This window comes from Rhincodon typus, chromosome 11 (assembly GCF_021869965.1).
Source record: "Rhincodon typus isolate 14 chromosome 11, sRhiTyp1.1, whole genome shotgun sequence".
Lineage (NCBI taxonomy): Eukaryota > Metazoa > Chordata > Chondrichthyes > Orectolobiformes > Rhincodontidae > Rhincodon > Rhincodon typus.
The window spans coordinates 42,879,656-42,951,744 of NC_063342.1; the positions used below are offsets into that span (position 1 = coordinate 42,879,656).

Genomic DNA, 72,089 nt, shown 5'->3' on the forward strand with positions numbered 1-72,089 from the left:
TTTATTTCCCCGAATTCTCCAGCCTCCATTTCTTTCTCCACAGTAAAAACTGATGTGAAATATTCATTTACTATCTCTCCCATCTCCTGACCTTCAACACAGAGACAACCTCTTTGATCTTTAAGGGGTCTAGTCTCTCTTTAGTTGTTGTCTTGCTCTTAATGCACTTGCATAATCTCTTTAGATTATCCTTAACCTTATCTCTCAAGGCAATTTTACATCTCCTATTTGCTTTCCTGATCTCCCTCTTAATACTGTCCCTACAATCTTTATACTCTTCAAGACATTCATTTGAACCCAGTTGTCTATATCTAATATATGAATATTTTTATTCTTGACTAGAACCTCAATATCTTTATTCATCTGTTGTTCTCTAATCCTACTAGCTTTACCTTTCACTCTAACAGGAACATAAACACTCCATTATCACACTTTTGAACACCTCCCACTTATCAGACATCTCTTTACCTGCGAACAGTCTACTCCAATCAACTTTTGAAAGTTCTTGTCTCATACCATTAAAATTTGCATTACTCCAATTAAAATATTTAACTTTTATGGAAAGCTTATCTTTTTCCATAACTGCTTTAAAACTAATAGAATTATCATCACGGGACCCAAACTATTTTCCTACTATCACTTCAATCATTTGGCTTGCCTTATTACCCAAGAGAAGGTCAAGTTTTACACCCTTTTGAGTAGGAATATTTACATATTGTTAAAGAAAATTTTCTCGAACACATTTGTACAGTTCCTCTTTTAATCCGGTCAAATACCTTGATGCTATTTTGAAGTTAATGTCCTTAAAACTGCACACAAGTTTGTTCAGCTATTACGTTAATCCCGTGGGTATGTTCTAATCTTTATTTTCCTTTCTGAGAAATGATAAAAGGTGGATGATAACCCAGCTGTAACTTTCTGATTTATTGCCTGCAAACTCATTAATAATAATTGACTGTTTGACAGTATCACTTTTACTGGACACCAGAGATATAAGAATGAGCGGCACGGTGGCTTAGTGGTTAGCACTGCTGCCTCACAGCACCCAGGCTTAATTCCACTTTGGGCAACCGTCTGTGTGGAGGTTTGTACGTTCTCCCTGTGTCTGTGAGGGTTTCCTCCAGGTGCTCTGGTTTCCTTCCACAGTCCAAAAGCTGTGCAGTTTAGGTGGATTGGCCATGCTAAATTGCCCATATTGTCCAGGGATTTTCCTGGGAAATGCAGGATTACAGGGATAGGATAGGATGCTGAGATAACACGGTGTAGAGCTGGATGAACGCAGCAGGCCAAGCAGCATCAGAGGAGCAGGAAGGCTGACATTTCGGGTCGAGACCCTTCTTCAGAAATGGGGGAGGGGAAGGGGATTTTGAAATAAATAGAGAGAGAGGGGGAAGCGGTTAGAAGATGGATAGAGGAGAAGATAGGTGGAGAGGGGACAGACAGGTCACAGAGGCGAGGTTGGAGCCAGTAAAGGTGAGTGTAGGTGGGGAGTTAGGGAAGGGATAGGTCAGTCCAGGGAGGACGGACAGATCAAGGGGGCGGGATGAGGTTAGTGGGTAGGAGATGGGGGTGGGGCTTGAGGTGGGAGGAATAGTTAAGGAGGCGGGGACGAGCTGGAGTGGTTTTGGGATGCGGTCGGGGGAGGGGAGATTTTGAAGCTTGTGAAGTCCACATTGATACCCTTGGGCTGCAGGATTCCCAAGTGAAATATGAGTTGCTGTTCCTGCAGCTTTCAGGTGGCATCATTGTGACAATGCAAGAGGCCCAGGATGGACAAGTCGTCCAAGGAGTGGGGGGGGAGTTGAAATGGTTCGTGACTGGGAGGTGTAGTTGTTTGTTGCAAACTGGACGTAGGTGTTCCGCAAAGCGGTCCCCAAACCTGCAGCCCAAGGGTATCAATGTGGACTTCACAAGCTTTGAAATCTCCCCTCCCCCGACCGCATCCCAAAACCACCCCAGCTCGTCCCCGCCTCCCTAACCATTCCTCTCACCTCAAGGCCCACACCCATCTCCGACCCACTAACCTCATCCCACCTCCTTGATCTGTCCGTCCTCTCTGGACCAACCTATCCCCTCCCTAACTCACCACCTACATTCACCTTTTCTGGCTCCATCCCTGCCTCTTTGACCTGTCTGTCTTCTCTCCACCTATCTTCTCCTTTATCCATCTTCTATCTGCCTCCCCCCTCTCCCTATTTATTTCAGAATCCCTTTCCCCTCCCCCATTTCTGAAGAAGGGTCTCGACCCAAAACGTCAGCTTTCCTGCTCCTCTGATGCTGCTTGGCCTGCTGTGTTCATCCAGCTATACACCGTGTTATCTCAGATTCTCCAGCATCGGCAGTTCCTACTATCTCTCGGATAGGATGCTGTTTGGAAAGTTGGTGCGGACTTGTTGGGCCAAATGGCCTGTTTCCATACTGATAGTTGTATAGATGAAGCTATATTTAAAATAAAACAGTACAAGAAGAAGAAAAATATAGAGAGGAAAATTAATAGAATGACCTGTAAAGTGCTAAAGAGTCTCAGAAGGTCATTGGTCTGTGGAATTCTCTTCCCTGAATATCAGTGATGGCTGGGTTATTATATATTTTTAAGGCTGAGTTAGATAGATTTTTGTTTGAAAAAGATGTCAAAGAGTATAGAGGCTAGACAGGAATGTAATGTTAAGGCCATAATCAGATCAGTCATGATGTTATCAGATGACAAAGCAAACACGAAGAATCAAATAACCTACTCCCCCCAATTTGTATGTTCATATGTGTGTGAATTAGAAACACAACATGTGTGAAATGGCAAAAGTTATCATGGCACATGACAATCAGAGGGCTGACGGGAAAAATTCGAAAAAAAATGGGTAGGTGAAGGAGTGAGCATAGAAGTGTAAGAAATGGTGAGTCTTTAGCTGAAGAAAAAATGAAGACATTTTGGAAGCCTTGGTTTGAGAGTTAGTATTGAAAGAGCAGATGCAATGGAGACTGAGAATTTGGGAGCAGATAATGGCATCGTACAGTCTGTCAGGTGGAAAGAAGCATAATTCAGATAATTGTGGGAATCAATGGGTTTCTATTAAGTATCTGCTTAATACTCATTCCCTGAAATGACAAGAGAGAGGTCTAGGAAGTATCACAAATGGACTACATGGAGCAAGAAAAGAGTAAACATTCAGAGAAAGTGTAGGAAGGAGTTCAAACCAAACAAACAATCAATGGAAGAAGAGGATAGGCAGGGAGCCTGTGTTGAACTGGACATTAGGTTGCTTTACGTATCTTACAAATAGACAAAAATGTTGGCATGATTTCTCCTTGCTGAATGTGGCAGAAAGGCCAAATAATTAGGCAGGTTCGCCCTGGATAATTATTCATGTCCATCCTGCAACATCAGCAATTAAATCCTGGATTGAATGGTTCACAGTTGAGCTTCCCACTTTGCAACCAATTAACATCCTTAAGCAGTTAATGAAAAGCAAGTTAAAGATCTTAACCTGTCACCACCCCAATTATCTGCATTTCTATGCAGCGAGAAAAGTGACTGCCAGGATTGCCTACCTTCCATGTTGGAAGGGGGTCCTCAATTTGACCCAAGTTGAGGAAGAAATAGGAGTCAGTGGAATGGCCATTGAAAGCCACTGCGCTGCTCTTGCCTAGAACTTCCCTGATGTTTCAACATGCCTACCCCGTGAATACCTCTTCCTTGGGGAAAAATCACTCACTGGTGAAGTCCGTCATGGCTGCACAGCCGGTGCCTCTGGCAATGCTCTTTAGCTCTCAGTGTGCCAGTCACTGATTGAGTGGCAATCTTAGGAAAGGGTGGGACTTCAGTGGCATGGATCCTAACTGGACAGGAAACTCTCAGGATATCATATAAGTATCTGCTTGATGCCTCACCCGGCAGGCTTTCTTACTGATGGGGTTGAGGAGTTAATCACTCCTGAAGTTGCCTACTCCAGGCCTTGGTGTACAAAACACTGAACTCCAGCCACAGAATCCATATATACTCATACAGTGACATATTTTAACATAACATAACATAAGAACTAGAAGCAGGAGTAGGCCATCTGGACCCTCGAGCCTGCCCCGACATTTAATAAGATCATGGCTGATCTTTGAGACTCAGCTCCACTTACCCACCCACTCACCTTAACCCTTAATTCTTTACTGTTCAAAAATTTATCTAGCCTTGCCTTAAAAACATTCAGCGAGGTAGCTTCAACCACTTCACTGGGCAGGGAATTCCACAAATTCGCAACGCTTTGGGTGAAGAAGTTCCTCCTGACCTCAGTCCTACATCTGCTTCCCTTTATTTTGAGGCGATGCCCTCTAGTCCTAGTTTCACCTGCTAGCAGAAACAACCTCCCTACCTCCACTTTATCTATTCCCTTCATAATCTTATATGTTTCTATAAGATCTCCCCTCATTCTTCTGAATTCCAATGAGTATAAGCCCAGTCTACTCAGTCTCTCCTCATAATCCAACCCTCTCAACTCTGGAATCAACCGGGTGAATCTCCTCTGCACCCCCTCCAGTGCTAGTATATCCCTTCTCAATTAAGGAGACCAAAACTGCACACAGTACTCCAAGTGTGGCCTCACCAGGACCCTCTACAGCTGCAGCATAGCCTCCCTGTTTTTAAACTCCATCCCTCTAGCAATGGCAGAAAAAATTCCATTTGTCTTTTTAATTACCTGCTGCACCTGCAATCCCACCTTCAGCGATTCATGCACAAGGACACCCAAGTCCCTTTGCACAACAGCGTGCTGCAATTTTTTACCATTTAAAACATAGTCCATTTTGCTGTTATTCCTACCAAAATGGATGACCTCACACTTATCAACATTGTACTCCATCTGCCAGACCTTTGCCCACTCACTTAGACTATCTGTATCCCTCTGCAGACTTTCAGTGTCTTCTGCACACTTTGCTCTACCACTCACCTGAGTGTCATCTGCAAATTTTGACACACCACACTTAGTCCCCAACTCCAAATCATCTATGTAAATTGTAAACAATTGAGGTCCCAACACTGATCCCTGAGGCACACCACTAGCCACTGACCACCAACCAAAAAAACACCCATTTACCCCTACTCTTTGCTTTCTACTGGTCAACCAATCCTCTATCCATGCCAATACATTACCTGTAATACCATGCAACTTTATCTTATGTAGCAGCCTTTGGTGTGGCACCTTGTCACATGACTTCTGGAAATCCAGATACACCACATCCACAGGTTCCCCATTGTCCACCATGCAAGTAATGTCCTCAAAGAATTACACAAAATTAATTAAACATGACCTACCTTTCATGAACCCATGCTGGATGTTCCCAATGGGAAAATTTACATCCAGATGTCTTGCTATTTCTTCCTTAATGATAGATTCAAGCATTTTCCCCACTACAGAAGTTAAGCTAGCTGGCCTATAGTTACCTGCTTTTTGTTTACTTCCTTTTTTAAACAGTGGCATTACATTGGCTGTTTTCCAATCTGCGGGAACCACCCCAGAGTCCAGTGAATTTTGGTAAATAATTACTAGTGCATTTGCTATTTCCCCCATCACCTCTTTTAGTACCCTGGGATGCATTTCATCAGGGCTAGGAGACTTGTCTACCTTTAGCCCCATTAGCTTGCCCAGCACTGCCTCCTTAGTGGTAATGATAGTTTCTAGGTCCTCACCTGCTATAACCTTCTTACTTTTAGTTTTCGGCATGTTATTTGTGTCTTCCATTGTGAAGACTGACACAAAATAACTGTTTATTGTCTCGGCTATTTCCTCATTCCCAGTTATTAAATTAGCCTTCTCATTCTCTAAAGGACCAATGTTTACCTTCGCCACTCTTTTACGATTTACATATTTATAGAAACTTTTGCTGCCTGTTTTTATATTCTGAGCTAGTTTACTCTCATAATCTATCTTACTTTTCTTTATAACTTTTTTTGTGGCTTTCTGTTGGCCTTTAAAGATTTCCCAGTCTACTAGTTTCCCACTACTTTTTGCTTTTTTGTGTGTGTGTTTTTTCAATCTGATACTTTCCTTTATTTCCTTAGACATCCATGGTTGGCTCTCTCTTTTCCTACAGTTCTTCCTTATCACTGGAATATATTTCTGCTGAGCACTGTGAAAAATTGTTTTGAAAGTCCTCCACTGTTCCTCAATTGACCCACCATAAAGTTTTTGCTCCCATTCTACCTTAGCTAACTCCTTCCTTATTCCTTCATAGTCTCCTTTGTTTAAGCACAGGACATAGGTACTGGATTTAACCTTCTCACGCTCCATCTGTATTTTAAATTCGACCATACTGTGATCGCTCCTTCCGAGAGGATCCCTAACTGTGAGATCATTAATTATTCCTGCCTCATTACACAGGACTAGATCTAGGATAGTTTGCTCCCTCATAGGTTCCATTAAATATTGTTCAAGGAAATTATCGCGGATGCATTCTATGAACCCCTCCTCAAGGCTGCCATGACCGACCTGGTTTGACCAATCGATATGTAGATTAAAATCCCCCATGATAATTGCTGTACCATTTTTACATGCATTAGCTATTTCTATGTTTATTGCCCGCCCCACCACGATGTCGTTATTTGGTGGCCTATAGGCCACACCTATCAGTGACTTCTTCTCCCTGCTATTCCTAATTTCCACCCAAATGGATTCAGCCTTTTGTTCAGTAGAACCTATATCATTTCTCACTAGTGCCCTGATATCATCCTTAAAAATCAGAGCAACACCACCTCCCTTACCTTCCTGTCTGTCCTTCCGAAAAGTTTGATACCCCTGGATATTTAACTCCCAGTCATGACCATCCTGTAACCATGTCTCTGTAATGGCCACTAAATCATACCCATTTGCCATGATTTGCACCGTCAACTCATCCACCTTGCTTCGAATGCTCCGAGCATTCAGATAAAGTGCCCTTATGCCAGTTTTTGCACCTTCTTTTTGGGTCCTATTACCTCCATTACTAACAACTCTTGAGTTCTCCTTCCCTTTAAGTTTTTTTCTAATTTTAATCCGAGAAAGTGACAGAAATTATCTGTGTAAAAAACCATAGACAATCATCCTCATCTTCTGATCTTGGCCATCAAAATCAAACATCAGACATGATAATCATTGAATTTTTTACTTCGGTATTTCTTTAATCCCATAATTGACATTACAAACAGAAGTACTATGTTACATTCAATGCAGTTGGTGTTTTATCTAAAATTGGAAACTTGCCTGACTCCACATTGTACACACAATACTTTCATTTTCTGAGGACTAGGCATTTGCAGCTGTTTTTTTCTTATATACAAACTCAATATGAAACGTCAACAGTTTGTTAGTATCTATTTTGCAGGCAGTTGGTAAAGATAAAGCAATTTGTTCATGTGACAGAAGCTTTGCACACCCTTATTGGGTGATGAGGTTGTGCCCATTTACATTTGAACTATTGCCTTAAAGCTTTTTGCTTTCTAATTACCTCAATGTGACGAAAAACAGATTTCAGTTGTTGCTCCATTAGCTTGAGCTGGTCCTTGAGCTTCTTATTTTCCAACATGTCAAAGTTTCAGAATTATCTGCAGATACTGAAAGCCCATAAATGACCAGAATATATTGTAAACTTCTCAATGAAATCACATCACAAAATCAGATGTCTACTGCAAATATCTCATGTACAGTGCCATCAAAGGTACTGGGCATGAATTTGAACTCATTTGTGTGCATGGGCAAGAATTTAATTTGTAATCTGTTTTCTCACAATGAGGATATTTGCACTACGCTTTTATGCACAGGCTAGTGGTAGGAACAGTCAAGAATAACATTTGAAAAAATATTGAAAAACTAATGACGATGCTAGCTAATGTAGATGCATGATGATGATATCTGAGTTTCCTTTATCACAAAAAGTTAAAAATAGCGTGGAATCAATGAAAAAAGTGACATCAATAGAATTCAGAAGTTTTCCTTGTTGAATATGAAATGCACGCCTCTTGGATCAGCAGATGAATGAGCAATACTCATCTTATTTAATGTTTTAGCCAGAGCTTCTGGTCCACAGAGGAAGACTCCCACATTAATGCTGAAAAATAAAAGATATTTATTTCAATGATGTCTCCTTACTTTTTAAAAAATATAGTCGTACCTATTTTTGACATGTGTTTACTATTTAGCTGGAAGGGTAAAATTCAGGATTCTCTTAAGAGCATTATGAAATTGGCCAATAGAAGACAAAATGTGTCCGCAGAGTACATGTGGGTCCTGTCCTGCATTGGAAATGTAGGAAATTTGATAACCACTTTGTGCGGCAATGTTCCACAAACAAACACAAGATTGGATTATCATTGCTATTCCATAAGGGAAAATGTTGGACAGAACTCTTGGGGAAATGTCTCACTTCTGTTCAAATCATTAGCAACCAACATAGGCAGATACCATTTCACTTCACTGTTTTATCTGAAAAATGGCATTTATTGTCCCTCATTTTGTATCAAAATTGTCAACTAAATTTGATCTTTACTATGGGGTTGGAACCAAAATATTCTGACTATGAGCCAATAGTTGATACTCAACAATACAATAACACATTTTTTAGAGATTCTTAAGCTAGTAATCCTAGATGAAGCTAGTTAATAAAATTGAGGCTCATAGAATTAGAGGATCCTATATGATAGTTCAGAGGTTGTAAATTCCCAGGCTGAGAAATGGAAAAAACAGAAGTAAATGTTCAGGAGTTACGAATCACCTTGGACTGTTTCCTGGTGAATTAAATGTCTATTCAATAGACAGTGTGAAGTATATATGTGAAATGCATTTTTAATTGTGCTAAAAGGAACAAGGAAGTGTGTTGATTTGTGGCCTACAGTATAAGTTATCCATAAAGAGAGTGCTTAGCCAATGATGCTCATTAGAATTTGCATCTTCCTGTCTTCTTTCAGATATCCAGCATCTGCAGTATTTTGCATTTATTTGAAAGAAAAGTGTTCCCATTTACTAATGGTACAAAGACTAGGAGACACAGATTTAAGTTCTTTGAGCAAGATATAGAGGATGAATGTAAATAACTGGGGACTCACTGCCAAGATGATGATGGAAAAGGAAGCAATGATTTCAAAAAAAGACCTGTGTGGTCAGCCTAAGGAAGTAAACCTGATGAGCTTTGGGATTGAGCTGGGAAGTAGAACCGACTTTTTGGGGTAAATGGGAATCATTAGTTTTGTCAGTGACTATGTGACTAAAAGTAATTTATTTTTCATGAAGCAGAGCTTCTTTATTTTGATCACATTTGTTCACATCAAGAACATTTCTGTGCGCATTACTATAAATTAGTTTCAGATTGTGACTACAACTGAAGCAGTACAGTAAGGAAAATTTAGAATTCCTTTCAACCATCTGTGAATCTGAAATCATTTTGAAGCATATCTAAAAAAGGCTATTAAGAGTTTGCATCATTTGTAAAGCGATTAATTGTTTTCTTAGTAAGCATTAGTGATCCCTGTGACCTGCAGACATCTAACCCAGAAGCAGTATCATCAAGAAGGAAAAAGACCAAAGGGAGAAAGCAGGTCTACAGACAGAAGAGTTGGAAGGTGGATTTAAAGATATAGACACAAAAATATTGTAGACAGAAATAGAAAGAAGAACACAGCATTCATCTGAGGAAAAGCCAATAAATCTCTTCCAATGAAAAATGTGTTTTTCTGTTTGGCAGTAAGAAGAAAAATAGAATTCTGGAAGCTCTTGGGGAAGTGAAATATGACAACCTAAAACAGGCTGGATCTCAAAAGGTGGTGCAAATAGTTAATCCATGTGAAAGAGCTGAGGGTTTGTACCAGAGGACCGGATTGTGTACTGGGTAACGTTAGTTGATCAGTTAAAAAGTAATTTTTGAAAGCTACGTCATCAGAACTGCAAAGCTTGAAGAGAGATTTCATCCAAATGCATCCTGCTAATCATAAACATACTCATGGGATTTGAGGGTGGGAGCTGTTGCTGGATAGGACTCCTGACCTAGCTTGCATGAATAAAGAACAGGTTGTAAAACTGTACGGCGGTGAATGCCACGTAGGCTGAAGAGGGGAGGGCTTGTTGTTGTGGAACAAATACATTTTTCATTTCAGCTCCTTAATGTGAAATTTACCTTTTTACTTGACGTATAATTTGCCTGTTAATTCATGGTACGTTTTTGTTGTGTCGCTGCAGCAATTGTAAACAGTGAAATCTTGTTGGTGCTTTCATCATTTAGCAGTTTGGTAAATTTAATTATTTGGTTACAGTTTGTAACAAGATTTACAGCTGTTTCGTGACCGCCTTTCATTTTCATTTGAACAGCCATGTGTTTATATGTGAACAGTCTGCATTGACATGTTGTTTTCCAGACAGTTGCTAAGAAAAATTGTATAGTTAAAGGAAAGTCCAGTTGGGAGTATTGCATCTTCTAATGTAGGGGGTTGGTTACCTCATTTGGCTAGACAACTGGTTCACAATGCGGAGTAACCAATTCCTGCTACTGGCTAAGGCTACCATGAAAGATCTTCCTTCTCAACCTCTCCCTTCACCTAAGGCATGGTGACCCTTGGGTTAAACAACCACCAGTCAACTCCCTCTAATGATAGAGCAGCTCTCTGGGACTGTGGTGACCTTACCTTGTACTTTGTAGTTTCTAATTTGTATAGAAGCTTCTCTATGGCCACATCAGCTTCTTTTGGCAGATGGATAGGTCTAGAAATTGATTAGGGCAACCTTCTTAATAGTTTTTGCACATACTATGAGGCAGCTCTGTACAGAAGAGACCCAGAGGGAGGGAAACAACCACAGTTCCACAGGACCCCAATGCAGCTGTTTTTATCATGGCTGCCTGGAGTCTAGAGATTCTCTTCACACCATATTGTTAGCATGCCCTGTGGTCATCAGGGTGTCTGTTAAACAATGGTGTGGAGGCAGTTGCTTAGGAAAAGTAAGGGGCTAGCACCTGATTCAGGGTTATTTGCAAAATCCATTTGTGACTGACTGGAGAATGCAGATTCGTTATTTTCTCTTTCTTCTGCAAGTTTCAGGCAATTTTAAGAAAAAAAATAAGATTCTTTGAATAATGGCAATATTCTGAATGTACAACATGCATGAACAGAATTTGAAATGAAGCCATTAAATATATAACAGTACTGATGTCTAACAGTCATTTCTTATAACTTGCAAGCAAATAGAAGTTATATTTACTTTAGTGGGAAAGTTTTGTCTAAGACCCATTTTTGTCTACCTAGTGCATTTTGTTACTTTTTGCTGTTTTTTCAGTTTGTATTTCCCATGGAATGAAATGAAAATTATGACTGTTCTCCCTTTTTGCTACTTGTGAGCTACATCACAGGATGCAAGTCATTCAGAGATTGCTGTCTCACTGTGAGAAAAAGTTTTAAAGTATTTTAAGTAGCGTTTATAACAACGTAATGCCACAGACTAATAAACTCTAGAAACCATAGCAGCAATGAAGGTTATAAATGTGTCATTCGTATAATTTTCAGAATTCTATTTTACTTTTAGCATTTTCAAGGTAGTTTTGTACTGGAAAAACGAAAAAAACAAAATAAGCCAACATTTCAGGTTCCATTGCTCTGTTCCCAAGGCCTACCTTGGATGATTAGTTGCAATGTTTTTAAACTCATTCTCCCAGTTGGGTCTCCCATATAAAGTCTTTTGTTTGAGTCCTGTGATGACATCTGTTTGGGCTTCATGGTGCATGGCGAAGTGAGTGGCCTAACAGGGGTGAAAATAAAATTTATTATCTGCATTAACGTCTATCACTGGCTTGAGGGGCGACAGCATGTTCTAAAAATATACAAGCGGCTAGAACTAATTTACCAAGGCAAGTAGGATAAAACAAATAGATAGATACAACAAGGCAAAAGATGTATTGACATCATCATGCAAGTGCTAAAACATTGAAACAATCCCCCCTTATGTGATTAAAATAATAGAGAAAGCAATCTGATACAAAATGTTCACCATTCGAATATTAATTTTACCATCAATACTTATCCTGTTGTCTGATGGAAATTGATAATACTTCAAGGTGGACTCCTTTATATACAAGCCTGGATTAAGAGTAGGTACTTTTAATCAACCTGTTCAGGCACATCTCTGGAGCAGGTAGGCCTTGAACTCAGGCCTTCTGGTCCAGAGTTACGGACACCATTACTGTGCCACATGACCCCTTGAAACAGGCGTAGGCCATTCACCCCTTGATTCTGCAGTGCCATTTGTTAAGATCTGATTGTGTCCTCGACTTTCCTGCCTATGTCCGATATCCAATGACTACTTTATCAGTCAAGAATCTATATCTCAGCCTCCCGGGAAGAGAATTTCACAGACTAACAACCCTTTGAGGGAAACAAAAAACTCCTCATTTCTTTCTTAAATGGAGATCACTTAATTTTAAACTGATCTCTATTTCTACTCTCTCCCATAAGTGGAAACACCATTTCATCATTCAAACCTAATTGTGTGTTCTTCGATAAGAACACAAAAATTCATTCTAGTAATGAAACACACGAGTTCCAAGGAAAACATTGCTTGATCGATATCTCTGACTACCTGATCTCTGCTGTCTATTGTACAATAATTATTTACACACAAGGATAAGAGGTTGAAAGTTTTCACAGTTTCTACAATTGCTACTTAAAGGGTTTGAATGACTGATATTTTTATTGACTCATCGCAAGAGGAAAGTGATCTGGATAAGAGAGAGCTGTATATATATTTAAAAGTAACGAATTTAGAGCGCTATCAGGGTCAGGCTGGAGAATGGAACTAGGTGGGCAGCTCACTTGGGAGGCAGTACAGACACAATGGTCAAATAGCCTCCCTCTGTACTGTAAAATTCTATGATTATATAGTTTATCAGGATAGTATGAGGGGTGAGGAAATTGCATAGGGAATTCAAAGGCAAATTGAAATGATGACTTGTTGGGAGGGTTATGGAGATAAAGATATGGTAATGGAACTAAATCAGATGTGCCTTTTAAGGAATGAACGCACAAATAACTGGTCATTTGGCCACCTTCTGTGCTGTAAGATTCTATGATTCCGTGTTTTATCGTGTAATGTGACCAGTTATTTGCTATTTATATATTTGTCATGGTTTAAAATGTACTAGATATCATCAACAGAAAAAAACCCTTGAAGGTGGCTGACTAGATCAATAGAAACTTTCAATTTGAAATTGATAGTCAAATCAAACTTTTCTTAGTGAAAAACTGAATTTATCCACATTGTCAGAATCACTAATCAATTTGCCACAGTTATGTATTCAGCTTTAGACAAATACTAATGATACATAGGAACAAACAAGCAATTGTAGGCCATTCAACCCATCAAATATGCTCTACTGTTCCAACGCATCATGGCTGATCACCTACTGCATCATTTTGCTACTAACGCCATATTTCTTGATATAATTCATATCCAGAAACCTATTAATTTCTGTCTTGAACATGCTCAATGATTGGGCTTCCACAGTAATCTGGGATAGAGAATTCCAAAGATTCACCACCCTCTGAGTGAAGAGATTCCTCCTCAACTCAGTCTTAAATGGTCTGCCTCTAATTTTAAAACTATATCACCTAGCTTTTAGCTCACCAACCAGGGAAAACACTTTATCCACATTTAGCCTCTCTTGCATAATAAGAATTTTGTTAAGTTTCATTTAGATCACTTCTCATTTTTTGAAATTCTAGAGAATACCAGCCTAGCTTCTTCAATCTCTCCTCAAAAGACAATCCTCCCATGAGAGGGATTAGTCTGTTGAACTTCTGTTGCACTCTGTCTGTGGTAAATATACACTTCTTTAGATATGGAGACTAAAACTGTACATATTCAAAGTTTTCAAGAAGATTTGCAGCTTGGGTTGTGGATGAGGTTGTAGACATGCTCACCGAGCCGGTGGGTTTGGTCGCAAATATTTTGTCACCCTGCTAGGTAATGTCTTCAGTGCGTCTCTGGTGAAGCATTAGTGTTCTGTCCTGCTTGTTGTTTATATGCCTCAGTTTGCTGGGGTGATTGGTATTATTTCTGATTTTGTTTCTCAGTGGTTTGTACACAGGGTCTAATTCAATGTGTTTGTTCATGGAGTTCTGGTTGGAATACCAGGTCTCCAGGAATTCCCTGGCATGTCACTGTTTGGCTTGTGTGATTATGGATGTGTTGTCCCAGTTGAATTCGTGTCCCTCGTTATCCGTATGTAGTGAGACAAGTGAGAATTGGTCATGTCTCTTGGTGGCTAATTGGTGTTCAGGTATCCGTATAGTCAATTTTCTTCCAGTTTGGCCTATGTAGTGTTTCTTACAGCCCAAATATGGTATTTTGTATATGACCCCAGTTTTGCCAGTTTTGGGTTTGGGATCCTTTACGTTCGTCAGTAGCTGTTGTAGAGTGGTTGTCGATTTGTGGGCCACTCTGATACCTAGGGGTCTGAGTAGTCTTGTAGTCATCTCTGACATGTCCTTGATGTACGGTAGGGTGATTAGTGAGTCTGGTCGTGTTGTGTCTTCCTGTTGTAGTCTGTCTTGGAGGTAACAGCGGATTGTGCTTTTTGGGTATCCATTTCTTTTGAAGACTCCATATAAGTGTTCTTGTTCTGCTTTGCAACCTGGAACTACACAAAGCAGAACAGGAACACTTATATGGAGTCTGGTATTCCAAACAGAACTCCATCAACAAACACATTGAATTAGATCCTGTACACAAACCACTGAGAAACAAAGCCGGAAATAATACCAATCACCCCGACAAACTGAGGCATATAAATAACAGATACCCAAAAAGCACAAACCGCAGTTACCTCGAAGACAGACTACAACAGGAAGACACAACACGACCAGACTCACTAATCACCCTACCGTACATCAAGGACATGTCAGAGATGACCTCAAGACTACACAGACCCCTAGGTATCAGAGTAACCCACAAATCAACAACCACTCTACAACAGCTTTCGATGAATGTCTCACTACACACGGACAATGAGGGACATGAATTCGACTGGGACAACACATCGATAATCACGCAAGCCAAACAGAGACACACCAGGGAATTCCTGGAGACCTGGTATTCCAAACAGAACTCCATCAACAAACACATTGAATTAGATCCTGTACACAAACCACTGAGAAACAAAGCCGGAAATAATACCAATCACCCCGACAAACTGAGGCATATAAATAACAAGCAGGACGGAACACCGACGCTTCACCAGAGGCGCACTGACGACGTTACCTAGCAGGGTGACAAAACGTTTGCAACCAAACCCACCAGCTCATTGAGCATGTCCACACCTCAAAACTGTACATGATATTCCAGGTGCTATCTCACCAAGGTTCTAAACAACTGCAGCAGGCCAAAAAGGTTGAACAATCAGTAATGATCATAATGAATGGCAGAGCAGGCTTGCAGACCTGAATAGTCTACTTCTGCTCCTTTCTTTTATGTCTATGTTTCTGATAGTTTGCTGCACATGTACCCTAATTTTTAGTAACTCAGGAACAATGATCCCTTTGGACATCAGCACATTCCAACATTTTTCAATTTAAAAAATACTCTGCTGTTCTGATTTTTTCTTACAAAATGAATAACTTTACATTTATTAACGTTATATTCCATCTGCCATGTCCTTATCCATTCACAAATCAACAGTTAGTCACTTTTACTTTTCAATATTCTTTCTGACTATTATCTTTGTAATAATGAATTAACCAAAGTATGTACAAGGTGTAATATATACTTTTAGCACATACCTTATTAATCTTTTACACCAAATCTTTTGTGCACCCAAAAAGCTGGCAAATATTATGCTTTTACTTACTTCATACACTAATGCACTTGCCAAATTCTTTCCCACAATTAAAATTCACGGACTAACTGAAAGATATATACGCGCTCATATGATGAATTGTACAGAGATTTAATTAGTGGTGCTACATGAGAGGCAATATTATTTGATATACTGGTATGACAATTTATGCCTGGCTGGAGGTCATTAGCAGAAATCCTAGCTGTACTTGCCTCTGCAAAGATCCAGAATGCTCGGGCATATTGAAACCTGTCCTGCTGCCATGAAATGGGCTAATTTATTTGTTGTAAATCAGATCCAGGGTCTTTGTTCTGAGGAAGAGTCACTGGACCCGAAACGTCAACTCTGGTTTTTTCTTCACAGATGCTGCCAGACCTGTTGAGCTTTTCCAGCAATTTTTTTTGTTCCTGATTTACAGCATTGGCAGTTCTTTTGGTTTTTATCCAGGATCTTCCCACTTTGTGCAGCTATCACTATGAAGCCCAATGAACGATTCAGGGTCTTTGTGGCACAGTTATGTATTCGAACCGCAGTTTGATTATTAGAAGACTTAGGAAGAAATGAACAAAAGTCTAGATCTGTCCCTTTTTTAAGCAGACCTTTATGATGAAGATTGCTGGGTGAGTTTGACTACAATAATAATAAATAATTACCTGATTTTCATCCCATCCAGTGAGGTAAATGTTGTAGCTCAGGAAATCCGCATTGCCTCTTTCAAGCATTTGTGATTCAAGCGACTGGAGGAGGTCAGCAAACCACTCAAAGGCACTGGTTTCACGGCATAGCCAATAGAAGTAGATCTAAGAAGGGAATATAGATCATTTCACTCCAACTCCTTTTACCATTTCAACTATCTATTCACAAATCCCACTTATAACCTGCCCTTCCATTTGTCCCTGGAGCACAAACTATCATTTTCAAATTATTGAGAAGACCCAGATGTAGATTTCTGCATCACAGAACTGTTGAATGCTTAAAAAAACTTGTAATGCTTTGATGTTCCCCTGCTCACTTGCAAAGTGTGACTGTCACTTGGAGAAAAGACTAACTCTAAATTTACCTGGAATGGACATGCTTTCCTTATTAGTATAATGCACATTTACATTGACCAGGCAATTCTGGTTTTAACTGAACCAAATATTTCCTGTTACTACTGTACGTCAATTTTGTGGTGGTTTTATGTACCCAAAACTGAACACGTATTCCAAGTTGTGAAATAAGAGTCTGTTGCTGAAAAGAAAACCATATAGCTGAAGCTTTTTTGTCTTGTATTCTGCAAGACAAGTAAGCTAAATTTCAAATGATCACAGCAATTTCTACTATTAGACAAAAGGATGCTGATAGATTGGCAATTTGGTTGAAACATGACTATGAAGGATGCACTAGGGAGCAACAGACTCCCTAGACTCAGGGCGGTACGGTGGCTCAGTGGTTAGCACAGCTGCCTCACGATACCAGGAACTTGGGTTTGATTCCGGCCTTGGGCGACTGCCTGTGTGCAGTTCGCACATTGTCTGCATGTGTTTCCTCCAGGTGCTTCGGTTTCCTCCCACAGTCCAAAGATGTGCAGGTTAGGTGGACTGGCCATGCTAAATTGCCCCGTAGTGTGCAGGCTATGTGGGTTAGCCATGGGAGGTGCGGTGTTACAGTAATAGGGTAGGGATTTGGGTGATCTTTCGAGGGTCGGTGTTGATTCAAAGGGTCAAATCGCCTGCTTCCACTCTGTATGTATTCTGTTCTACTTGCCATACTTCCAGGTAATTGAGTAAAGGGACCAGGTATTAACATATTTTAGTTATTGGTAAGAATGGATCTTTGCAAATTAAAATATGTCACTTCTAGCAAAGCATAAAGAAGCATGTTATGGGATTGACTAATGATCTTAAATTTATTGTTAATGTTGCTATTAGCACAATCAAGACTGTTCAGCAGCAAGTGTTACCCAATTACAGAATTACAGCTAAGAATGAACATTTAATTTTGGGTTTTGCAAGCATGGAGTGTTTGAGCATGATCTGTGCTTTGCTTTTACTGACAGCTTTATGCTTTTTGTGAATCACAGAAAGCATAGGGAACCTGCAGTTTCCTATTGCTTTCTCCATGGCAATGAGTCAGCCAATCAATCATCTCAACCAGAATGTGCGCAGTCCTATAGTAAAGTAAGAGAAAATGGTCTTAAAAAGTATGCTTTCAATTATTTTTATAGGACCCAGAGAAGCAGGAGCTGTTCCCTAAACTTTCCTTCCCTCCATGATCACAACCCTTGCCTCCCCATCCCCATCCGACATAATTTGTTAGTGGGAATTCTGGGCTGATTCCTAGGCTTTAAGCTGGCAAAATGTATCAACCCACCAGCATTTTCTGTTTTTATACCAACTGGTACTCTAAAATTGGCGTAGGATTAAAAATATCATTGACAGATCAGTTTTTATCTATCCCAATCCATCAACTCAATTCAAAGTATATAACCTGCTCAATTGCTGACCATCCAGACTTAGAAATGCGTGGCCTGATTTTCCTTTTGATTCTGCTCGGATGGTAGTCAGGCAGTAGGCATCCTGAGATGATTTTTAACCTGCCTATCTTTCTGGGTTAGAATATTTTTCCCAGAGTCAGGGTTAGAGACTCTCCTCTTTTTCACTCAACTCTATGTTGGGGATTAAACGCTTGCGAGGTGCTTACCAGAGGAACACTGGACATTATTTCTGTCACTGAAGAGACCTTCATCTGTGCTACCTTTCTTCCAGCTAGACTTTCAGATCACAGGTTGATTACTGAGTCCATAGTCTATCTTTTTTACAAATGGCTTATCACTCTTCTTAGGAAACCAAGCCCTATGGCAATATTGTCCTACAATGAGGGCCATGCTGCTACCAAAAACATGATCAACAAAACTCATAATCTAATGACTAATGATGCGCTCAAATCTTTTGGACTTCTGGACCATTCAGGAGGAGTTATAGAGTCAGGACTGAGTCATTGTCTGACTTTTGTCATTTGCTTTTTGAAGTTTAATATCTGATAATGAAGTGCCAATCCTAATGTACCTGGGCAAGAAGACATACAAGAGGAGGAGAATGAAGCGGAGAAAGATCAAGAGTCGAATCAACCCTAATTACCCAAATCACTTGGATAAGTTTACTATTCCTCCTATTCTCACAAACAGTATACACCATCTGTCCCACAAGCCATATAAAATAGTCCTTGCTACCGCCATTCAATTTCCTTCCTTCTGTCTAACCGTATGAGTCATGCCCTCACTTCACCATTAAAGGTCAATGCCTACACCAAATATAGATCAAGAAGCTTAGTCCAGAAACTCAATTGATTGTGGGTCTAAATATAAGAAGCAGTATGAAACAGCTTTGTACAAGTCCTTAGTCCCAGTCTGTACTTGTTTGTGTCTCCAAGTGCTCTTATTATTTCCTCAGTTACTACAGGAGGTGAAAAACTGCTGAACCATTGAGAACACTTCAGGGAGCTGTTGTGGGTAACCAGGATGGTTGTGAGCCTTAAAGGTTTGGTTAAAAACTGCAGCATCCTGGCATGACCCCAAACACTCTGGCCCAACTGGCTGCATGGCACTCATAATAAAATGGGCAGAACAGGTGGCAGGGAATGGACATAATGCCAACCTGAAGGATGACAGGTGTGAGCAGCATATCTCCCATTTGCCTGTATTATACAATCACATTTCTAGGCCCAATAATTCCAGAGGATCTTCGCTGTAAAATATTCCTTTACTTCTGTTGTTGTAATTTACTGTGTCTTAAGACCCATTTTTATTTTAATTTAAGTTATAAACCTTTGAATCAAAACCAAGTATCAGTTCCATCCCGCTAATCAATTCATGCAAACAAAATGAATCTCTTTTAGTAAATGTATTTCTGGTGTCATTACCTTTTTCAGTTTCAGATTGGGATCAGAGTGAGTGTATTTGTACCAGACCGATTTGAGGATAGATGCAAAAGGAGTAACTCCAATCCCTGCCCCAACAAGGACAGCAGTTTCGTATAAAAACACATCCTCACTGGCTGTACCAAAAGGACCGTCAACTGTAATACTGAAACAAAAAGTTAAAGTTAAAAAGTGATCCTGCTTGTAATTGTAATCTCTTTGATACTGAAGTATCTCAACTACTAACAGGGTCTCCCAAAGGAAGAAAGCACAGGTTAGTGCTGAGAACGTTTTGATTGATCAGCATCTTTAATAAAATGCTGGAAAGAGAGATTTCAGAGAATGGATTGGTCAATGCATCAAACAGAATAGGTTCAGGGTCATGAGTGTTGCTGAAAAAAAGATACATCTTGTCAAAATATTTCATTTTACACTCATCAGGCAAATTTGTAATAAACACCAAAATAAACAGAAAACAACATACTTGACGTTGACACAAAAAAATGAAAGAACCGTGGATGCTGGAAATCAGAAACAAAAACAGAGTTTGCTGGAAAATCTCGGCAGGTCTGGGAGGATCGGTGTCGAGAAATCAACGTTAAAATTTCAGGTCCAGTGACCCTTCTTCAGAATGGGCTGCCAGTCTTGCTGAGTTTTTCCGAATTTGTATATTTGATGCTGAAATGGGGGGATCAAAGCCATCCTGCAGGATAATGGCTACCCTGAACAGACCATTTCTTGGTATGTATTATGCAAGATCATGAAAGGGCCTAAACCCATTGCTTTTGGTCATGAAAAATACCCAGTCTGAAACACAAGGTAGCTCACATGTTTGTGTAACTGCTAGCTACTTCATACTGTTACTTTGCAGAAACAATACAAGTGGTATTCACCACAAACAGGATACTGCTGTCAAGACAAAAAGGAGATTTGTCTTTCATACAATTTAATGATATGGAATATTTCAGTGCCGGTGTTATGCTAGGCATGTAGGGCATTCATTTCAAAAATAGGTGGATTGAGGTAAGGATCAAATAAGGTACTGACCATAACCAACAAGCCCGCACTTGCAGAACCTGCAACACAGTGTCAAAAATGTGATTCCATGATCAAGACATTTGCTAATAATCCTGGGTGTGCAAAGAATTGCCACTTTAAGGTTGTCAGTTGAGCTTGTAGTGTTGAGTACTTTGGTTACTGGAATCTATATGTATTAATAAAGAGCCCTGTTCTTTGCAGACAAAAACAAATATGTAAGCACACTAAATCTGTTTCAAATCAACAGAATAGATTTAGTTGTCAGGACAATGCCTTGACCGTTCACAGTCAACCTGCCTGGTTTAGAATTTAAACAAAGCTTGATAGTTAATTGTCAGTCATTCTTAAGTGATGAATTCTTCATGGCAATACTTCCACCGATTAGAATCCACTTGCCAACCAATAAGCATTCTTCTCTTACATAGTATAAATACTTTTCCCCTTTACTGTGGTATTCCTATCCATCTGATATTTCTTGTGAATTGTCCTGATCAGGTAAGTACAGAGGTGTTTGGAGGTTGTAGGGTGGATGGAGGATTGGTTGTGGATTTGATAATGGATGCAGGGCAGAGGGAGGGGTTGTCCAGAAGAGGAGAGGTCCTGCTTCCTTGCAGTGTTGAGAAGAAAAGGATTATATCATTTTGCTTACATTTCTGGTCTTCTGCCAAATGTGAGGCAAGTGGTTCTAGTCAAACATGATGCCAAGCCCAACAGACCATTAACATTACTTCAGGGGGTCTGTTAATAAGCTACTGGCCTAATTCTGGTGAACACCTCAAATCTTAGTAGGAAAAAGGAGCCTGTAAATTTTAAATCTCTCTGCCTGGTTCCCACTGGGTGGAGTAAATTAAAATCCCTCCTTTTGTGTCAGTAACACTGATGGACCTGGGTTCCAAAGGAACGATCCTACGATCAGTGTTCTGAGTAGGTAGCAATCTGTATGACAAGGGAAACTTGTGAATTCACAGACATTTAGCTTGTGATTCCCAGAACCCTACTCCCTGTTAGCACAGCAACTTCTTACTGGGAGTGACAGGTTGGGGAAATCACAACTCAGATAACTAATAGAATTTATACTGTAATTTAGTTTCTAAAAGGTCATAAAGACTAGTGAAAATACTATTAAATCGATGCATCCAAATTGCGAGTTCCCTCACCTGGGGAGTTTCCATGCTTCTCGGAATTCCTTTTGGTCTCCGCCACATACTTTGAACAAACTGTCTGTCCAGTCTCCCACTATTCTCACATGAATGCTGAAGTGGTCTTCCTCTGGAGAGGAGGTCAATGTGAAAGGGTGCCATTCCAACCTTGAAATCTTCGAACATTGGACAAAAATGTACTGACCAACCTCCATCTTAAAACCTCGCTTCTTCATCTGCAGTTCCAGCACTTTAGAGGGATGGGTAACAACCTGTGAAAAGAAATGACTGTTTGAGCGAATGGCAAATGAGCGTACAATTAAGCACAACAGCATGTAATTCCCTTACATAAAATCCTGTGTAACATAAATCTATCAATAGAGAATTTGCTTTACTTTCATAGGACCATCTTTATAGCTGCCTCTACCATGTCCATCCCTTCAACCGGCCCATAGGAGCCAAACCATATCTAAAACCTTTCCCCTTTCCTGGCCCTGGATTCAGCTTTTCCTTTCATTTATTTCCCATGACCCCCATCCCCTCTCTGAGTGAATCTTGTCCAATTTCTGCACTCTTAATTCTATCTTCATTAAAATGCTGACAGCTCCCCTCTTTTTTCTCATGTTGTCCAAAATCAGTAATGATTTTCTCTCTTCAGGCGTGTCACTTTCTCCCCTAAATCTGCTGTTATCACTCCACTCCTCAAAAAATCCTCAAAATGACACCATCTTTGAAAACCATCATCTAACTTCCAACCTCTCTTTGCTCCCTTCCCTGTCACTTCCAAAATCCATTTCCACCCTTCCCAGAACTCTATGTTTGAATTCAATATCAATGTGAAACACTGAATAGCAAAGTCTCAAATTACATCCTGTGTGACTGTAAGATGAGTAAGGTTTTCCTTATCCTGGAGCTCCATCTGTAGTCTGCAACATAATGGACCATACTATTCTCCTCAATGCTTCTCCACTGCTGTCCAGCTGAGTGGGACAGCTCTCACTTGGTTATTACTAAACCACAGCTGGAGAATCATTTCCAATTGCTTCTCTCTTACTGTTACTCTGTTACCTCTGATGCCCCCCATAGATCTATTCTTGGCCCCTACTGTTTCTCATCTGTGTGCTGTCCTTGGTAATATTGAAAGCACAGAGTCAGTTTTCATGTGTACAAGACTCCCACTGTTGCTAACTTATCAGACTATTTATCCAATATCCAGTATTGGTTGAGAACTAATTTCCTATCATTAAATATTGGGAAAGTTGAAGCCATTGATTTTAGTCTCCACTTAAAATTCTGTTTTGTTAATACAGGTAGAAGTCTGAGATTGAGCCAGTCAGTTCAGACATTGTTGTCACATTTGATCCCAAGATCAGTTTCCTTTTTGATTTTTGAGGCAAATGCTCATTTCCACTTTCATAGTGTCACCAACTTTTCCACTGTTTTTGCTCATCTGCTACTGAATCTTTTGTTCATACCCTTGTTACATGTAGACTTTGTATTTGCCATGTACTCTTCTCTGTCCTCCCACTTTCTAATCTTCATCTTGCTCTCCGAGAAAGCTCTGCTACCTGTTCCTCTATCATTCCTGTGCTCATTGAACTGCTTTGGCTCCCAAACAAACAATGCATGGATTTTAAAACTCTGATTCCTGTTTTCAAATCTTTCCACATCATCCTTCCCTATCTTTGTAATCTCTTTCAACCCAGAACCCTTCAAGATACCAGTGTTCCTCTAATTCTGGCCTCTTGAGGGTCCCAATTTTAATTACTTCACCGCTGGTAGTCACACCTTCAAATGCTCAAACTCTAATATCCGCAATACCCTTCCTGAACATGTTCACTTCGTTCATTACAGAGGTCTGAGAGGTAAACTCCTTAAAACTACCTTTTTGAGCAAAATTTTGGTCATCTAACCCAATATGACACCAAGCCAAAAAAGAAGGTATTTTGATCTTAATGCTGCTGTGAAGCATTTTGTAACATTTTATATTAAATATAAATTGTAACCTCAGTATAAATGAGAAAGTACATTGTATGTACATATCACCTACAGTCAAGTATTAGTTGCCTTTTCTTGTCCTTTTTAAAAATATATTTTCTATCCTTTCTCTTTCTCTAATCTCAAGTAGCATAGTTTCCAAAATTGTGTTAGAGGTTGGGTAACTGCTTACGTTCTAAAGCTTACTGCAGAACAAGACAAGGGATTCTCTGATCTCAAGCAGCATAGTTTCCAAAATTGTGTTAGAGGTTGGGTAACTGCTTATGTTCTAAAACTTACTGCAGAACAACACAAAGGATACGGCAGAAGAAATTCTCCTGCCTTCCCCTTGTCAAATGCTTTGGCAAATTCTATTTAACATCTTTTCAGAATGTCAGCATTTAGCTCATGTACTCAATGTGAAGACCATTGCGGATGATAATGCAGATCTGACAATTTTTTAACACAAAGCACTGAGACAGCAGGTTTGCACACAATTTTCCTGGGGCATTTCACCAACTTTTAATCCATTTCTGGAGATTAAAAACAAGGATTCTATTTTAAAGAATTTGCACACTTTTTATCTTTTCACACATCAGCATTAATATACAGCAGAAAGAATTTGTGGTAATGCTGGACATGGTCATACAAACTTCAATTGAATATTTGCTTACCTTTGTGATTACAACTTTCTGATGGGATCGCCAAAATCGCACAAGTCTCTCGCAAACATACAAAGCCATGGGGCCCACCACCCATTTCCACGTCTATAAAGAGGATCAGTTGGTTTAGTTAGAAAAGTGAAAATAATTTAATGTGATTGCATTCTCTCAACTAAATATTATCATTGAAAAGTGATCAAAAGGCAGACGTACCATTGGAGGATTCCCTGCGAAAACAGGAACAGGACACTGTCTGATATTCCCCCATTCTGTATACCTATCCTTACAAAAGGTAGCGTTATGCTCCTTTAGGCTATTATTTGTTTGACCACGAACAATTCGTCTGATGGTTGAAACACAAAATACTTCTTTTGTCAGAAAGTTTTAAAGAGACTTTGAGCTTGTTTTTTTTAAATTAAATGTCAGCATATGAAATACTGTTGATGAAAAAAGCGCTGGAGAACCTCAGCAGCTTTGGTAGCATCTGTGGAGAGAGAAACTGTTAATTTTTCGAGTCCAATCACTCAGTTCTTTGGACTCGATATTAATTCTGTTTTTCTCTCTCCACAGATGCTGCCAGAACAGTGGAGTTTAACCAGCACTTTCTATTTTTATTTCAGATCTCCAGTGTCTGCAGTATTTTACTTTTACTTAAAACAGTATTGAACCTTTTCTCCAGTCGAGAATATTTTGCTGCAAATCTGTCTGGCGTGTAACAGTAGAGAATTAATGAGCGAGCAGGCAAGTAGGTGTGTGCACTTTGGGGTTATCTGCAAAATTCCAAAAGACCTGCAACCACAATAAAGACACTTAACTCCTACTGTTTATTGCAGGCTGTTATGAGGTATTTCATGGTAGTCAGAGATTTTTTTTTTTTCCTTTTAAATGTAACAAATGTGTAAATGAAATTTCTCATTTAGGATTGGGGCATTTTGGATTGTGTTTTTAACATATCATACGGCCAGTAGTGTTTTCCACTTTGCTGCTATTGGATACACATCTGCTGATACTTCTTGCCAAAATATTGTTTAGCACTTATTAGTATCTGAAAAGAACTTTTGTTGAAATTAGAAAGATGGCACATCAGTTGGTGTGAATGGTAGACAATTCGTAAGTACAATACGTACCCAACTCCATGGATCACAAGCCCAACAAAAAAGATCACAAAAAGATGATGCGTGTACCAGAAAACTTCAAAGTATGACCTCCTGATAATTTCTGTTGACGTTGTTATCATCAGTATCAGAGCAAGGGTGATGGCAATGCCACTTAGTCCAGCCAAAGTTGTGAATGCTACTTCAGTGGGATTCTAGAAAAGAAAAATAATAAATGTATAAACAATATAGAAAAATAAACAATATCTTGACCGATTATTAAAATGAAAGAGAAACTTAGATGTTTCAGGAAGTGTAGTAACAGAATGTGAAAACACTGCAGGCAAGAAATTGAACTCAGTTCAAGAATGTTTACATTCCACAATGACACCTCTGGTCTGCATGGGCATTTCTGACATGAAGACTCTGAAAATTATCATGGCAAGGGTGTTGGCATATATTTGCTGCAATTCTGTACAGCAAGGAGACCCTGAGGTTAATCACCATTATACGGTCGTAGAGTCACTTTCTGTGCTGTATGACTGTAAGACTCTCTGACTCATACAGCACAGTAACAGACCATTCAGTCTAACTCGTCCGTGCAGACCAAATTTCCCAAACTAAACTAGTCCCATTTGCCTGCACTTTACCCATATCCCTCAGAACCTTTCCTATTCATGTACCCATCCAAAAGTATTTTAAATATTGTAACTGTACCCGTATCCAACATTTCCTCTGGCAGTTCATTCCACATACGAACCACCCTCCTTGCGAAAAATTCGCCCCACAGGTCCCTTTTATATTTTTCTTCTCTCATCTTAAAAATATGCCCCCTAGTTGTGAACTCCCACAGCCCAGGGAAAAGACCTTTGCTATTCACCTTCTGTATGCCAATTATGATTTTATAAACCTTCGTAAGGACACGCCGTCAACCTCCTATGCTCCAGTGAAAACAGTCCCAGCCTATTGAGCCTCTCTTTTACTGCCTTGGAGAAAATTCACAATAGATCTACTAGATTGATACCCCTGGAATAAGTAGGTTGTTTCTCAAGGAGGGGTTGTACCGACTGGGCTTCTTTCCTCTGGAGTTTAGAAGAGTGAGGTGTGACCCGATTGAAGTGAATAAGATCATGAATGGTGCTACAAAATGGACGTGGATAAGTTGTTTCCTGTTGTGAGTCAATCCAGAACTAGGGAACATTACTTTAAAAGATGGAGTCACCCTGTTAGGACAGAGATGGGCAATTTAACATGGCCAACCCAACTAATCTGCACATCTTTGGACGGCAGGAGGAAACCAGAGCACCCAGAAGAAACCCACACAGACATGGGGAGAATGTGCAAACTCCACATGGACAGTTGCCCAAGGGTGGAATCAAACCTGGGTCCCTGGTGCTGTGAGGCTGCAGTGCTGACCACTGAGCCACCATGCCACTTTGCTGTGTGACTTTGGAACTCTCTGCCTCAGAAGACAGTAGAGGTGAGGTCATTGAATATTTTTAAGACAGAGGAGGAAAGATTCATCATGGCAAGTGAATCATGGGTTAACTTATTTTGGATGTTCATTTGTTCAGTGAGCTTGGCCAAAAAAATCTTCAGCTGTTTTGGTCCATCATAAAGTCAGAAGTTTACTGATGATCGCAGAATGTTCAGCACCATTTGCAGCTCCTCAGATATGAAAGCAGTTTGTGTCCATATGCAACAAGACCTGGACAATATTCAGTATTTAGCTGATAAGTGACAAATCTCACTAATGGCACACAAGTGCCAGACAATGATCATCTCTAACAAGGCAGAATCTACAAAGCTCAGGTCAGATGTGTGTGAAATACTTCCCACTTACTTCAATGAGCCCAGTTCCAATAACACTCAAGAAGTTTGCCACCATGCAGGGCAAAATAACAGCCTGCTTGATTGCCATCCCATCTATTATATTCAACATTCATTCCCTTTATCACTGACATACAGTGGCAGCAGCATGTACCACCTGTAAGATACACAGCAGTAACTCACTAGGATAGTTTCCACAGCTCTTTCCAAACCCATGATTGCTTGCTGCAGTGTTCTAGCGAAGCTCAACGCAAGCTAGAAGAACAGCACCTCATTTTCCGCTTGGGGACCCTGCAGCGCTCCGGACTCAATATCGAGTTCAATAACATTAGGGCCTAAACTCTCCCATGTCCCAGCACCCTAGCCCACACACCAGGCCTTGTTATGACATAGTCTGCCATTATACACCACCTGTTATTAGTCACAAATAGTCTCCGTTAACAACTATTCACCGTCCCAGCCTGGTCATTATCAACTCTTTGTCTGTCCAACTGCTCTTCTCTCTCTTTAGGCTCTATCCTATCATTTACTCCCTACCCCATCCCCCTCCCCTTTTTTCTGCATATAAACTAACATTTTCCCAGCCACCATCAGTTCTGAGGAAGGGTCACCGGAACCGAAACGTTGATTGATTTTTTTCTTCACAGATGCTGCCAGATCTGCTGAGCTTTTCCAGCAACTTTGTTTTTGTCCATGACCTCTCTCACGCAGTACAAGGCCAGCAGATGCATGGAAACTTCACCACCTGAAAGTTATATTTCAAACCACACACTATCCCAATTTGAAACTATATCGCTGTTCCTTCACTGCTGCTCAGTCAAAATCCTGGAACTTCTATATTATCAGCACAGTAGGTGGATCAACACTAGATGGAACGCAGCTGTCTGTGAAGACAGCTCAGCACCACCTTCTCCATGGGAATTATGGACGGACAATAAATGTGTGCCTAGCCAACAATGTCCACACATCAGGAATAAATAAAGAAGATGTGGATTGTGGGAAAATTGAAATTCTATCATACTTTTTTAAAAATTTGTGCACCTATAAAAATGTCTGCAATTTGCCCACAATGTCTAGTGACTGCAATAGATACCAAAAAAAAGTTACACGTTACCGTGTTTGGGTCTCGAATTGGATTCAGATAACTTCCATTGTTTCCAATTTTAGACAAAATATTGTTAAGTGTTCCATTTTCATACCCTTGGCTCGTCATAAATCGCTCAAAGTTGAACAAATGTGCAACGATGTGAACGGCTGTGAAGGAAGTGATGGAGCATTTGTCATAACCTTGTAGAAATGCTACAATATGTAGGTGATAACCAAGACTACTTGAATTACTTTATCGTTCAAAGAGATTGTGTACACTTTAAATATGGCCTATGGAGTCAACTTAAATAATGGGTCTGCATCTATAAGAAAAATTATATCAGCTTTTCTTTTACCGTAGTCAGCATGACACAGTCTGATCCCTCGGGTTATAGGGTGCATTGTACTAATTTTTTTTTAGATAAAATATACAGCTGTAAAATACCAAGTGATACAAAACTATAGCAAAGTCAATATCATGTATTCACAATTGTTCTTAATGTTATCCTTAAACTTGATACATTTGAGAAAAATATTATTCTCTCTAATTTTTCAATGACATCACTCCTTTTAGAATCTCCTAAAGGATCTGAAGAAATAGTGAAGAGACATGATTACCATGTCTAATAAAAGAGAAACAGTGAAATTCTGGAAATCTGAAATAAAAGCAGAACATACAGAAAATATTCATTAGTATCTGTGGAGAGGGAAACAGATGTATGGCCCTTCTATGAATGAGGAATTGGGAAGTGGGCAGGAGAGATCAATAATAGCTGAAGCACCTTACAGAGCCACAGTAACTGAGGTTCTGATGAACCTAATAATAGGCATCACTAAAATGCTTTCGTTTCCATTCCTGCCAGGCATGCAGTCAAATGAACAACCTGAAGGAGCATTAGGTGTAAATACCAGCAGTCTGGGATGTTAAGGAACAATCCCCAGACGTTGGGAAGTCATTGAAGCCTGCCTTTAGCAGTAGGGAGTCATTATCAATGAAAGATGCTAAGAGGAAATCAGTAATTAGGGGAGGCAGCTGGGAGGAAGAATGCTGATTGGTACTGGAAGAAGCTGAAGGTATCCTTGACAATCCTGATGAGTAGTGCTGAAAGAAGCAATTATTATGTCAAACAAGTCTGCCCTCCCTTTCCCTGCCAGGTTTCTCCACTGTTGGGAACACTGTGCCGTTACAGTTAATTTTAAACTATGGGAGTCAAACTAAAATGTTAATACATTATTGAAAAAAAAGAATGACTGTGTGCACTGTGGCAGGTTGCTTCCCCTGCATTTAACTCTCTAATGTCCCACCCAACCACTCTCCCTGACCTGTCATGGGGTTATCAACACTGAAGCCAATTTTTCAGGTTGATGAGCTTTCAACAGAACTGAAGTCTCAGCTTCTTTTTTTAACATTGCACTGATGTCTACCTGCCCACTTCTATTTATGCCATTAAGTTAATCAATTATTGGCTTTAATAATAAGGTCAATTCTTTATTTTAGGCCACAGGGACATCTTCACATTTCACGATCAATTCTGATTACTGATAATTGCCTCTCCAAAATTCACCAACATCAGGATAAAACCCTATGAACATGGAAACGTCATTGTTGCCACAATACTGTATTCATATTTTGTGCAGAGGTTACTTTATTTGTTGTACATAAAAACAAACCATATCCATACAGATATTGCTCTCAGGTAATGGCATTATTGAGTTCACTTCCATGGTGGGAAGTCCATGAAATACTTGTCGTATTATATTCTGTTCTAAAGCATCTGAATAGTTACAAAATTGCTTGATTACATCCAAAGTTTTCTAATGTTGAATATTTTTACTTTTAATCCACAAAAATGTCTTAACTTCTGTAGTTGATTTGATTTGATTTCTTGAATTCAGGAAGAAATAAAACCTAAAAATTTGAAGACTTATATATAAAACAAATTAAAATAGAGTAAGAAAAATCTGTTTAAGTTACCTGTATGCAGGGCAATCATGTAAGCTACCAGCTTATGGAAGGAAATATTTCGGTCCAGTTGTCTTCTGCAGCACTTTAAATTAAAACAAATGTTACAAGACACTGTGGCAGGTGAGTGTTTAAACAGATTGCATTGCTCTACTGCCATCACTTAGGCCAATGTGCAAGCTCAAATAAGTAGGAGCAAACATTGGGTCTCAGTTTTTCCCAGTGATTCTTGTTGAGTTTCCTGTTATACTGTTGATAAATGCTTATGTCTCTCTAATGTGAATGAACTCTGACAAATTATCAAGCAGTGCCCATTTACTATTTTTGCTGTGTAAATTTAGTCACATCAATAACAACATAAACCAAGCAGTACAGCAGGATCCTGTGCCTTTATTGTTTTTTATAATTCCACTAGCCTAAAAATGCCTTGTATTTTCTTGGCAGTAGTAAATGACAAACACGTCTTTAATAATGTTTTCACTTCTCCACAAACTGCAGGTTTTTGCTCTGGAGTTTGTGTAACTAGAGAGCCATTTTAACAAAGAGCCCTGTACAGGGAATCTGAGACTTAACATGCCATTAACAACATATTTACCTTTGAATGGGCAAACCTGAACTTTTTCTGGTGAGTGTGGTGCATGTCCATCTTTTAGATAAAGCAATTTAATGTCATTCCATGTATTTCAAAGCCAAATCTCTTGGTGAGATACTGGCATAGTGCTTGATTAGTTTTACCATATTTTAATTTTATTTCTTATTTTACATTTTATTTTTATTCAGGCAAGTGTAAGGATATTCAGTTTCCACATGCAGCAGGGGCTCTAGCCCAGGCCAGAGCAGACTACAGAAATGTCTTGTTAACCCCTTGATTCAGCACCAGTGCTATGACTGGGGGTTTAAAATGGCAGTCAGGACTTGCCTTTCTGCCATGTTCCTGCCACCTACAAATTTAATCTTGGATCTTGGGTGGCATGGTGGCTCAGTGGTTAGCATTGCTACCTCACTGTGTCAGGGATCTGGATCCAATTCCAGCTTCGGCTGACTGTCTGTGTGAAGTTTGCATATTTTCTGCTTCCACTCAGTGCTCCAGTTTCCTCCGTCAGTCCAAAAATGTGCAGGTAAGTGTGGATTTGATGGGCTGAATTGCCTTTTCTGCACTGTAGGGATTCAATGATTAAATAGTGATCTTCTAGCTACTATTTTAGAACAGGCTTTTTCATTTTTAAAAGCAAACTGGATTCCAACATACATAAACAGAAATTGCTGGAAACGCTCCGCAGGTCTGGCAGCATCTGTGGAAAGAAATCAATCAGATTGGGTCACTGGATCTGAAATGCTATCTCTGATTTCTTTCCACAGATGCGACCAGATTTGCTGAGCTTTTCTGACAATTTCTGTCTTTGTTTCTGATTTCCAGCATTTGCAGGCACACAGTTTGAAATGGTGCAGAGCACTAATGAACCATCTCTGTAAGTCTGCAGATATTTTCTGATCAATCTGTTCAGTGATGTTATGACCCACCTCTGGAGCAGGTGGGACTTAATCTAGTGCCTCCTGAATCAGAGATAGGGACACCAACACTGTACCATAAGAGCCATTCTCATAAGTCTGCATTATTGTTCTCCTCCATATAAATCACTTAGTCTAATGCCACTCATCCATTTACTTTCAATATCCCCTCAAATTCACCTCTTTCAAGCAGTTAGCTAATCTCTTGTTGAAACAACATCTGCTTACAACTTCAACTTCTAACTTCCCGTTTAACAGTTTACAACCTGCCCTTTAATAAACTGTCACTTGGGTGGAGACATTCTTCAATATTAATGGGTGAGAAAAGTAAAATCTAATGTGTATTTCTGTTCTGAGCTGTAGTAATTGGTAATTGAATTACAAATCATTAATAGGTCACATATTAAAACCAAAGTACTCCCCAACAGCAGATATAATGTTGAACAATGAATTGTCTCTTGGTTGGTGCTGCAGGTTTTAGGGTAAAAAGAGTAAATAGGCATGCACATTTCATACAATGAGAGTTATTTGAATTCTTACCCCACATGATCCTCTCAGGAATGACAATAGATTTCGGCACACTGGAAGGAGGATCAGCATGCAGTTGAAATTTAAACATGCAGCAGGGGCTCTAGCCCAGGCCAGAGCAGACTACAGAAATTTAAAAAAAATACACATGAGCCACAGTGCATTTGCAGAAGAGAAACAGTCATCTAAAATATTGGTATCTCAAGGCAAACTTACTCCAAGAAGCTCTCGTGTGTAGAAAAACTTTTCCCCATCCTCATACACATAAAAGAAATGCACAAAGAGAAATGCATTTATTCCAAGCCACACCAGCTGCAAATAAAGAGAAGTAAATACAATAATCAGGTTAAAAAAGTAATCTGGAATCTACTGATGACCACAAAACCATTGCCAAAAATAGAAATTGCTGGAAAAGTTCAGCAGGTCTGGCAGCATCTGTGGAGAGAAACCAGAGTTAACATTTTGGGTCATGCAAGCATTCCTCAGAAGGAGTTCTGTATCTATGAGAAAAATCTCTTCACAGATGCTGCCAGACCTGCTGAGATTTTTCAGCATTTTCTGTTTTTGTCTTTGACTTACAGGATCCTCAGTCCTTTTGGTTTTTATAAAACCATTGCAGTTTGTCAGAAGAACCCATTTGGGTCACTGATGTCCTTTAGGGAAGCAAATCTGTTATCCTTACCTGGTCTGGCCGACACATGAATCCAGATCCACAGCAATGTGGTTGACTCTTGAATACCCTCACAATTGGCCTAGCAAGCCATTGAGATCAAGGGCAGCTAAGGGCAGGCATTAAATGCTGGCCAGCCAGTGACTCCCATAAGTAAATTTTAAAAAATCTTTATTTCTATTGCAGTCCGCTTCTCTCATTATTTTGTTGATATTAAGGACATTTCTCCTCTGGAAGCTTCTAATTCATCATTTGACATCAAATGTCCTGCTCCTTTCATTGTCACAGGTACAGATCGTAACTATACCAATTGTAAGTTAAACATTAAACATCATCTTGATGGAACAGAGAACAGAAACTCAAGAAAGGGAGATCTTGTACCTATAACAGATCCTGTTGAGTTTTCATTCTGTTTAAACTGAAGGACGAAGACTTATTTGGGCTGTGCTACACTCTTGTGAAATCCCCTGAACTGAATTTTCCTGAAAGCACTTGTTCCAGGCGATAGTCAATGCTCGGACAATACAGGGAAAGATTTTACTCCATCATATAGACATTCAAACTTATTTGTCCTCCCCAAATCTAATTCATTGCTTCCTCAAACCTTGGAACAGAAACAGGGATGAAGTAAGTGAAAGTGAAGAAAAGTAAATACAAGGGACATCTCAGTGTAATAATTGTTGAAACAAAAAAAATTGGACATCTGCCTGTTTCTTATAGAAATGATCCCTAGATCAAAATGCAAGCAATATTTCTTATCCACAGCTCAGTAAGGACAGCTATGATTTTGGCATACTAGGGGAAATTCTAGGAACATAGATGTGGGTTTTTTATCGTTCAAGCCACTCTGCCATTCAATGAGATCATGCCTTCTCTGTATCTGAACGTCATCCATTGATATTGGTTCCACACAGCTTTATGCCTCTGCCTAGCTAAAGAATGTAAGGACATAAGAAATGGGAGGAAGAATAAGGCATTCAGCGTCTCAAGCCTGTCCTGCCATTCTATAAAACAATGGCTGTTCTGTTGAGGCCTCAACTTCTCTTTGATACCGGTTCCTCATAGATCTCAACTTTGGGACATTTCAAAAATCTATCGAGTTCCTCTTTAAGTACTTTCAGTGGTCTACCTCCACAACTCTCTAGGTGACAGTAAGGACTGCAGATGCCGGAGTCAATAAATGTGGAGCTGGAAAAGCACAGCCGGTCAGGCAGCATCTGAGGCGCAGGGAAGTCAATGTTTCGGGCTGAAACCCTTCATCTGGACTGGGAAGGGGGAGGGGAGCCTAGAAATAAATAGAAGAGGGGTAGGACTGGGGGGAGGGTAACTGGGATGGTGATAGGTGGATGAAGGTAGATGGTTATTGTGGTTGGTCAGTGGGAAGGGTGGAATGGATAGGTGAATTGGAATATGGACAGGTCGGGGTTGGAGAGATTTTGAAGCTGGTAAAGTGAATTTGAGGCCATCGGGTTGTAAGCTCACAAGGTGAAACATCAGTTGCTGTTCCTCCAGTTCAGGCGTCACTCTGACAACAGGAGGCTGAGGATGGACATGTCCTGAGGGGAATGGGAGGGGGAGTTAAATTGGATGGCAACAGGAAGGTTGGGTGGGTTGATGCATGCAGTGCGCAGATGCTCCGCAACCTAGTCCCGAGTCTGCATTTGGTCTCCGCGATATAGAGGAGATCACATCGGGAGCAATGGATACAGTAGATGCGGTTAGATGAAGTGCAGGTGAATCTCTGCTGGATTTGGGAGGATTGTTTTGGGGCCTTGGGAAGAGGCGAGGGAGGAGGTGTAGGGGCAGGTGTAGCACCTCCTGCAGTTGCAGGGAAAGGTACTATGTGTGGTGGAGGGGTTGGTGGGGAATGTGGAGCTGACAAGGGTGTTACAGAGTGAATGGTCCTGCAGAAAACGGGCAGGGGTGGGGAGGTAAGTATCTTTTTTGGTGGTGGGGTTTGATTGTAGGTGCAGGAAATGTCGGAGGATGATGCATTGGATTCGGAGGTTGGTGGGGTGGTATGTGAGGGCTAAGGGAACTGTATCCTTCTTGTTGTTGTGGGGAGACGGTTTAAGGGCAGAAGTGTGGGAAATGGGGGAGATGCAGTTGAGAGCATCCTTAATAACAGAGGAAGGGAAACTATGATCCTGAAAGTAGAAGGACATCTGGGAAGTCCAAGAGTAGAATGCCTCATCCTGGGAGCAGATGCAGCGGAGGCAGAGGAATTGTGAGTATGGGATAGCATTTTTGCAGGAGGAGGGTGAGAGGAGGTGTAGTTGAGGTAATTTTGGGAGCCAGTGGGTTTGAAATGGATGGTAGTGGTGAGGCAGTTATTGGAGATGGAGATGGAGAGATCCAAGAAGGGGAGGGAGGTGTCAGCATTGGTCCAAGTAAATTTGAGGGTGTGGTGGAAGGTGTTGGCAAAGTTGATGAACTGTTCAAGCTCCTCACGGGAGCACGAGGCAGACTGATACAGTCATCAATAAAACAAAGAAAGAAGTGGGGGATGGTGCCAGTGTAGTTGTTGAAAAGGGTCTGCTCCACAAATCCTACAAAGAGGCAGGCATAGCGTGGGCCCATGTGGTTGCCCATTGTCACTCCTTTGGTTTGTAGGAAGTGGGAGGAATCAAAGGAAAAATTGTTGAGGGCGAGGACCAGTTCCGCCAAGTGAACGAAAGTGTCGGTGGAGGGGGACTGGTTGGGCCTATGGGAGAGGAAGCAGAGGAGGGCTTCTAGGCCTACCTCATGGGGGATACAGGTATACAGGGACTGAACATCCATTGTGAAGATGAGGTGTTGGGGGCAGGGGAATTGAAAGTTTTGATATAGGTGGAGGGCATGGATTGTGTCCTGAATGTAGGTGGGGAGTTCCTGGATCAAAGGGGAAAGAATGGAGTTGAGGTAGTTGGAGATGAGCTCAGTGGGGCAAGGGTAGGCAGAGACAATGGTTCGACCCGGGCAGCGGGGTTTATGGATTTTAGGTAGGAGATAGAAAAGGGCGGTGTGGGTTGGAGAATTGTCAAGTTGGAGGCTGTGGACAGGAGATCTCCCGAGGTGATGAGGTTGTTGATAATCTGGGAGATGATGACTTGGTGATCAGAGGTGGTGTCGTGATTGAGGTACGGTAGGAGGAGGCGTCAGAGAGTTGGCATCTGGCCTCAGCAATGTAGAGGTTAGTTCACCAGAATACCACCGCGCACCCATCCCCTTGTCGACGGGTTTAATGGTGATGTTAAGGTTGGAGCAAAGGGAGTAACATCAATCGCCCGAGTCTCTCCACCCTCTCCCCACCGGAATGTGCAGCCCTCCGCTCCCTTCAGTCCAACCCCAACCTCAACCTCACCAACACCCTGTTCAGTTGTAATAATGCCCTTTATTTTTAAACCCCAACCCCCTAAAATCAATCAATTTCCAAATTCCAAGCTTCTACCATCCTTTCCATGACAAAATATTTGCTGTCATCAATTCTGAAAGACCTCATTCTTATTTTAAGGTTAGGTCAAGAGAGGAAATAGTTTCCTTCACCTTGACCAAATTACCGTTCTATACTCAATGTAATACAAGATTAGTTGATGCAACTTGTCTTCATATTTAACATTTGCAGAACACATTCTATACTCTTCGCACCTTTCATACACAAATACATATTTCGCTTGAATCAAAACTTAACCATACGCACAAAGTAACAAGGACAGCAAGTCTGTAGATGAAGAGAATTTACTTTCAGTGCTGTGCTATTCACTGGAAGTAGGATGGATAGCATTATGCATTCCAAAGAGATATCCTATTTTGATAAGTCATATAATTCAGGCTGAAAAATATGAATGAAACTATTTAGGAGTAAGATTAGTATAAGCAAGAACAGAAACAAGAGGTTCAGTTAAATTAGTATACTTATTTTGTACATTGATGATGCACAATGTTAATTTGGACTGGTATTCATCAGTCAGAGCATTTTTAACAGACAGCAAGGCAGGAAAAGACAATGATGAATCTGGATTGCTAGATTGGAATATATGTTACCTTTAACTTTTACTTCAAGTAAGTGTGTAGATTAGTAAGATATTTTCAGACATTCAATCCTAAAGTTTAGGTTAGCTATGGAAAAAGAAGAGTAGCAATTTGTGTTAAAATGCATAATTGGAGGTGAGTCAATTTCTGTGGCGAGACCTGGACCAGATAAGTTAGAATCAAAGGTTAGTAGTTTATACTAATTTTATGGCACTTTAACAAATGCCTTTTGGAAATCCATAAACTCAACATCAATCAGATTGCCCTCATTAAGTGTCCTCATCAGAAAACTCATGTCAATTTCGTTAAACATAGTTAATACCACATACAGATTAAACTGCAATTGAATAATGGGCTACTTTAAAAGAAGATATGTCTTGGGTACTGTTCAAGTTCATTTCTACAAGAGGGAAAGATTTTGCAAGCAAAACCAGAGCTCCATAGTGAAAGATGGTAAGATGAAGCGTATGTCAAGTTGATAATATAAGTAAGAACCAAACTTACTTAGAAAGTAAAAGGGGAAATGAAGAAAAAAATAAAAAAGGCAGATTTTGAGAATAGAAGAAACCGTTAACTAACATAGAAGAAGTCCAAAAGTCTTCCAGAGTGAAATGAATAGTAAAACATTAGTAAGATGAGGGGTGACGCCCACTAGAGACCCAGGGAGGATTTACACATGGAGGAAAAGGACATAGTTGAGTTAGTAAATGAGTACTTAGCATTGATTTACACCAAGCAAGAAGTCGGGTGAAAGAGGAGATACTTAAGGCTCTGGAAGGGTTAAAAATTGATAAAGAGGAGGGATTCTAAATATTGACCGTGCTTAAAGTTGATAGGACAACAGGACCAAATAGGAAGCACTCAGGGATACTAAGGGAAGTAAAGGAGAGAATTGCCGAGTACTGGAGAATCACAAATATTGCATCTTTGCTTAAATGTCATGGAAGGATAAATCCAGCAAGAAGACGTCAGTTGGTTGGGAAATTTGTATAGATGAGAAATAAAAACAGTAAGTCCTGGAGTCACTCAGCAGATCTGGTAGCATCTATGAAGAGAGCAACAGAGTTAATGTTTCAAATCTGATATAACTCTTCTGCAGTATTCATTTAAACTCAATTTAAACTCAGATGCATCCAGTAGTGCTGAGTTTCTGTTTTTATTCAGATTTCCAGTAATCGCAGTATTTTGTTTTTAATTGTATCAATGAAAATTTGGAACAAAAATAACAGCTTTATAGATAAGTGTGAGTAAGATTTGGAAAAGATATTTGATAAAGTGTTACATAAAAAGCTTGAAGCCTTTGAAATGAAAAGGAACAGTGGAAGTATGGATCCAATGTTCATTGAGTGAAAGAAAACCCGAGAATAGTTGTGAGTAGTTATTTTTTGTACTGGAGGATAGAAGTTCGGATTTCCCAGGAGTTGGTATTAGAACTACATTTTCCTTGATATAATGTAATGACCATGAATTGGATGCACAAAGCACAATTTCAAAATTTGCAGGTGACGGAAAAGTTGGAAATAACTGCATGGAGGTGAGTAATGAATTTATGAAGTCATGGCCCGATAGAGACTTTCTGGGGTGTGGGAAAGGGGAAATAGTGTTTTTGATGGTGACCGAGAAGTTGAGAAAGTGGTTAAAAAGTTATCAAGAATCCAAAGACCCTTTTAAATTGCGGCACCGAGTATAAAACCAAGAAAGTTATGATGACGCTTAAGACCAAATTTATCTTGAGTATTTTGTACAATTCTAGCTATTATATTTTAGGAATGTCATAAATGTTTCAGCAAGGGTACAGAAAAGAATTACTTGAATTATTCCACAGCTGTGGGATTTCAATTATGCTGGTAGGTTGGCGATGTTGTTCTTAGAGAAGAGAAAGCTGAGAGGAGATATGATAATTATTCTAAATCACAAGGGCTCTAACCAGAGTAACTAAAGAAAATGGGTCCTGTTTGTGGAAGGGTCAAGAAGGGTATAAGAGGAATGGTTAAAGAATCAATTGGAACATGAACATTCTTCGCACTAAAAATAGTTTGGATCAGGTGAAGTTGGTTATACGCCTTTACTTCATACCTAATGTTGGATACCATTCATCATAGGAAGAAATTAAGTAGTTTATCCATATGTTGTTCTTCTTCTGAAGCTTGTTTTCTTGCTGTACTGATGTGTTGTTCACAGTTTTGTTCCAAGGCATGAATGTACATGTTGGGTTGGAAGTTATTTGATCTTTGCTTGGTGTGTTCTCAGACTGTAGCAAATTTTCAGTAAGTGACTTATTTTGCTACAATGAGTACATTGTTGGCAGAGGCCTTCATTCTCTGCACTAATGCAGTGTTTTAGAATCACATCTGTGACAAGGTACTATAGCATTAGATTGCTTAGTATTTTAAGTTGATGTTGCCGCACTTAATTTCTTGGTCAAATGAGGGGTTTGTCTTCTTTGGTCGGATTGTATTTTGTGCTTTAAGTTGGCAACATTGTCAAGAGAATTTTCTGCATTAAACTGGACTTGCTGTATACTGCTTCTTGAAAAATTTTCTAGATTCTGATTCCACCTGTATTTGGACTGGTCATTCTAGTATTAGATCCACTTTCAGCTGAAGAAATCAATGACAATTCTATCACAAACGAGGTCTTGTAAGTTTCCCAAGCTGCATGGTTCTGATGGTTTCATTAATAACTTATATATACTATCTGCAGGCTGTCCTGGAAGTTGATATCTGCAATCTCACTAGTGTCTTATTTGTTCTGTGGTCAATCTAACACCTGATGTAATGTTCTGTAGAGATTTAAACTGTCCTTAATTTGATTTGGTGCCCAACACTGAAGTTATTTAGTATTGAGGAATTGTGCTTTCCACATTTGCCAATTCGCTGATCTATCAAAGGGATTCAATAATTTGAATTTTTCCTTTGGAAAGATCTGTATAGGCATATTCTGATATATTGCTTGATCATTCATAGACATTTGAAGTTATTGATTATCTTCTTGATTTGTGCAATGATTTTTACAATTTTTATCTCTTCATACTACACTAATTTGTGGCCTTGTATTCTTTGAACATTAAAGCTGTTGTTGAATCATTATTGTTGTAAATATTGTTTTGTAGCAATAAAACTGAAAGCTGTCAAAGTTTCTGCTGTTCTAATTGCTGTTTTCAAAGTAAAGTTTGATTTTCCATTTCCAATATGCCATCTTCCTAAAGGTGAATAAAGATATTCCTTTTCCAAAATGGCTGAAGGATTGCCAAAGATGACAATTCATGATAATCTTACCTGCATTTGAGGTTCTTTCACACAGAATTTGGCAGTGTGTAATCAGAGTCATGCATTTTCTTTGTCCAGTTTATCACAGTTTAATGATTTAAATCAATAAAACTTTTCAATTGCTCAATAAAATTTAATTTGTCATTCAAACAGTCAAAATAATAAAAAAAACTCATTGACCTCACTGTTAGAGCTTTGATACTTCGACTTGCAATAACAATTCTATTTCTGATTTTTTTCCTTTATCTAATTCCCGAGGAAGTGGTGGATGTGGGTACAATTACAAAATTTAAAAGACATTTGGATACACACAAGACTAGGAAATGTTTGGAAAGATATGGGCTAGTACCAGGCAGGTGGGATTAATTTAGTTTGGGATTATGTTTGGCATGGACTGGATGGACCAAAGTATCTGTTTCTGTGCTGTATGACTCTATGATTTTATTTAAACCTGTAACTGAAGAATCACTTAATTTTCTTTTTTGTCTTTTTCATCAATGAAATAGTTCAGAAATTTGTTAACGTATTCTTAGGAGTCATAACCACATTCCTCAGCCTAGTTTTTCAGGTACTAATGAACCAGTTTAATTGAATAATCTCTCTTCTTTGTGTGTTCATGTCTATGTCGTCATCTGGTCTGGTCCAGTCCTAGTATCTTCCTTCTTATGTGCTCTAACTTCTTCCACACTGTACCTTTATACTCAGTGAAGTACAGATATCATTGTAACTTTGTTCTAGGGCCTAATATCCTTACATAACTGAATCCTTCTTGCCTGACTGGAAGCCAAGCTTGTAAATGAAGATACCACCTGGTGCTGTGGGGTACAAGCTGCACACCACTCCAGGAGACCTGGGTTTCGTGTCTGAAACTCCATCCCCTTTAATAACCAAATCTGCCCAAGTAACTACATCGTGATAGCACAATTTTGAACCAAGCTGAATTTTTTTTTTAATCACCTTATTCAGAGATGTTATTTACTCACCTCTGGAGCAGGTGGAACCTGAACGCCAAACTGAATTGTAAGATTGTCACAAAGCATGTCGTTGGACATATAGCAGACAAACTGGCACCAACACAGCTGATTTAGGTGGAAAATGATACAAAGTGACAGCAAAATTCTGTGCATGCTGAAGATCTGGAATTAAAACAGAGAGTACCGGAGAAACTCAGCAGGTCTGGCAACATCTGTCTGGAGAGAAACAGAGTTAACATTTCTAGTCCAATGGAGAAGAATCATATCAGACTTGAAATGTTAACTTCCTTTCTCTCCTGACAGATACTACCAGACCTGCTGATTTCCTCCAGGACTTTCTGAATGTACTTCTAAATTATCAGCGCCATCTTGGCTCAGTGAGTAGCACTGCTGCCAGGCACCTGGGTTTGATTTGAGCCTCCGGTGACTGTATGGAGTTTGCACATTTTCCCCATGTCTGTGTGGGTTTCCTCTGGGTGTTCTGGTTTCCTCCCACAGTCCAAAGGTGTGCAGGTTAGGTGATTGGCCATGGTAAATTGTCCTGTAGTGTCCAAGGATGTTCAGGTGAGGTGGTTTAGCTATGGAAGATGCAGAGATAGGGTAGGGGGTGGGTCTGAGTGGGATGGTTGATGTGGACTTGATGGGCCAAATGGCCTGCTTCCACATTGTATGGATTTTCTAATTAATTGAAACCGAGCTAACAGCATTTACCATAAATCATGGGTGAAATTGTCTTAATCCCTGCATCATTGGCTGGGCCTTGAATCCAGTTCAAGGTATTAGAATATTACATCTGTTCTTAGAAATGTTTGCCCCCATGTCCTTTCCTGCCCTATTTCAACAATAGAAGAATTCATAAACTTTGCTTTTCAACAGAGCATGCTCCAGATTGCCTGCTTGCACGAAAAGTATGGAGATGACACTATAAAGACTGACCGTAGGATGAGGCAGAAATATATGCAGAATATGAAGTGAAATACGCTGTCATTTTTGGCAAGCAACCAGGATCACCTGTTACACAAAATCTAGGGTCAAATAGTAAAAATTACTGTTGTCAGATGATAATTGGCAAATATTAAAATTAACTATTGTCACCAAAAGTCACAGTCTTGCCCTTAGGAATAGAACAATGACAATGCAATCATTGGGTTTCGACTATGGGAATAGGAGAAGGGAACTGGTGTGAACAGATTTTCTTTTTTAATTCAGTTCCAAAGAAGAATTATTGGACTTGAAACATTAATTCTGTTTGTCTCTTGACAGATGTTGGCAGGCCTGCTTAGTTTCTATTTTTAGTTCAGATTTCCAGCATCTGCAGTATTTAATTTTAAACCAAGGAGGAAGTTGATGTTCAAGTCAGAAGTAGAATGAGAGTAAAGATTAGTAAAGATTTTTTCCTTTCTGTATTTCACTCATTTTTGCATGTGGTTTGAATTTCCCTTTATTGAGCAAGTAAGGTTTAAATAATCACAATTTGCCATAAACTGTTTTGTGAAAGTTAACTTTGAAATTTTGATCAGAATAAGAATATTAAAATTCAGTTTAATACACTTCAAATCTATTGACCTCACATGATCATATTTTCAGTTTCCTAACGTACATCAATCTTAATGAAATGTACACGCCTTACAAGCATGTACTATTAATAACAATTCATTTTGATATACTTCAATGATCATATTTACTGAATAAATTTCTCCAGAATCTTCAGCAAGTTGGTAGAGATGTTTATAAAACTTATTCTGACTCTCAACTATTTAAAAAAAAATCATTTTGGGGTGTGAATGTCTCTGTCAAGGCTGCCCTATATTTCCACCCCTAATTGACCTGACAGGTCAAACTAGGTTACCTTCCAACTAACAATTAATGCTTGAACTGACTAATTCAACACTTGCAGTGTTATTGTCCTCTTGCTAATGTGAATATGTTCCTCATTACCTTCATTACTGATTCATTGTTAATTGTATACTTAATGCCTATAGCCAGTTAGTAAATACATAGAATGAGCGTTTAATCCTGCCATTGTGCTGTAATTTTGGAATTTAAATACAGTCAAATACTTGGAAATAGAGCATTTAAACATGATCTTGAAGTATGTTCTAAGAATACTCTCTTAATATTCTTCAAGAGAAGGAAAACTACCATTGCACAGTCTCGTTTATATGAGACTCCAGTCCCACACCAATGCAGTTGACTCTTAGCAACCCTCTGAAGTCATTTAAGAATGCATTTAGTTGTATCAAAACTACTGTCAGAAATAGAATGAGATAGACTGCAACAGTTGAAGAAGGTAGCCCAGTTTGACTTCTCAGAGTGATTAGGGGTTTTCAATAAACAGTAACCTTGAGAGTAACATCCCAGAATGATGTTTTTATAAGAGTTGAGAGACTAACATTTTAAAAAGTTAGAATAATTCTTTATAAGCACTGCTATTATCTTACTGAAGAGTGGAGAAATTTGGTAAATGTAATCATGTGAAGTCAATAGATTTGAAGTATATTAAAATGAATTGTTCCAGTTGTTATTAATAGCACAAGCGTGTAAGGCATATACATTTTCATTCTTGATCCTAAAACTTTAATATTCATTATTTGTTGAAAGCAGTGTCAGAAAAGAAATTATGCTTCCAACTTAGAACAATTCTATGAGCAATTTTAATAAATTTCTCTGTGTGATCTGTGTTTTGATTTAAAATTTATTTTCCGAAGAAAAACAGTTGAAAGCATAAGCATTTCAAATCTCCAAAATGGCAAATGCAAAATAACAAGATATAAATATAACCACAATATAGCCTCAAAAAATTAATCCGCAAGGTCATCAGTTTCACATTTGCATTTTAATCAAACTACTTTGTTTACAAAAACAAAAGGTTAAATTAGCCACTTAATATAACAAGAAAATTGAAGCAAGATATAAAAAGGTTGAACATTTCCACATTGCTTTTTGCTATCAACGTACTTACAATCACAAAGATGGAAACTCCCTCGTTCACCAGCCAGTTTCCCATTCTTGGAGTAACAATGAATTTACTAGTTCACAGATGTAAAGTTAAGCAAACAAATAAGGAAGTGAGAATTTTGTTTGATAGTTGCACAACCTATCTCTACTTGCAGAATAAATTAAATGAATAAAATGAATTACATGGATATCAATGTATAATATAACAAAAATTAAACATCATTCTCTCTAATTTTTTTGTTGTTCTTTCAAGGATGTGGGAACTCGGGGAGGTGATGGCCTAGTGGTATTATTGCTGGACTGTTAATCCAGAGTTCCAGATAATGTTCTGGGGACCCTGGTTTGACTCCTGCCACAGCAGATGGTGGAATTTGAATTCAATAAATATCTGGAATTAAGAATCTAATGATGACCGTGAATCCATTGTCGATTATTGGAAAAACCCATCTGGCTCACTAATGTCCTTCATGGAAGGAAACTGCCATCCTTTCCTAGTCTGGCCTACATGTGACTCACACTGCAATGTGGTTGACTCTTAACTGATCTCTGGGCAATTAAGGATGGGCAATAAATGCTGCCTTAGCCAGTGACACCCTCATCCTGTGAATGAATAAAGGAAAAAAAAATCATTTGTTAGGCCATTACTTATTGCTCATTCCCAATTGTCTTTGAGAAGGGAGCTGTCTTCTTGAACCATTGCAGGCCTTGGGATGTTGATATGTGCACACCGCTGTTGGATTTTGACAGTGAACGAACAGCAATATAGTTCCAAGTCAGGATGATGCGTGTCATGGAGGTTTACTGGCAGATGGTATGGTTCCCAATAATCTTTTGCCTTTGTCCTTCTAGGTAGCAGAGGTCACATGTGTGGAAGTTGCTGTCAGAGGAGCCTTGGCAAAGGACAACAAATGTAAGTTTTTGCTAGGGATGTCAGTTGTGACATCAGAACATTTCCATGTGGGCTTATGACCTGAACTTAACTTGTATTTATTTTCATAGAGTCATAGAGAGTCATGGAGATATACTACACAGAAACATACCCTTCGGTCCAACTCGTCCATGCCGACCAGATATCCTAAATTAATCTCGTTCCATTTGCCAGCATTTGGCTCATTTCCCTCTAAACGCTTCCTATTCATATACCCATCAAGATGCCTTTTAAATGTTATCATTGTACCAGCCTCCACCACTTCCTCTGGCAGCTAATTCCATACTCTCTGCATGAAAAAGTTGCCCCATAAGTCCCTTTTTAATCTTTCCCCTCTCACCTTAAACCAATGCAGTCTAGTTTTGGACTCCACCACCTGAGGGAAAAAACGTTGTCTATTTACTCTATCCATGCTCCTCATGATTTTATAAACTTCTATAAAGTCACCCCTCAGCCTCCAATGCTCCAGGGAAAATAGCCCCAGTCTATTCAGCCCCTCCCTATAGCTCAAACCCTCCAACCCTGGCAACATCCTTGTAAATCTTTTCTGACCCCTTTCAAGTTTAACAACATCCTTCCTATAGCAGGGCGACCAGAATTGCAATCAATATTCCAATAGTAGCCTAACCAACGTCCTGTAGAGCCTCAACATGACCTCCAACTCCTATACTCAATGTACTGACCAATAAACACAAGCATATCAAATGCCTTCTTCACTATCCTATCTACCTGTGACTCCACTTTCAAAGAACTATGAACTTGCACTCCAAGGTCTCTTTACACCTTACCATTAAGTGTATAAGTCTTGCCCTGATTTGCCTTTCCAAAATATGGCACCTCACATTCATCTAAATTCAATTCCATCTGCCACCCCTTCGCCCATTGGCTCATCTGATCAAGTTCCATTGTACTATGAGGTAACTTTCTTGCTGTCCAGTACAACCTCCAATTTTGGTGTCATCTGCAAACTTACTAACCATACCTCCTATGTTCACATCCAAATCATTTATATAAATGATGAAAAGCAGTGGACCCAGCACCGATCCTTGTGGCACACCACTGGTCACAGGCCTCTAGTCTGAAAAGCAGCCCTCCACCACCACCCTCTGTCTTCTACCTTCAAGCTGGTTCTGTTTCCATGTGGCTAGTTCTCCCTCTACTCCATGTGATCTAACCTTGCTAACCAGTCTACCATGAGGAACCTTGTCGAATGCCTTACTGATGTTGATATCGATCAAGTCCACCATTCTGCCCTCATCGATCCTCTTTGTTACTTCTTCAAAAAACTCAATCAAGTTTGTGAGACACGATTTCCCACACACAAAACCATATTGACTATCATGTTCCAAATATATGTAAATCCTGTCCCTCAGGATTCCCTCCAACAACTTGCCCATCACTGATGTCAGGCTCACCAATCCCTGGTTTTTCCTTACCACCTTTCTTAAATAGAGGCATCACGCTAGCCAATCTCCAGTCTTCCAGCACCTTGCTTGTGGCTATTGATGGTACAAATATCTCAGCCAGGGGCCCAGCAATCACTTCCCTAGCTTCCCACAGAATTCTAGGTTACACCTGATCAGGTCTCGGGGATTTATCCACCTTTATGATTTTAGGACATCCAGCACCACCTCCTCTGTAATATGGACATTTTTCAAGATATCACTATTTCCCAACGTTGTCTATCTTCCATATCCTTCTATTGCAAAATACTTGTTTAGTATCTCCTCCATCTCCTGCAGCTCCACACACAGGTGGCCTTGCTGATCTTTAAGGGGCCCTATTCTCTCCCTAGTGGCCCTTTTGTCCTTAATGTATTTGTAGAATCCCTTTAAATTCTCCTTAACCGTATTTGCCAAAGTTATCTCATGTCCTGTTTTTGCCACCCGATTTCCCTCTTAAATATACTCCTACTGCTTTTGTACTGTCCTAGGGATTTACTTGATTTCTGTTGTCTATGCCTGACATATATATGCTTCCTTCTTATTCTTGACCAAAACCTCAGTTTCTCTAGTCCCTACAACTACCAGCCTTGCCCTTCACCCTAACAGGAAGATACTGTCTCTGGATTCTTGTTAACTAATTTTTGAATGCTTTCCATTTTCCAGCCATCCTTTTACCTGTGTACATCTGTCCCCAATTAACTTTTGAAAGTTCTTGTCTAATACTGTCAAAATTGGCCTTCCTCCAATTTAGAACTTTAAATTTTAGATCTAGTTTATCTTTTTCCATCACTATTTTAAAACTAATAGAACTATGATCACTAGTCCCAAAGTACTTCTCCACTGACACATCAGTCACCTGCACTGCCTTATTTCCCAAGAGTTTTGTACCTTCTGTAGCAGGTACATCCACATTCTGGATAAGAAAAATTTCTTGTACACTCCTAAAAAATTTCTTTTCGTACAAGTCCTTAACACAATGGCAGTCCCTGTCTATGTTTGGAAAGTTGAAAAGCCCTTCCATTACCACCCTATTATTCTTACACATAACTGACATCTCCTTACAAATTTGTTTCTCAATTTCCTGCTGACTACCGGGGAGTCTATAGTACATTCCCAACAAGGTGATCATTCCTTTCTTATTTCTCAGTTCTACCCAAATAGCTTCCCTGGATGTATTCCTAGGAATATCCTCCCTAAATAGACACATAATGCTATCCCTAAACAAAAACACCTCTCCCACTCCTCTCTCGTCCCCCTTTCGATCCTTCCTCTAGCATCTATACCCTGGAACATTGAGCTGCCAGTCCTGTCCATCCCTGAGCCACGTCTGTGTAATTGCTATGATATCCCATCCCATGTTCCTAACCATGCCTTAGTTCACCTGCCTTACCTATTAGGCTTCTTGCATTGAAATAAATGTAGTTTAATTCATCAGTCCTACCTGGTTCTCTACTTTGTTCCTGCCTGCCCTGTTTGTTTGATATACTCTATTTCCCAACTGTACCAGTCTCAGACTGATCTCCTTGCTCACCATTCCCTGAGGCCCACTCCAACCCCTTAACATCCACATGCCCCTCCACCCCAACTCCTCACAAGTTTAAATCCTCCCAAGTAGCTCTAGCAAACCTCCCCTCCAATATATTAGTCCCCTTCAATTCAGATGCAATCCTTCCTTCTTATACAGGTCACTTCTACCCCAGAAGACAGTCCAATGGTCCAAAAATGTAAATCCTTCTCGAATGCACCAGCTCCTCAGCCATGCATTCATCTGCTCTATCATCCTATTCCAACCTTCACTAGCTTGTCCACCCATAAAAAGTTTGTGTGGGCCACTTGACCAGTGGGAAATTCAAACTTTTGATTCAGCATATTTATCTTCTGTTCAGCTCACATTAATTCTCAATGTTTTTAGGTCACATACATTTGACCCGTAAAATGGGTGTGATTTTCTGCTTTAAGTGGAGGCAAAAAGATTGGTGGGCATGACAACTTAATTGAGTGAGAGTCCAAAAATAAGATTCTTGCTGTCGAGTGAAACGTTACCAATTAAGTTCTCCCTTCTCAAAGGCAAGTTGACCTTCCTGCAATCAAGCGTCAAGGACCTCAACACCCTGTGGTTGTATCTTATGAATTACACAAATTGCATTTTGGACGTGATGGCTTAGCTCCAAAGGCAAGGCAGCAACTGTGGCTGAGGGGGCAGAAGGTTACACATTAGGTTGTACCTAAAGGGCATAGTTATACATCTACGTAAAAAGTCGGCGGGGGGGGTACATTTGGATGAAAGGCATGATGATGGTGTCACCTTCAGATCTGTTGCACGTGTTTGTGACAAGCACAAAACATGAGGATAAAGGGCATGGGGTGTGTGAGCAGGAGAAGGGAGGCATGGTTAATCAGGGATATCAAACAAAGCCATGTAGGGGGATGCGCCACATCAATCAGGGAGATAGATTGTGGATTAACTGGGAGGATGGAGAATACTAAAGGGTTTGTCCTTGGCATCCTCAAGGTTGCAGGCAGCTCAAATCTGGGACTTGTCTGATTGTATTGGTTAGCTGAGGGTTTGACTACAGTCATAGGGAGTAATTGTTTGTAATGGGTGAGATGTGGTAGTCTAGGGTAGGGTATCATCAAGGAAATACAGCGTGACTGTGACCTGGATGTGGCAAGTAGATCATGGGCATTAGGATCTTAATTGTGAAGGGCTTTGAGGGATAGTAACATAAAGGGCACGAATAAAATGGGGTGAGTGTGAAAGGTAATTGGGGAAAAAGGGCCAGTGAAACAGTAGGAGAAATACAGAATGGGAGTTTATCATAGATCACTGGAAAGGCTGCAACTCACTGCAGTTAATACCAATTGTGAAGAGCAGCACCTTGAACTGAACAAAAATGGTACAATGTACTTTCAGTTTCAAGAAAGCTACTCACAATGTGGGAGGATTATGCTTCTAAATAACATCATAGAGTTACACACAATACTGTTAAGAAGTGAGTTTCTGGATTTTGACAGAGCGACAATGAAGGAATAGTGACATAATTCTGAGTCAGGATCTTGTGTGACTTGTTCCCTTCCCTTGTTTCATAACTCCCACCCTCTTTCTAAACTCCTTTTTTCTCCTATCCTCCTCTCTGCTGTCCCTCTCCATTATCAGTCTCCCATATTCCACCTTCCCTCTCTCTTGCCCATTTACCCTGTCTTTTTCCTATGTCCTCTGTCCCTTTTCCCTGCATCCGTCTCCTGTATAACACCCCTGTCCTTCTCTCTTATCCCTCTCCCTTCTCTCTTGTCCCATTCCTCTCTCGCTCTTACTGTTCAGACTCACTGCCATGAAAAGGTTGTGGTGTGTTGAGGACAATCATGGAATAGTTGGGTCAGATATGACAGAGCAACAGTTTGGTCTTTTCTTTTTGTCCTTCACAAAGGACAGCAGATACCATCAGGAAGTGGTTAGAAGCCCATGAATTGGAATTGGGGGTTGTTTCTACAGATGAGAACAATAGACCTCTCCTTGCACAAGGTTGGAGGGAAAGGAGGGAATGGTGAATCTGGTGCTTAGACTATTCATAGCTGATTACCTGCTTGACCAAACAATGCTGTTGATCCGGCAGTCCAACCTACAAAACAGCCAATTAGTAGGGGCAAAGGATGTGATCAAGCAGAAAGAGGCGATCAAGAGTCGTGCTGGACTTCATGTATTGTGGTTCGCTAGCCCCTCACCCACCAAGCTCCTTCCAAAACCCACCTAGTTGCTGTCCTAGCCCCTCACAAAAGCTGTGCTGGCCCCAGGTATTGTGGCGCTCACCAAACATTGCTTGATTGTTTTGTGCAGGAGTTAAAAATTACTTTTTGGTTTCAAATCGAAGACAGTCACCAAGTTAATTTTGTCTAAGTCAATTCAGAAGTCAAAAAAAATGTAATTCAAGCCATATCTCAAGTCCAAATCACTAATTTGAGTCAATAACTCTAGACCATATACAGAGCTACATCCATAAACTAATATCCTAGACACCTGTATTACCATTCCTAGGGTACAGCACTTTGCAATTAAGTGTGAGTGGACCCAAGAGCACTCATTGTTAACCTCCCTATAGGCTCCTCCCTACCTCTGAAATCTCCTCAGTTCCACACCCTCATCTAATGTTCATTTAATTCTGGCCTCTTGTGTATCCTCAATTTATCATGGCTCCACTACTGTTGGTTTTGCTTTCATCTGCCTAGATCCTACAGTCTGGAATTTCCTCCTGCTGCAATATCTCCTTACGTGGCTTGGTGTTAAATATTGCTTTCTAAGGTTCTTTTAAATCACTTTGAAACATTTTTTTGCATTAATGGTGTTACATTAATACACATTACTGTTGCTGTTATGAGCATTAGAGGAATAGGTATACCATAGAATGAGGAAGTCATTCATACTCAGTAATTTTTGAAGTAAAAATAAACTGCCAGACACTGATATTTGAAGGCTATTTAGGTTTATTTCAGATTCTTCAGAACAGTCAGTAAATTATGATACTAATAAAAAGTGAATCATTCTATCCTACAGCTCTATATTCATTGTATGTGTGAACTGTAACTTTCCACATCAGCACAGTAAAGGAAAATATTAGTTTGATATCATAATAAAGTGAGTAACTTTATCCACTCTCAACAGACGCCTTAAACTTGTGTGCAGAAACAACAGAACTGGAATAAAAGACTAAAAGTTGAGTAGTTTTATCTGAAGACAAGTCAGCTTTATGTGTATAGGTATATTTACAGAAGCTTGCTGTAACTGCAGTATCCATATCATTACACTACAGTGGCAATTACCCAATCATGGCGAAGAATGAGATTAACACGACCAACTTCATACACAGGAAATTCAATTAATATTTTACTAAGATTGACCAACTTCTGCTTATTAATGTACTTTTGTTTCACCCAGGTTAATTGATCAGCTATCAAATGGTTAGTGCCATATATTTATGAGAAAAGCAAACTATGACGTTAAGCCATTGTATAAAGTGCCAGGTAGTTCGCATTTCAAAATAATTTGTTATTTTCCATTTTACACTTTGCACAATGTCAGAATTACTCTCATCACCTTAAATTAATTAGGAAATTACAAGAGAAATATAAATGAAAAAGGATCATTCTACTCATTTTGCAGAGAGAAAGATGAAGGGAATGAACATAGGTAGTGACTCACACCTCACGTCTTGTATACAGTTTCTTTGCCTATTTTTGGGCAAAGGCTCTAATGCAGTTTTGAGGCAAATGGATCCGGTAGGACTCAAACTGAACATATGGAATCATTGAAAGTTCATGATGTAGAAAGAAGCCCCTTGACTGGTTATGTCTGCTAGTTGAAAAATGAACCATCCGGCCTAATCCAACTTTCCATCATTTGACCCATATTCTTACAGGTTACAGCACTTGAGATGCATTTCCAGTCATCTTTTAAATGAATTGAGAGTTTCTCCCTCTACTACATTTCTGGAAATGATTTCCAGATCACAACCAATCTTGGAATGACAAATATTTTCCCCACGTTCCTCTTTAATCTTTTCACAAATCATTTTACATCTGTGTGCCAAAGTCATTGATTTCTCTGCGAGGGTAAACAGGCCCTTCCCATCTGTTTTATCCAGGTCCCTTACAACCTCTTATACATCACTTAAATCTCTCTTCAGCCCTCTCTGTCCCAAGGAAAACAATCCCAGGGTGTCCAATCTTTCCTCATAGCTGCACTTCCCCAGTCCTGGCAACATTATCCTAAATATCCTCTTTACCCTCTCTATGGACATTCACTCTAAGGTGCCTGATAGCAAGAACAGATTGCAACAGCTAGGAAAAGGTGGTATTTACACTGAAGCCAAAGTTCAGGGAGTTGGGGGGTGCAGGTGGTTGGGAGCTGGAAGGGGAGAGATGAGTGGATAGGTGGAGATGGAATCCCGAGAGAGAGAGAATTGAAAGGGGTAGGCAAACAAGGAGATTATGGATAGCAAGTCAGGGCAGAATAAAAGCTGAATAAGTGATTATGAAGAGCTAAGAATAGAAGAAAATGGGTTAGGTGTGCTGAATGTAACCCATATTAAGAGAATGGGCCTAGGAGTACATGAGAGTGGGTGACTGTGTTAAAAGCAACCCATGTCATAATGGGATGTGGGATGGATAAAAAATGATGGAAAAATGGAATCGGGTTCTGAAGTTATTGAACTCAATGTTGAGTCCCAGTGCCTGCAGGGCCCCCAGGTGAAAAATGAGATGTTGTTGTTTGAGCTTGTGCTGAGGCTCACTGGAACACTGCAGCAGGCCTGTGACAGAAATGTTGGTGCGGGAACACGGTGGTGTGTTGAAGTGACAGGCAACTGAAAGCTCGAGGTCATTTTGATGACAGAAGTAGGTGTGCTGCAAAGCAATCACCCAGTCTGCATTTTGTCTCACCAATGTAGGGGACGGCGCACTGTGAACAGCGAATACAGTAGACTAGATTGGTAAAGCACAGGTAAAACGCTGCTTCACTGGGAAGGTGTGACTGGGGCCTTGGATGGTGAGAAGGGGAGAGGTAAACGGACAATGATTACACCTTCTATGATTGCAGGAGAAGGTGCCGTGAGAGTGTGAAAAGTCATTGGAAGTGGAGGAGGATTGAACCAGGACGTCCCAGAGGAAACGGCCCCTGCAGAATGCTGACAAGGGGGGGAGGGGAACATGTATCCAGTGGTGGTATCCCACTGGAGGTAATGGAAATGGTGGTTTACAAACCTTTGGGTGTGGAAGCTGGTGGGATGGTAAGTAAGGAGCAGGGGGACCCTATCATTGTTGTGGGAGGGTGGAGAAGGGGTGAGGGCTGAAGTGCGGGAGATGGGTTGGAGACAGCTGAGGACCCTGTCAACAACGGTGGTGAGGATTCCTTGGCTGAGGAAAAGGATGGACATTTCTGTGGCCTTCTTCTGGAAAGTGGCATCATCGGAACAGATATGACAAAGACAGCAAACCTGGGAGAATGGGATGGCGTTCTCACATGAAGTAGAGTGTAGGAATGTACAGTCACAGCAATTTCAGCCAAGGACAAACTTCAAAATGTAGGCATACATCTCATACTGGTTGCCAAAGTACAGCCACGTTCCTTGTGACTCCCAAAACTGTCAGTTTACAACCAGCTGGGAGAGTCGGGTTTGCCCTCTATCCTCCCCATAGCTGCCTTTACTTCGTTCATCTCTTCCTGGTCATGCTGTCACCCAGTAAAAGGTGAAAATTACACAGTATGGGGTTTCTGATAATCTCAAGTACATACTTACAGTTAAAGGTGTACTTACAGCGAGAACATGTGAACATATTATGATACGATTGGATATTATATTCATGTGTATTAGTTTGAATATGATTGGATAATATAGTCATGTGTACTAACTTGAAATGTGGACAATGTGAACAGTTGAATAACGATATGGATGAGTGAATGTGTAACTTTTTCATTGGAAATTGTTATCTGTAGAAATAGTTGATTGGAAGTTTGTAATTGTGAGCTGAACGCCATCTTTTCATATATACATCTCCCATACATGCATGAATAAATAAACATTTAAACCAAGAAACCTGAGTCCTGTCTGGTTTAAAGAGGGAGTACAGGGTTAAAATCCCCTTTTCACCCACTACCACCCTTTCTAACTGTACACGGGGACCAGCTGGAGTGAATGTATCTGCGCTGGCAGAGATTGTATTGGAATAAGTGCTTCCCACTGGTGCACACACTGTTACAACTGCCTTCCATCCAATATGGCCGACTGCTGAGAAAATTAGGACCCATGACAGCTTCCTCCCTTGAAGTACTGTCAGGAAATGGTACTATGTCTGGGTGCTGAAATTCCTGCCCCATAAAGGCTTCTAAAAAATTGCTAAGAAGGAAGTCCATGGAATATGAGAACACAACACCAGGAATACAAGAACAACTTCTAAAAGATTTTACAAACAAAGAAGGAGGAAAGAAGTAGCTAAAGCCAATATTGGTCCTTTAAAGGCCAAGCCAGTAGAAATTATCAAAGGAAAAGAACAAACAACAGAGATATTGAAGAAATATAGTTTGTTCTTTATGCCCTCCTGGTGACTTATAGACATGACATAGGTATACAGAAATAGAAGGTAATCAGACAGCTAATTACAGTGAAGTACGTAAAGTAATTAATAGTATCTGAGTAAAATTATTAAAGAAATTTAAAGAACAAAAAGCTCCAGGACATGATGGTATGTACCCTCCAGTTTGAAAGAAGTAGCTGCAGAGAAATTGAATGTACTTTCCACTTTAAAAAAATAAAGTGTTTGCAATTTTCCAAAATTGCCTAGATTCTACAATAACCTCAGAGGATTTGAGGTTAAAAAATGTCACACTGATATGGAAAAAAAGGCAAAACAGAGAATACTGGAAACTGCAGGCTTGACTTCCTGACATGAGTCATCAGGAAACTACTAGAATCTCTTATTCAGGAGGTCTTAACAATATGCTTAGAAAATCATACATGATTGAGCAAAGTTAAAATGGTTTTATAAAAGGGAAGTTTTGGATGACAATATTTTTTAGAGCTTTGGGAATGTAAAATATGTGGTAGATTAATGGAAACTAATGGATGTAGTACACATGGATTTCCAAATGCATTTGATATAACCACACAAAAAGTTAATAAACAAAATTAAGTCTCATAGAGTTGGCAGTAATATATTATCATGTATCAAGGATAATAAGGGAGCACAAGAGTACGCATGAAAGGCATATCTGCAAGTTGACAAGTTGTAACCAGTGAAGTGCCACAAGGGCCAGTATTGGGTCTCAGTTATTTACGATCTATATCAATGACTTAGAGGAAGATAAAGAAAATAAAATATCTATGCATAGCTAGGTGGGAATGCAAACTGTGAGGAAGGCAAAAAGATGCTGTCCAGAAACATGGACTGTTGAACTTTTTTTCTTTATTCACTTATGAGGCATGAGGTTAGCTGGCTTGGCCAACATTTATTGCCCATCCCAAGCTGCCCTCGAGAAAGTGATGGTGAGCTGTCTTCTTATGCTGTCATGATAGACAATAAGGTGACAGGTAGGAAATATGAGGAAGTCTGAGGTGGTTCACTTTGAGATTAGGAATAGGAAAGTAGATTTTTAGAAAATGTGTGAAAATTTTAAATGTTGCTGTTGAAAGACAATTGATTGCATTCATTTAAGAAACACAAAGTTAGCACGTAGGTACGGTGAGACGTTAGGGGGACAAACAGGATGCTGGCTTATATTACAAGATGAAGAAAATCTTGTTACAATTTGATACATTTGGAATACTGTGCATAGTTTTGTTCTTCATTTTGTCAGTGGTTAATAATTCTAGGAATTTTCTGCTCCAGAGGCTTATAGACAGTCCATTGTTGAATATATTTAAGACTGACATAGACAGTTTATTTTTGACTATCTGTGAATTAAGGGATATTGGGAATACAAAGGAAAGTGGAGTTGAGGCAAAAGACCAGACGAATCATATTGATTGCTAGAAATGCTCAAGGAGTTGGATGGTCCACTTTTGTTCTTAGTTGTCATGTTGGAAGTGACGGTCCATTCTTGGTGATAGACATTGAAGTCACCTCCCCAAAATAAATTATGTGTCATGAGTGCCTCTCCTACATGAAATTCACTATATCAGGAGTACTGATTCATTCACTGAGGGAGGCTACTAACTGGTAATGCGGAGGAAATTTTCTTGCCAGTATTTTCCTTGATGTCATGTGAGGCCATGTCATGGCCCCCAAAGTAAATGTTGACAATTCCTAGAGACAATCCCACTTGACTGCATAGCACTGTACCTTTACCTCTAATGGGTATATTCTGCTGGTGAGAAGTACTATACCCTGGGATAGTGATGGAAGAATCTGAACCATTGGTTGTATAGTATGATTCAGTGACTATCACTAAATCAACTTTTCTCTTGACTAATCTGTGGAATATCTTTTCCTAACTTGACACAAGTTCCAGGATTTTATTGAGAAGGACTTTGAAGAGCTTATCTTTGTTATGTCCAAACTCAGTAACTCTAAGTTGTTTCCAAGTTGTTTGTCTGGTTTTATTGTGCTTTTATGTAGCAGTTTGACACAACTGACTGACTTTCTTAGCCACTTCAAATTCATTTGCTGTGGTTTTGGAGTCACCTACTGGACAAACTTAGTAAAGGCTGTAAATTTTCTTCCTTAAAGGCATTATGAACAATTGGGTCATTCCATAACCATCATACTAGTGGTTGTTCTTTAATTCCAGAGTAATTTAATTAACTGATTCTCTAAATGTCATATAGGATTTGGAAACCTGCTTTTGGATCATCAGTTGCTCCCTAACAAAACCACAATACTACCATGCAGAGCACCACCATCACCCAGAGTAATCAACACATGGAATGTAATTCTTGAAAAAATAATTTTGGCAAACACTCTAAATGCTGAAATTAGTGGGAGGTTGTTCTGGATTGATATAATGTGATGGGCTGAATGGCCTTCCTATTAGGTATCTTGTGAATTTCTGCATAGATCTATCCTCCTTCTTGGTGATGGCAAGATGGCTCAGTGGTTAGCACTGCTGCCTTGCACTGCCAGGGACCTGGATTCAATTCCAGCCTCAGCTGACTGTCTGTGTGAGGTTTGTACATTTTCCCTGTGTCTGCTGTTTTTATCCCACAGTCCAAACATATGCAGGTTAGGTGGATTGTTCATGCTAAATTGTCCTTAGTGTCCAGCGACGTGCAGACTAGGTTGACTAGATGTGGGAAATGCAGGGTTATATTTACAAAATGGTGGGTCTGGGTGGACTTGATGGGCCGAATGGCCTGCTTCCACATTATAGGCATTCTGAATCTATACGGTTTACCACATCTGTTTTCTGAAGAAGGGGCTAGACCCGAAGCATCAGCCTTCCTGCTCCTCTGATGCTGCTTGGCCTGCTGCGTTCATCCAGCTCTACACCTTGTTATCTCTGAAACCTGAAAGGATGTTTTTAGCATATATAAGTGAGTGTGCAGTGCCACCATGTGAAAGAATAGTGCATTACATCTGCTATTCTCCACAGGGTGGTCTAATCTGTACTGCTAGCAAAGTTTCTTTTGGCAGATAGTAAGAATTGCTGATGCTGGAGTCAGAGACAATACAGCGTGGAGCTGGAGAGAAACAGCAGGCTGGAGACACACAGCATCAGGGGAGCAGGAAAGTTGGTGTTTCAGGTCAGGACCCTTCTTCAGAAATGGGGACTGGGAAGGGAGCTGGGATAGAGAGAGGAAGGGTGGGGCGGGGGGGGGGGGGGTGGGGGGGGGGGGGGTGGGGATTGGTCAGTGGGATGGGTGGGGTGGATAGGAGGGGAAGAAGATGGACAGGTTGTGTCAGGTCAGGGAGGTGGGGATGAAGAGGAGGGTTGGACATGGGATGAGACCGGGGGTGGTGAGATTTTAAAACTGATGAATTCCATGTTCAGCCCATCGGGCTGTAGGCTCCCGAGGTGGAATATGAGGTGCTGTTCCTCCAGTTTGCACGTGGCACTGGAGGAGGCTCAGGATGGGCATGTTTCTTTTCATGCTTTTATGAGATTTGGGTGCAACTTACTGGGCCAGCATTTGTTATTCAACCTTTGTTACCTTTTACAACTGAAAAGGTGGTGTTGATTTGCCTTCTTGAGCCACTACAGTTTATATGGTGTAGGTATGCCTACAATGCTGTTAGGAAGGGAATTCCAGGATTTTGACACAGTGGCATTTAAGGAACGATGATATAATCACAAGTCAGGATGGTGAATGGTTTGAGAGGAAACGGCAGGTAACTGTGTTTGTGGGAAGAGGAATAGAATTGATAGCATGGGTAATTGAATGTGGTGCTTCTGAAACAGAAAGAAAATGCTAAAAATACTGGTCAGATTGCACAGTATCTGTGGGGAGGACATGTTAATGGTCAGGACTTTCCAGGCCCTTTGAGAATGAGGTCAAAGGCTGGAGGGCTGGCAAAATAGTGTGGAAGGTCATTGGGTGAAATGCCTGTCGTCTTCCTGCCAACATGCCATTTGTGTCATTTTACCAGAGGCAGGAATGATGGCAGAGATACCAAGGTGTAGAGCTGGATGAACACAGCAGGCCAAGCAGCATCATAGGAGCAGGAAGGCTGACGTTTCGGGTCTGGACACTTCTTCAGAAATGGGAATGATGGCAGACTGCCTACCAGCTGAAAGCCCATTTCAGCTACTTTAGAGGATAAATGAGACCTACACTCCACCTCAGCTGGCTTAGCACCTGAGGTCTTTGAGTGGCCTTGGGGAAAAGCACAGAGCATTCTATTTTGAACAGCTTTGCCTGTGTGGGCACCTCAGCAGCAATTGGAGCCATATGCTGTAGTTGCCGCCTCCTCTTGTCAGGACCTGTCTGTCTGCAGTAACCCCAGGCCCTGCTTACCTGTCACTGAAGGTGCACATTTTGAAGTGTGCTCTTTCTTCAGCTGCAGCCCTATAGTGGCCATGGCTCTACTGCTGAGGCTGCTGTGTTTTCAGCCTCTGATTACACTCAGTAGTGTCTTCCATTCTGTTCCTCTTGGGCCTGGCATTCTCTTCCTTCTCAGGCTTTGTTTGTCTCCTGGATGGGATGACACTGGCAAAAGTAATTGTCTCTTCATCAGTAGTTACCCCGAGAAGATGCTGGTGATCCTTCTGCCCGAATTTCTACAGTCCAAATACTGATGCTGCTTGGTAGACAATTCAGAATTGTGATCTAGCATCCAGGAAAAAATGGGAATATATGTGTCAACATGTTCTGTGACTCAGAGGGAAGATAAACAAATGAGTAGAGCCTGTAAAACCTGTTCTGTCACTCATTTAGATCTTAGCTGATTTGTGTAAAGGGAATAATATCTTTATTCTGCATCACTGTTGTTAACTGAAATGATGTCTTTTTACCAGCAGCTGTGTTTGCATTAAATTCTTGTGTCTATTGCTGAAACCCAAAAAAAAATCTTGACTCTATGACAAGCTACTTAGCATGTACTGAGCATGGAAAGCTATTTCAAATATCGCACTTCAGGGCTCGGTAGCTGTTCATTTTATACATTAATGATTTGGATTTGAACATGGGGGACACGAGGGAAATTTGCAGATGACACAAAAATTGGCCATGTAGTGGATAGTGTAGAGTGTAGCTGGAAGCTCCAAAATGATATAAATCAGTTGGTGGGGTGGGCAGAAAAGAGGCAGGTGGAGGTCAACTTTGATAAGTATGTTTAGGGAGATCGAACAGTAAAAGGTAATATGCGATAAATGGGAATATATTGACAGGGTTAGATGAAGTGGCAGATCTTGACATGCAAGTGCACAGCTCCCTAAAAGTAACAGTAAAGGGAGGTAAAGTTGAAAAGAAGGCAGATGTAATGATCTCCTTCATTGGCAGAGGTATAGAATACAAAAGAAGGGATAGAATGATGAAACTGTACAAGACACTGTGAGGTCACAACTGGGGGCAGCTTGGGGTCAGCACGGTGGCTCAGTGGTTAGCACTGCTGCCTCACAGTGCCAAGGACCTGGATTCAATTCTACCCTCGGGCAACTGTCTGTGTGGAGTTTGCACATTCTCCCCCTGTCTGCATGGGTTTCCTCTGGGTGCTCCGGTTTCCTCCCACAGTCCAAAGATGTGCAGGCTAGGTGGATTGGCCATGCTAAATCATCCATAGTGTTCAGGGATGTGTAGATTAGGTGGGTTATAGGGGGATGGGTCTGGGTGGGATGCTCTGAGGGTCAGTTGTTGGACTTCTTGGGCCAAAAGGCCTGTTTCTACATTGTAGGGATTTTATGGAGTGGAGGAATATGATTGTAGCTACATGGAGAGTTTGGATTTTTTTCCTTGGAACAGAGAAGGCTGAGAGGTGACATGATTGAGGTATAAGTAATTGTGAGGGGCAGAGATAGAGTAGACAGGGGGAACTAGTTTCCCTTGGCAGAAAGTTCAAAAACCAGGGGTCATTGATTCAAGCTAAGTGACAGAAGGATTAGAGCGGATGAAAGGAAAAATATGTTGATGCAGAGGGTGGTGGGTGAATGAAATTCACTGCCTGAGTTGTGGGGGATGCAGACACCCTGAACTGTTTCTAAAAGTAGTTGGATGCCACATTAAATGCTGTAAGCTGCTGGGCTATGAGCCATATGCAGGAAGATGGGATTAGAAAGGCCGTCTGGGTGTCTTTGGGTCAGCACAGACAAGATGGGCAAAATGGCCCCCTTCTGTGCTGTATCATTTCTCTGATTTATGAATAAGAGGAGTTATGACACAATGACATCGGATCACAAGAAACTGGCCCCTGAGGTGTAAGGCTATATCAACCTATCGTCTCTTACAGAGCAATGTAAATGGTTAGATTTAATAAAGGCTGTTAATATCACTCATAACAGAATAGACATCATACCTCTACACAGTGACAAGACCCATTGAACTGGAGGCAAGCAGCAGTAAGAATCTGAAGTGAAACCCAGCAAAAGCAGTGTTGGAGGTAAATTGCTCAACAACCTGAACCAAGAAATCCTAGGAAATACCTGAAGAGAAGCTCAGTGGTGACAGGGACTAGTGGGTGATGGATGTTATGGTCTACTTAGGCACTAAGCTGTGATTCGGCTATCCCATACAAAGACTGAAAAAACGCAGCAGAAGGCACATAGCAGAGAAGCAACAACTAACAAGAATAAAAAATGGCCAAAATGAGTAATGAATTTCTCTAGATCAGAAAGTTTTGCAATATAAGAGAAACCTCCGCAAGAATGCAGAGAGAAAAGACCTGTGTAATATCTTAAAAGGAAAGGAAACAAAAGAAGCAGTTCAGTTACCATATCCCTCATTGCAAATAGACTGAGGATGGATCCTCTTAAGACTGTGAAGGACGACTAGCCTGTGTGTTCTGTACAATGGCATCAATGATTTACAGGACACAGAGATAGTAGGAACTGCAGATGCTGGAGAATCCGAGACAACAAGGTGCAGGGCTGGATGAACACAGCAGGCCAAGCAGCATCATAGGAGCAGAGAGGCTGACGTTTCGGGCCTAGACCCTTCATCAGAAAAGGGGGAGGGGAAGGGGGTTTTGAAATAAATAGGGAGAGAGTGGGAGGCGGATAGAAGAGGGATAGAGGAGAGGATAGGTGGAGAGGAAACAAACAGGTCGAAGAGGCGGGGATGGGGCCAGGAAAGGTGAGTGTAGGTAGGGAGTTAGGAAGGGGATAGGTCAGTCCAGGGAGGATGGACAGGTCAAGGGGGTGGGATGAGGTTGGTCGGTAGGAGATGGAGGTGCGGCTTGGGGTGGGAGGAGGGGATAGGTGGGAGGAAGAACAGGTTAGGGAGGCAGGGACGAGTTGGACTGGTTTTGGGATGCGGTGGGGGGAGGGGAGATTTTGAAACTTGTGAAATCCACATTGATACCATTGGGCTGCAGGGTTCCCAAGCGGAATATGAGTTGCTGTTCCTGCAACCTTCGGGTGGCATCGTTGTGGCACTGCAGGAGGCCCAGGATGGACATGTCGTCTGAGGAATGGGAGGGGGAGTTGAAATGGTTCGCGACTGGGAGGTGCAGTTGTTTGTTGCGAACCGAGCGTAAGTGTTCTGCAAAGCGGTCCCCGAGTCTCCGCTTGGTTTCCCCGATGTAGAGGAAGCCACACCGGGTACAGCGGATGCAGTATACCACATTGGCAGATGTGCAGGTGAACATCTGCTTGATGTGGAAAGTCTTCTTGGGGCCTGGGATGGGGGTGAGGGAGGAGGTATGGGGGCAGGTGTAGCACTTCCTGCGGTTGCAGGGAAAAGTGCCGGGTGTGGTGGAGCTGGAGGGGAGTGTGGAGCGGACAAGGGAGTCACGGAGAGAGTTGTCCCTCCGGAAAGCAGATAAAGGTGGGGAGGGAAAGATGTCTTTGGTGGTGGGGTCGGATTGCAGATGGCGGAAGTGTCGGAGGATGATGCGTTGGATCCGGAGGTTGGTGGGGTGGTACGTGAGGACGAGGGGGATTCTTTTTTGGTTTTTATTGCGTGGACGGGGTGTGAGGGATGAGGTGCGGGAGATGTGGGAGACACGGTTGAGGGCGTTCTCGACCACCGAGGAGGGGAAGTTACGGTCCTTGAAAAACGAGGACAACTGAGATGTACGGGAGTGGAATGCCTCATCCTGGGAGCAGATGCGGTCGAGGCGAAGGAATTGGGAATAGGGGATAGCATTTTTGCAGGAAGGTGGGTGGGAGGAGGAGTATTCTAGGTAGCTGTGGGAGTCGGTGGGCTTGAAATGAATATCGGTTTCGAGGTGGTTGCCCGATATGGAGACAGAGAGGTCCAGGAAGGGGAGAGAGGTGTTAGAGATGGTCCAGGTAAATTTAAGGTTGGGGTGGAAGATGTTAGTGAAGTGTATGAACTGTTCGAGCTCCTCGTGGGAGCACGAGGCGGCACCGATACAGTCATCAATGTAACGGAGGAAGAGGTGGGGTTTAGGGCCGGTGTAGGTACGGAAGAGGGATTGTTCCACGTAACCTACAAAGAGGCAGGCGTAGCTTGGGCCCATGCGGGTACCCATGGCTACCCCCTTTGTCTGTAGGAAGTGGGAGGAATTGAAAGAGAAGTTGTTGAGTGTGAGGACGAGTTCGGCTAAGCGGATGAGGGTGTCAGTGGAGGGGGACTGGTCGGGCCTGCGGGACAGGAAGAAGCGGAGGGCCTTAAGGCCATCTGCATGGGGAATGCAGGTGTAGAGGGACTGGACGTCCATGGTAAAGATGAGGTGTTGGGGACCGGGGAATTGGAAGTTCTGGAGGAGGTGGAGGGCGTGGGTGGTGTCACGGACATAGGTAGGGAGTTCCTGGACCAAGGGGGAGAAAATGGAGTCGAGATAGTTGGAGATCAGTTCGGTGGGGCAGGAGCAGGCGGAGACAATGGGTCGACCAGGGCATTCAGGTTTGTGGATTTTGGGAAGGAGATAGAAGCGGGCAGTGCGAGGTTGGGGAACGATGAGGTTGGAGGCCGTGGGTGGGAGGTCACCTGAGGTGATGAGGTTGTGGATGGTTTGCGAGATGATGGTTTGGTGCTCAGGGGTGGGGTCATGATCAAGGGGGCGGTAGGAGGAGGTGTCGGAGAGTTGGCGTCCGGCCTCAGCGATGTAGAGGTCAGTGCGCCATACTACAACTGCACCTCCCTTGTCCGCGGGTTTTATGGTGAGGTTGGGATTGGAGCGGAGGGAGCGGAGGGCTGCACGTTCTGCGGGGGAGAGGTTGGAGTGGGTGAGAGGGGTGGAGAGGTTGAGGCGATTGATGTCTCGACGGCAGTTGGAGATGAAGAGGTCGAGGGAGGGTAGGAGGCCTTGGGGTGGTGTCCAGGAGGAGGGGGTGTGTTGGAAGCGGGAGAAGGGGTCAGTAGAGGGAGGGTTAGGTTCACGGTTAAAGAAGTAAGCGTGGAGGCGGAGGCGGCGGAAAAACTGCTCTATGTCCAAGCGTGAGCGGTATTCGTTGATCTGTGGGTGGAGGGGGACAAAGGTGAGCCCTTTACTGAGGACTGACCGTTCGTCCTCAGTAAGGGGTAGGTCTGGGGGGATGGTGAAGACTCGGCAGGGCTGGGTGCAGGACACTACTGCTTTATGCCTCAGTACAAAGCTGTTTTGCTGTATGTGATCAGCACTGACACTATTCTTGTCAGGCAAGGTATAGCAAATGAAACTGCAACATACGAAGAAGTAATTAAAGCTTTTCACTCCTTTTTTAGTTCAAAGTGAAACCACACTATAGAGCTGGCAAAGTTTAATCAGCGCAGCCAGGAGCCGGGGAAACAACTTCTTTACAAATAAATTGTACCATCTTATGGATAATTGCCAATATAGAAAATTGAATGAACAACTCATAAGAGATGATACAGTGAAGCTGTATCAGAACTTTTATAGTCTAAAGAAGACCTAGTGCTGTTTCAAGCAGTAGCTTGCCCAACAGCCTGAACTTTTAACAAGGTTACTTGTGGTATGCCTGTCTAAAAGATCAAATTGGATGTAATCCATAGTGAGTTGGTAAGTTAGATACAAAATTGCCTTGGCCACAGAAGACAGAGGGTGGTTGTGGGTGGAGGTTTTTCTGACTAGAAGTCTGTGACCAATAGTTTTCTGAAAGAATCAGTGGTGGGACTTCTGCTGTTTGTAATATATAAAAATGATTTTGATGAAAATTTGACTGATTAGTAAGTTTGTAGATGACACAAAAATTGTGGATAAGTTGTCCACAAAAGATTGTGGATAGTGACAAAAGATATTAAAGGATTCAGCAGGATATAGATCAGCTGGAAAGTTGGGCAGTCAAGTGGCAAATGGAGTTTAATCCAGACAAGTGTGAAGTGATGAATTTTGGGAGGTCAGATGCAAGAGGAAAGAATTCTGTAAATGGATGGACCCTTAGGAGTATTGATATACAGAGGGATCTTGGGTCCAAGTCCATAGCTCCCTGAAAGTGGCAATATAAGTGGAGAGGTGGAAAAAAAGGCTTATGTTGTGCTTGCCTTCATTGGCTGCGGCGTTGAACACAAAAATTGGCAAGTCATATTGCAACTGTATAAGACTTTGGTCAGGCTGCATTTGGAGTACTGTCCACATTTCTGGTTGTCGCACAAAAGGAAAGATGTGGAAGTTTTAGAAAGGGTGCAAAAAAGGTTCACCAGGACAATGCCTGCATTGGAGTGTATTAGCTACAGGGAGAGGCTGGATAAACTTGGATTGTTTTTGCTAGACTGTCAGAGACTGAAGAGTGACCTAATAGAAGTATATAAAATTAGAAGAAGAATGATTAGGGTCGATATTCAGAGTATCTTTCTGAGGGTGAAAATGTAAAAAACTACAGATCATAAGTTTAAGGCAGAGCAGAAAAGTTTAAAGGAGATGTAAAAGGAACTTTTTTTAAACAGAGGGTAGCAGGTGCCTGAAAAGCACTGCTTGGGGAGGTGGAAGAAGCAGATACAAAGTTTAAGAGGCATTTAGACAGATGCATAAATAGATGCATACAGACCATATGTAAGCAGATGGGATTAGTTTAGAATAACATCATGGTTGGCACAGACATAGTGAGCCAAAGGGCCTGTTTTTGACCTGTATTGTTCCATGTTATATGTAAGTTTAGGTGAACAAAATAGATATCTTCTCAAGGGGACAGAGGAATTTCCAGGAGTCATCCCACTGACTCTGACATAGTCCGCTTTGTTAATCTGTAGGCTCTAATGTGTCAGGAATACAACAGCTATGAGGCAAACAGCTGCCATTGCTTTGTGTATGTGTTGAGTCAGGAGACTCCTCGTCAGCATCAAACCTGCCTGGCCACCGATACTGATTGTCACGCATGCCATAAGGTGAGCCAATTTCAGGCAGTTTATCAAAGTAGCAACAGGAAATTTCAACTTGCAACAAGAAAGTTTCAAAACACACCAACTCAGCTTGCAGCTGCCCAAGAAGAAGATGCTTTCAAGGACCGAGAGACTTTCTTTTTGGGAGAAGTGGTAGTTCAACAATGGCAAGTAGCTATGGTAAAGATATTTAGGCCAAAAGAGATGTTTATGGTCAAATAGAATCATGCCCACATTCAATGTTCAGAAATTATTATTTTACAAAAAAAAAACAGCCTACAGCTGAAACTCGGCAACAATCCATGAGAAGCCCCCAAACCTTCTCATATTGAAGGTAACAGGAATCAAACAGTTTTAGAGTGTATCTCTGTATCAGTGTGTTTGCTTTCATTTTGTTCATTTTGGTTTTATTCTCATAGTTCTCGTTTTTGCTTTTGAATGGCTATTCGTCAGTATTCTCCCATTCCCACCTCCTCTAGACGCATCTTTTGTTTTTCTGCTTGTTTTCATTAGTGAAATTCACCATCAACGTTTTGGTTATTCAATTTTTCCTGTCTTCTACCCTGCAAGAGCCCTTCCCTTTAGTTCTGTTTCCACCCTAACGCGACCCAGTTCCTTCACCCATTTAAAACTTATTGAATTTCTAACTTATCCCAGTTCAGCTGAATCTCACTTAAGCATTAACTCTGTTCTGTCTTCACAGATGCTGGTTGACCTTTTGAATATCCCTTGCATTTTATATTTCTGAGATCCAGCATTTGCATTTCTTTCCTTTTAAAATAGTCATCATGATCTTTAAATATCCCAGTGGCCTGGCTCAAGTCCAGTTCTACAGACCTCCAACAGATCTATACTCTTCCAATTCCAATCACCTGAGCACCCCGAATTTCAATCACCACCATTGGTACTGTCTTCTGCAACATAGGGCCAAAGTTCTGGAATTCCCTGTACCTACCCCGCCCTCCCCCCACCCCGCCCCCCAAATCTCTCCTCCTCTCTACCCACTTTTCTTCCTTTAAGACACACTTTAAAACCTACCTTGTTCATGAAGTGTTTGGTCACCTGCCCATATATCACTTTATGCAGTTTGATGTTATATTTTGTTTTCTAATGCATCTATGTAGCACCTTGTGACGTTTTGTTACATTAAACATGCTGTATAAGTAGAAGTACAGTCAATACAGTATCATGGACTTTATTAATAAAGCATAGAGCATAAAGGCAAGGAGAAGTATAAACCAGTATAAGACATTTAGAGTCAAAGAGTCATACAGCATGGAAACAGACCCTTCGGTCCAACTTGTCCATGCTGACCAGGTTTCCCCAAACTGAACTAGCCCCATTTGCCTGCATTTAGCCCACATCCCTCCAAACCCTTACTATTCATGTACCCTTCCAAATCTCTTTTAAATGTTGTGACCCTACCTGCATCTACCACTTCTTCTGGCAGTTCATTCCACATACAAACCACCCTCTGTGTGAAAAAGTTGCCCCTCAGATCCCTCTTATATCTTTCTCCTCTCACTTTAAAAATATACCCCTTAGTTTTGAACTCTCCCACCCTAGGGAAAAGACCTTCACTATTCACCTTATTTATGCCCCTCATGATCTTACAAACCTCTTTAAGGTCACCTCTCAAACTCCTATGCTCCAGTGAAAAATGTCTCAGCCTATTCAGCCTCTCCTTATAACTCAAACTCTCCAGTAGTGGTAACATCCTTATATATCTTTTCTCCACCCTCTCTAATTTAATAAGATCCTCAGCTGAGGAGTTGTGAGCCATTTTGTCTGCTACACAATAGGCAGAATATGAATGCATTGGAAACAGTCCAGAAGAGATTTACGAGACTGGTTCCAGGGATGAGAAACTTCAATTATAAGGTTAGATTAGAGAGGTTGGGATTGATCTCCTTGGAGTGAAGCAAGCAAAGAAGTTTTCAAAACCATGAGAAGGCTGGATTGAGTAGATGGGGAGAAACTATTCCCCTTCATAACTGGATCGAGATCTAGAGGGTACAGATTTAAAGTGATTTGGAAAAAACCCAAATGTGATTTGAAAAAAAAACATTTTCACATGAGTGGTTAGTGTATGGAATGCATGGATTAGAAATGTAGTGGAGGCAGGTTCAATTGAGGTACTCAAGAGCACATTATATGATTATTTAAATAAAACAAATGCTGAAGACTGTTGTGAAAGATAGGAGAATGGCAGCAAGTCATGATGCTCATTTGGAGAGCTGGTTCAGACATGATGAGCCAAATAGATTCCTTCTGCACCAGAGCACCTCTGTGATTCTGTTATTGTTGTTGTTTGGGAATTATTACAGACACAGTTTCTGAATACATATGAAGAACAAGGATTGGATTTTTAAATATGTAACTAATGCATTGTGCAACATGTGTTGAATTTCACTACTTAGTGCATGCTACTCTGGACTTATGATATTTTTATTCTCAAACAATGTGAAATCAGATGGTGAAAACTACTACAATTCCCACAGTTAGCAGCACTTACATAATGCAGATGAATTCCAGATAATAGTAACACTTTAGAATGGAAGTTTACTGGTTATGGTGGAATAAAAAGGCTGCAGTGGGGAAGAGTAGTACACTTGTGTGTTGCACAATTTATATCATATGTACTCTATTCTTAAAAAAGGTGCGTACAAATAACGCATCATAAAATACACAATTGTTGTTTCTATGTATTCATTTATTTTACATTACAGCTATAGTCATCAAATATCTGTAAAATGAAGCAACTGCCTTCAGTTCCATTGGAAACATAAGACAATATATTAAATAAAACTATCATTATATACAAACTTTGTTTAATGTTTGTGAGGGTCTGTCCATTGTCAATATTTACAAGATTCTGCATTTCTCTTTGAAATTATTTATCTTCTTCATGTCTTTTAAGAATATGTTCATAACTGCATCTTATCAACACACTGTTAAAGTGATTTTATTTTCAAGTAGTTATTACATTATGCACACATTCCATAGTCACTTCGATTTGTAAATAATTTTCACTGATGATTGCAATACTATTGTAATTAATGTGCCAAATTTTCAAACACTTTTCCTCTGAAAATTGTTTCCTGTGATTTATACCAACTCGCTAGACCAATCCTAGACTCAGGTGAAGTACTATTTGTGTCAGTTTTTCCTTATACTAGAGGTAGGGTAGGAAAGGAGCATTTTATCCAGCTATCAGAGTTATACAACCTGATTCAAGTGACACAATCTGACAAGTGAATTGAACCCAAGAAAATGTGATGACCTGTCAAGATTGTCAACTATTGGGGCGGACAGATTTTTAGTGTTGTTCTTGGTGGCTACATTAGATATTTTTCATTGGCATTTCTCTCAAACACAGAAAGCATATAAATTGGTAGTGATACCAAATAGTTTACTGAGGAAATCCCCAAGTAGAGAAAAGAATCTTAAGTTTTGATGCAGTTATTTTTTTCTGTAAAGTGTCCCAAAGGAAATATATACATTTAATTTACAAGTCCACTAATTGTATTTTTTTGTCATCCTGACCAGCATGCACCGAAGTTACAAAGCTTTCATTACTTTTTAGACATTCCTTGCATGGGCATTGATGAACTTTATCATGTTTTGCACTTAAATGCTATAATGGGGCTTTCACGTTTTAATGAGTATGCTAAACAGGTTATAGTGCATTATGTGATTCAAAAATCTTACTTCTATTTTGCTACCAAGTAGCCATAAAGCAGTGATTAACTTTGTCAAACAGGTATACAAATTCATTATCTTTAACAATAAATATCTATTGACTGAGGTGTATTACTTCTAAAGCTGCAGTGAATAATTTAGCAAGTTCTACATTTCCTACTAATTCATATATGACAAGCTTAGCATGTGATTCATCAACATAGTTTTAAAGCATGAAAAGATGATTCAGCCCATCAAGTACCTTCCTTTCAATTGACTATGTAGACCCTGAACTGTCATGGATTTTCCTTAAACGACTGTGTTATGACAATAATGAGTGAGTCTACACCCATCCCTGAAAGGATTTTGATTGGGCAGGGTTAGGGGGAAAAATTGGGAGATTCTTTGATGCTTAGTCAGTTCCTGAAGGAGTGAGGTATACTTGTAACTTGAATTTTCAAAGATGGGAAGGAACCTTTTTCTCAAACGGACAGCACATTCGTTACCTGGAACCATGATTCACTGCTTTTTTTACTGGAATTATGCACGTGTTAATGTGAAATGAAGGTAGGACTGGGCTTAGTTTCCATACTGAAAACTCTACTTGCTCTCATTATTAAGGCTTACATGTGAATAATTATCATTTTATATTAAAGTATTAGGAGGTGACACCTGCCCATAGAACCGCGACACAGAAAAGGATTCAATTCCCTTAAAAAGGGGAGACTGGAAAAAATAGAATGAGAGAAAAAGAATGGTTTTAACAGGTATGCAGCAGAGTAGACTTAACCATTTAAAAGAAGTCCAATATTCCAAAATCAGCCTTGGTTCAATTGATAAGATCTAAAGATACTTAAATAGGTATTTAACTGCTTTGAAGTTGATGTTGAGCAAATCAGAGGCTTTCAAGATTATATCACAGGTTATTTTCAAATCATGGATTGTGAGTAAGAAGTGTTACTTTTACTGTTTGAATTCTGATGTTAAAATTTCAAAATACGACATTGAATAATGATCACTGAATAATTTAAAAAATCATACTGGATTTTTTTTTGCACCAAAACTTATGTAGCAACTTTTGCAGGAAATTTAACTTGAGATCAACATTCTAAGAATTATTTATGGTATTATATTTGTACAGTTTTTCAATGCTGAGTATTTAACCACCAGATTACAAAGGATAAGGTTTATTTTCAGATAGTAGAAAGAGAATATTCCTATGAATATACAACACTGTTATTATCACAAATAGTTTCAAGGTGAATGAGTCTTCCATTCAAAGAAACCATGAAACTCCATTGTATAAATTGAAGATCAATACAAATTGGAAAAAAAATTGCAATTGCTCTCACTTATTCAAATTGGCAGAGTGTGCAAGAAGGGATGATATTTCAGTTCTGTTCATCTCCTATTTTACTTCAGTAATGCACACTCAAGGATCTATACAATACAAAGCTAATGAGTTAAAAGTACCAATTAGAAATGGCACTTCATTCAGCACTGCATTGTTAATAGGACAAGCTTCACCCACTGGAAGTACATATTGGAAAATTAATTTCCAGTCATTAATACGAATGGAATAAAAATCACATGAAGTCAGACTATAGTTTGCTACGTTCTCCTGCCAGGTGAGGCCTCATGCTGGGAACCTATTTTTGTTAAAGTTACTGTCATGTCTCACTGCAATTAATAGCAGATTGATCCTTAAACATTGCAACTCAATCACCTATCATTGAAATTTTAAGCTACAGAGTTCATCTGAAGACAAGTTTGGAAACTAACATGAGGATTGTATCCAAACAAACTGGATGTGTACAAAATGAGAACACTGTGCACTTACTACTACACTTTGAAGCTTCTTCTAATCTTGAGATTTAGGGCTAGGTTGAGCACCCTGTTCATGGTCATTGGCATTATTGGGTTCTAAGACAGCTCTTTCCACAGGTTCAGAAGCTTTGTGACAATGGCAGTGAAAAACAAAATGGATGCAAGCTAATAATCCTTCAGAAATACTGGAAGTGAAAAGCTTTTTACATGGGTGGCAGAACTGATAAAAGACAAGCATAAAAAATATTGCAATGCAATATCCAATTAACAACTGCATGACCAACAAAGGAGCACATATATAGGTATATACATCAGTTTTGTAGATGTACCATAAGAGAATAAGAACAGCATTTTCAATGAATCTTAACATATAGTACACTGCTAGTCTGTACCAATTCTGGGATTTATTAATTAAATCAGGAT

At 40.5% G+C, this 72,089-nt stretch overlaps 2 protein-coding genes across 2 annotated transcripts in view; both read right to left on the reverse strand.

Annotated features, from left to right (window-relative positions):
• Positions 1–7,112: 7,112 nt before the first annotated feature.
• On the reverse strand, positions 7,113–44,493 carry LOC109927717 (cytochrome b-245 heavy chain). Its single transcript, XM_048602841.1, has 13 exons — positions 44,432–44,493; positions 32,762–32,857; positions 32,558–32,668; positions 30,521–30,593; positions 28,574–28,713; positions 25,663–25,844; positions 24,749–24,878; positions 24,548–24,640; positions 21,915–22,168; positions 19,723–19,885; positions 16,476–16,622; positions 11,608–11,732; positions 7,113–8,064 (listed from the first exon to the last, which is right to left on the reverse strand). Exons 1-13 carry the CDS (start codon positions 44,474–44,476, stop codon positions 7,938–7,940), a joined length of 1,686 nt encoding a protein of 561 aa, XP_048458798.1. The 5' UTR covers positions 44,477–44,493; the 3' UTR covers positions 7,113–7,937.
• Positions 44,494–71,700: 27,207 nt separating this feature from the next.
• Positions 71,701–72,089, reverse strand: part of xk (X-linked Kx blood group (McLeod syndrome)) — a 10,174-nt gene continuing 9,785 nt past the window's right edge. The window contains exon 3 of the mRNA XM_020527710.2: positions 71,701–72,089. This exon is cut by the window's right edge and continues 402 nt beyond it. Within this exon, the coding sequence (XP_020383299.2) occupies positions 71,701–72,089 (389 nt within the window).

Coding starts and splice junctions, on each gene's coding strand:
- LOC109927717 (XM_048602841.1), bottom strand. CDS start 44,476: ATGGGAAACTGGCTGGTGAACGAGGGAGTTTCCATCTTTGTGATT. Junction 24,879..25,662: donor CTTGTGATCCATGGAGTTGG/GTACGTATTGTA, acceptor TTCAACCATCAG/ACGAATTGTTCGTGGTCAAA. Junction 11,733..16,475: donor CTGGATGGGATGAAAATCAG/GTAATTATTTAT, acceptor CACCCCTGTTAG/GCCACTCACTTCGCCATGCA.